We start from the raw sequence: 72,089 nt of genomic DNA, 5'->3' as shown, positions 1-72,089 counted from the left end.
GCAAAGGCGTTTTTTGCCTCAATAATGAGTTTTTTTGCCGTAGAATTGGTGTCAATCCATTATAGCCCCGAATGGCCTTTCGTTTACAGACAGCAGGAGCTGATATTTTTAATACTTTAGCGCAGGTGTTTTCACATTTCGGGAGCTTAGCGGCGCGGATGATCTGAAGAAGAGCATAATTTCTCGGGTTGCATCGACATAAACTTTTCTTTGTTACTTGGATTTTCTTTGCTATCAGATGAATCTTGCCGCGTATCGTGGAGTTGTTAGTGCAATCATCTGCGTAAAATTAGTAAACATGGCGATATTTGACTTCGTTTAATGCTAGCTTGCTGGACGCCCGGCGTTGCTCGGTCGTACAAATCGCTTAAACATGATATTTTAATTTTTGCAGATTGCGTGTGTATTATTATAGAATCAATCCGCTTGTGTTTGTTTACAATATCACGTCAGCTGATATTTGGGCTTGACGATAGAATGCTCTGGAAAATTCGCATCCGATTAAAGTTTAGTTTTAAAATATGCAAACAAAGAAGTGACTTGCGGCAATTTAAATGGTGTATCTTCTTTTATCGTAAATTGAATTCATTGATAACAAAACATTAAAATAAAATGGTGAAGTACACCCCAATAAGAACACGGGATCATTCGATTTGTAGTCGAATGCTCTACCACTGAAATATGTTTCCAGGTGTCAATAAGCCTGTTTTTTGACAAGAAACAATTATTTGTTGAGAATTAATTACCTCCCTGGCGATGAAAACTAAAATATTCTTTTGTCCAAATTATTTTTTATCTATGAGAAGGAAATACTAATTTTAGGATCAGAGTTTTTTCGATTTTCGATATTTATCAGACGAATTTCTTTACGAATAATATCAAAGAACATTAGCAGATATATAAATTACCTTGGTGTGAAATTTGAAAAAGATAGGCTCAGCCGTTTCGGAACATATAAGAAAGGATCTCACACACAGAGGCAAAGTGACTTTTATATAATAGTAGAGAACAGACAGAAATAGAGAGATAAAGATTACGTTTTTATTTGTTTTTTTTACATGGAGTTCACCACTTATCAAGGCCCAATGGCCACTCAGGGATAAGGGTTATTGTGTGTACAGTAATCAATGATACAGTGTAGCAATAGTATTGTAGAATTGGTAAGGTGTCATTACTTCGGGGGCGGTTCATCAGGAATTTGTTTGTGTTGGACTTGAAGACATCTAGGTTGAAGTCGGGAGGGAAACAGGCAAGCGGAACGGAGTTACACAGGCGTGCAGTTCTAAGAAAGAAGCTTTGTTCATGGTATCTACGTTTTGATTTAGAAACAGATAGGGAGTGTGGAAGCGGTTTCAGCTAGCGGGGAGTTTTTTGAGAAAGATTGACGAGGGGGACCAGAGAATGGAGCTCAGACGAACACGTGCCATGGAAATAACGATAGAACAATGACAGGCTCGCTGCGTCTCTTCTGTGGGAAAGAGGTTGCAGGGTAGAGAAAAGAGCACCCCCACCAAGCCACAGAGTCTATTTTATACTCCGTCAAGGCAGGATAGGCTGTTTTTTGCAGCCCCCACCCAGATGTGGCAGCAGTACTCCATCTTTGGACGTACTTGGCTCTTATATAGATAGAGAATTGCATCATTAGTGAGATATCTTCTCGAGCGGTAGAACGATCCCACCATTTTCCCAGCAACCTTAGCCACAGACTTGATGTATGTGTTCCATTTAAGATCAGGTGTAAAGGTCAAAACCAGGAGCTTATCAAATCCTGGGGCCTCCCTTAGACGAGAGCCATCCATTTCAATTGATGCCAGATGGGGATCAGAGCGTTTATGATGTAGAGATAGGAGCTTGGTCTTAGATGCATTAAAGCACATCTTCTCCCACTGTACCACGCGCTCAAGATCAGAGGAGAGAGAATCAGAGAGAACTTTGTCATTTACGGCCTTTGATGTGTTGCCATAGATGGTCGTGTCATCAGCATAGATGTCAACGAAAGATTTAAGTATGTGTTTAGGGAGATCATTGATGTAGATCAGGAAGAGAGTTTGGTCCAGTATGGACCCCTGAGGGACTCCAGCATTAATACTGTGGGCATCTGATTTCTGCCCATCAACAACTAGAGCCTATCTGAGAGAAATGACTTAATGATAGAGAAAATATTTCCATTTATACCGTAGCTGGAAATCTTGTGTAGTAGGCCTTTATGACAAACCTTATCGAAGGCCTTTGATATGTCAAGAGCAATTGCCCTAGAAAGGAAGCCTTTGTCGAGATATTTGCTGATCCTATGAGATATAACCGTTAGCACATCTGCTGTAGATCTAGCAGAGCGGAAACCATATTGTCTGTCGCTAAGAAGGTTATTTCTGCTGAGGTGGTTGACTACTTCTCTATTTATTGTGGATTCCAGCAACTTACTCATGACACACAGGAGACTTATTGGTCTGTACTGAGAGGGGGATTACTTATCACCTGAATTCTTAAATACAGGGCATACTGATGATGTTTTCCAGGGTGTTGGAAAGCACTTCTCCTTAAGGCAAAGCTTAAACAGTTTGGAAAGTATGAGAGCAAGTTCTGGTTGTAATTTTTTTAACACTATAATTGGAATACCGTCGGAACCAGTTGCTTTACTGGAGTCAAGGTTCTTGATTAGCTTGGCGACCTCACGCACAGATATTTGTATGTTGCATAGCGTGTTGTCTGTTATAGGAGGGAATATGGGGAGTTGATGGCCTTCGTTACACACGGTAGAATTTGACGCAAAGTATTTGGCAAATAGTTTGGCCTTGTCGGATGCTGTCGAGATGACCTCTGGTCGATTGATAATGGTTTGGATAGAGCGGACGTTTCTGTTCAAGATCCTTTTTGCTATTTGCCAGAATTGGTGGGAACCAAGCCGCTGCTCAGCTACTTTGGACTTAACGGATTGCGCTTATAGTTCTCTTGCATTTTTTCAAGTGTTTAGAGTGCGGATGTCGCCAGGAAACTGTGATGTGGTTTTGTTGTAAGAACATGTTGATTATATACAACTTTATGTATATATCATCGATTATATAGGTGTCTTATCGATTTACCAACATTCAATCAAAATGATGAAAGTCAGGCTTTAAAATGAATCAATTTTTCTGACTTCAACCTAGTTCGATCGAATAAGCTTGTGAATGTATAGTTATTTTTTCTTTAGAAGACGATTTAAATTAGTTTTATATTTTCTGTTGTATGCTGCTTTTCTTAAATAGTTTGTCATATTTTGATTCTGTGCATTTCTATTAATTTAGATTATGCATTTATTTTTGTACGAAAGAAATACAAATATTATTTTGTAAAAAATAACTGTAAATTGTTTGGCTTTTCTAATAATAAAGATAATTATTCTAATACGAGTTCAGTTTTGAAATACGTGATCTAAGTTTTGTTAGGAGTCAAGATTTGTTGGGGATGAGATAATCAGAGCAGATCACACACGGTGATAGAGTTGGAACGTGGGAACCTTTATAGGTGAAGGGTAGAAGAGTAAACCATGCAGTCGAAAAGGCTGGAATTCCGGACGTCACTGATCGGCCGATTGAAAAATAAAGAATTCCTCTGTAGTTTTTAAGTGTTGTCTTATGAAGTCATTCCTTATAACAAAAAGATAAACGTGTTTTATGATCATCTATAACGAAGTTTGTGTAAACCCTTCCAAGTATTATGTGTCCCTCCCCACCACCATCATAAGTGAATTATCTCCCGTCCTCTCTATAGGTGTATAAGAACTGTTGCATCATATCATGCAGTCTTGATAGAGTTCAAAATAGACTTCGTAGCCTCGTAGGAGATGTCCTTTTCTCTTCCTTGCAACCTCTATCTCACAGAAGAGATGTTGCGAGTTTGTCTCTGATGTATCGTTATTTTCATGGAAAGTGTTCGATTGAGCTTCAATCTATGGTTCCCCCTCGCCAAACTTTCACAAGAAACACTCGTCTAGCTGTAAACACTATGAATAATTTCCCCCACTCTTTATCTGTGCCTAAACATAAACGTAGATTCCATGAACAAAGCGTCTTTCTTAGAACTGCACGCCTGTGGAATTGTCTTCCGTTTTCCTGCTTTCCGGCTGACTACAATATGGTTGTCTTCAAGTCTAACGTAAATAAGTTCTTGATGAGCCGTTCCATATAAGTTATCAAATTTACCAAATTTTCATTACTAATGATTACTATATTGTCCAATTTCTACTGTACACTCTTTAACCCTTATCCTTGAGTGGCCTCTTGGCCTTAATAATATGGTGATGCCTATGTAAAAAAAAGTCTGTATTAATAATATTAAGTCCCTAAGAATTGTCACGGTCGTCGTCATGATGTAATATATATAAATGTCTCCCCATCAGAATTGTCATCTGTTCTGAGTCTCTGTTTTATGAGTCCCCGTTAATCTGTCCCCAATACTTGTCCCCTCCCTGCTACACAAACTTTTTATTGCGGTACATCTTATAAGATGACTGATTAATTTTTATGATTTCATGTTCAAATGAATAGCTGCAACCAGTTTGGAATGCACCCTACTAAAGTCTGATTGTCACAGCTGGTTATTTTCAAAAATAGAACCTGTGCGTGAGGACATTTTAGAAGAATGATTTGCAATAAATTCTGGATTAAACCTGAAAAAATGCAATGGAGACGCATAGAATGCTTCAGAATGTTTGGGACCATCTTCCACGAAACTAGCATCAGATTTTAGGTGACATAAGAGATTCAAGGATGGCAGGGAGTCTATGATGGATGATGAAAGGTGTGGGAAGAATAAGGAAGTAAGAACACCAGAGTTAGTGTGCCAAATAAAGAATGTCATGTATAAAGACGGTTGTGTGTCTATAGAGACAATAAGTGCACAGTTTGATGTTAGTGTGGGAACTGTACACATAATTATTTGTGAAGATGCATAAGATTTACACGAAGATTGTCCCAATAAACCAGTTCATAACTCCATCCTTGTCACAGACTATATGACCAAGATGGGCATCATGACAGTCTCATACCTTCTCTATAATTGAGACTTAGCTCATTGTTACTTTGGCTTATTCCCTAAGCTTAAGGAAAACCTTACAGGTTGTTGTTATGAGTCAATTAAGGAGGTGAAAGAGGCTGTGGCGGGAGTCATTAACACGCTGACACATGAGGAATTCCATGGAGCCTTCCAGAAGTTGTTGGAATGGTAGAACGTGTGCATTGCAGCCAGAGGAGATGACTTCGAATGGATTATAGTTTCATGTGTGTACTATCAATACAAGGACTATAGTTTCATGTGTGTACTATCAATACAAGGGCTATAGTTTCATGTGTGTACTATCAATACAAGGGCTATAGTTTCATGTGTGTACTATCAACACAAGGGCTATAGTTTCATGTGTGTACTATCAATACAAGGGCTATAGTTTCATGTGTGTACTATCAATACAAGGACTATAGTTTCATGTGTGTACTATCAACACAAGGACTATAGTTTAATGTGTGTACTATCAATACAAGGGCTATAGTTTCATGTGTGTACTATCAATACAAGGGCTATAGTTTCATGTGTGTACTATTAATACAAGGGCTATAGTTTCATGTGTGTACTATCAATACAAGGGCTATAGTTTCATGTGTGTACTATCAATACAAGGGCTATAGTTTCATGTGTGTACTATCAATACAAGGGCTATAGTTTCATGTGTGTACTATCAATACAAGGGCTATAGTTTCATGTGTGTACTATCAATACAAGGACTATAGTTTCATGTGTGTACTATCAATACAAGGGCTATAGTTTCATGTGTGTACTATCAATACAAGGGCTATAGTTTCATGTGTGTACTATCAATACAAGGACTATAGTTTCATGTGTGTACTATCAACACAAGGACTATAGTTTAATGTGTGTACTATCAATACAAGGGCTATAGTTTCATGTGTGTACTCTCAACACACGGGCTATAGTTTCATGTGTGTACTATCAATACAAGGGCTATAGTTTCATGTGTGTACTATTAATACAAGGGCTATAGTTTCATGTGTGTACTATCAACACAAGGACTATAGTTTCATGTGTGTAGTATCAATACACGGGCTATAGTTTCATGTGTGTACTATCAATACAAGGACTATAGTTTCATGTGTGTACTATCAATAAAAGGGCTATAGTTTCATGTGTGTACTACCAATACAAGGACCATAGTTTCATGTGTGTAGTATCAATACACGGGCTATAGTTTCATGTGTGTACTATCAATACAAGGGCTATAGTTTCATGTGTGTACTATCAATAAAAGGGCTATAGTTTCATGTGTGTACTATCAATACAAGGACTATAGTTTCATGTGTGTACTATCAATACAAGCGCCCAGACGAAAAAGATCTGGAAACTTATTGAAGGCACCTCGTACAGATGGAATGTTTGAAAGAATGATCAACAGATTAAAAAAGTATTATTCTATTATTCTATTTAATGAACTATGCTTGTATGAACGAATTCTTTCTAACTGCATGATATATTTAGAGACATACAAAGGGAGAGAGAGTGCGGAAGTGGATTTTTAGGAGATCCATTAATGTCAGTTGTTTGCCAATAAATCCGAATCATTGGAAGATAATATTGAGAAATCGATTACGAATCATGTACAGAAATCACAAGGAAATCAAAATTCAAAACAAAAACAGCGTGATTACAAGAATTTTGACGTGATCTTTTCGGTGGTCGTCGTGGCCCGCGTTTCCCTTTCTAATATACTTCAAATGCACCCGTAGGAGTAGTAATGGAAATGTATTTATCCGGTAAACGTTTGAACAACAGTGGATCAAGTTAATTAAATTTCAGTTAATTAGGATATGTTTTTGTTAAAAAACGAACAAGAACTTAGAGGATGTGCACACATAAACCAGTTTGATGCAATTTGATGATGAGCATCTTTTTCATCTTCTTCTCTTCTCTATCCTCTTCAATATCTAGTTCTATTGTTTCTTACCCGATTTAACTTTCTATCGAATCATTCTTCAGCTGCCTTCTCTCTTTTTTTCTTTCTGTGTCTATTTCTTCATTCCATTGAATTTAGATTGCCTAAGTTTGGATTAATGTTCCCATAAACCACATCTTATATGTTTACTGACAAATTAAGCATCAGGAATTGGCAAATAATCCCCAAGGGTATATGTTAACCATTTTTTAAATCTCGAAATTGAATTTAGAAACGCATATGCACACGTGGGTTCACACACCCACACAGTGCGTACACACACACACAAACACATACACACACACTCACTCACACACACATACACACACATACATATATATATACATATATATATTTGTATTTCTGAACATTTTTTCCAATTATATTTCTCTAAGCTTCTATTCATCCTATCTTTTTTCTATGTACTGCTGAAAAAATATTGTTTATCTAATTTCTACGCTAATGTCCTTGTGCCAGCGTTTTTTTTTTTTTAGATATGTAAACTTTTTTCATATTCATTTTTTTTTTAGATATGTAAACATTTTTCCTAGGCATTTTGCTCTGAAATACTATGACTTAAACATATTTTCCTTTAGCTTTATTGATTTTTAAATGTAATCTAATTTAATCAAACTTTGAATTTTAATCTTATATATATATATATATATATATATATATATATATATATATATATATAGATAGATAGAGATGTATATATATATATAATTATCAAACTCAAATAACCTTGTAACGAGTGATGTAACCCACTTCCCGGTTTACGACATCCGGTTGTGCATGCGCGCATAAACATTAACCCATAACAACGTAAACAAATAAACGCAAATCGCTTCTTTTGCAGATTTTGACCCGAGCACTGAAATATTAACGTTATTATTTCGACATTATTATTAAATATGGGAAGAGTGGAGGTGTTTTGCAACTATTCTGTATTACAAGTATACTGTCGCAATTTTCTTACAAATAAATCAACTTTTGTTCGTTGACAACATATTGTTTTACTGTGTACGTTTTCAGTGTCCTAATTGTTTTTGTATTTTTTCACGTTTAAATTATCTAAATAATTGTTAATATTTTCTGCAATTTTTTACATCGTTCATTTCCGTATTACGTTTAAGTTATTTTAACGCAATTTTCTTACAAATAAATCTACTTTAACCTTTGACAACCATAAGAACATTTTACAACGTATTGTTTTACTGCGTACGTTTTCAGCGTCCCAATTGTTTTTTTTTGCGTTTAAATTAAACGATGTATCAAAATATGAATAGTGCAGATTTACATATACATATGGCAAACCACTTATTCAACGGCTGTAAGTTTTTTTTTTCAAAAATAAACAATTATAAACAGAACGACTCATAGAAATCTATCTATATTCTCACATTTTAAACATTTTTTAATATACTTTCATAGAAATGTTTGTGCTATGTTAGAAAACTATTTGCTTTACGTAACAAGTGTCACGCTCATACATTAATTCCATAGCAAATATAACATACTGACCCAATGGGTCAGAAATAGTCTAGTCTAGTATATATATATATATATATATATATATATAGTATTAAGTTATAAAAATATATATGGCAATTAAGCTACACATAATATTTCGGTGTTTAATCCACGCTAGGATTCGTCAGACTTATGCGAAGAGTTGTGGTTATCTCGCGAGATATGTTTCTAACTACAGTTCCCGAGGATTGTACAACAAATGCTGTCAGCCCACTTGGGAACGCTGACCATGCAGTGATAATGGTAGAAATCGCCCTAAATTCTAGACCCAAAACTTAAGAGCCAGTGCTCAAAACAACGAGATATTATAAAAAGGCTGACTGAGAAGCCATCAGAGATCTTATCAGAGATGCCCCATGGGGAAATAGTTTTTCTCTTCCTGCTGAACAGTGCGCAAATGTAGACTAGTAAATGGTTCAAAACAGCAATGAAAACACATGCTCCCATGCGGAAATTTTATAGCAAACCCCACTCTCTCCAATGGTTTACTTCGTCTTGCGCAACTGCTATTGCTCAAAGGGAGCATGCATACCGCAGATTTAACCGTATTAAGTATTGAAAAAGTGCATATATATATAGGTATATATATATATATATATATATATATATATATATATATATATATAATGTTAAATGTCCACGTATGCTTCTAGGATAGTGATTTAAAGGTTATAAGGTTTTTAAAGTATGAAAAACGATATTGCTTTTGTATTTAATGTTTTCTAGGATAGTGATTTAAAGTTTATGAGGGGCTTTGAAGCATGAAAAACGACATTGCTTTTTGTATTTAATGTTTTCTAGGATAGTGATTTAAAGGTTATGAGGGTTTTTGAAGCATGAAAAACGATATTGCTTTTTGTATTTAATGTTTTCTAGGATAGTGATTTAAAGGTTATGAGGGTTTTTGAAGCATGAAAAACGATATTGCTTTTTGTATTTAATGTTTTCTAGGATAGTGATTTAAAGGTTATGAGGGTTTTTGAAGCATGAAAACGATATTGCTTTTTGTATTTAATGTTTTCTAGGATAGTGATTTAAAGGTTATGAGGGTTTTTGAAGCATGAAAAACGATGTTCTTTTTGTATTTAATGTTTTCTAGGATAGTGATTTAAAGGTTATGAGGGTTTTTGAAGCATGAAAAACGATATTGCTTTTTGTATTTAATGTTTTCTAGGATAGTGATTTAAAGGTTATGAGGGTTTTTGAAGCATGAAAAACGATATTGCTTTTTGTATTTAATGTTTTCTAGGATAGTGATTTAAAGGTTATGAGGGTTTTTGAAGCATGAAAAACGATGTTACTTTTTGTATTTAATGTTTTCTAGGATAGTGATTTAAAGGTTATGAGGGTTTTTGAAGCATGAAAAACGATATTGCTTTTTGTATTTAATGTTTTCTAGGATAGTGATTTAAAGGTTATGAGGGTTTTTGAAGCATGAAAAACGATATTGCTTTTTGTATTTAATGTTTTCTAGGATAGTGATTTAAAGGTTATGAGGGTTTTTGAAGCATGAAAAACGATGTTACTTTTCGCATTTAATGTTTTCTAGGATAGTGATTTAAAGGTTATGAGGGTTTTTGAAGCATGAAAAACGATATTGCTTTTTGTATTTAATGTTTTCTAGGATAGTGATTTAAAGGTTATGAGGGTTTTTGAAGCATGAAAAACGATGTTACTTTTTGTATTTAATGTTTTCTAGGATAGTGATTTAAAGGTTATTAGGTTTTTTGAAGCATGAAAAACGATATTGCTTTTTGTATTTAATGTTTTCTAGGATAGTGATTTAAAGGTTATGAGGGTTTTTGAAGCATGAAAAACGATGTTACTTTTTGTATTTAATGTTTTCTAGGATAGTGATTTAAAGGTTATTAGGGTTTTTGAAGCATGAAAAACGATATTGCTTTTTGTATTTAATGTTTTCTAGGATAGTGATTTAAAGGTTATGAGGGTTTTTGAAGCATGAAAAACGATGTTACTTTTTGCATTTAATGTTTTCTAGGATAGTTATTTAAAGGTTATTAGGGTTTTTGAAGCATGAAAAACGATATTGCTTTTTGTATTTAATGTTTTCTAGGATAGTGATTTAAAGGTTATGAGGGTTTTTGAAGCATGAAAAACGATATTGCTTTTTGTATTTAATGTTTTCTAGGATAGTGATTTAAAGGTTATGAGGGTTTTTGAAGCATGAAAAACGATGTTACTTTTTGTATTTAATGTTTTCTAGGATAGTGATTTAAAGGTTATTAGGGTTTTTGAAGCATGAAAAACGATATTGCTTTTTGTATTTAATGTTTTCTAGGATAGTGATTTAAAGGTTATGAGGGTTTTTGAAGCATGAAAAACGATATTGCTTTTTGTATTTAATGTTTTCTAGGATAGTGATTTAAAGGTTATGAGGGTTTTTGAAGCATGAAAAACGATATTACTTTTTGCATTTAATGTTTTCTAGGATAGTGATTTAAAGGTTATTAGGGTTTTTGAAGCATGAAAAACGATATTGCTTTTTGTATTTAATGTTTTCTAGGATAGTGATTTAAAGGTTATGAGAGTTTTTGAAGCATGAAAAACGATATTGCTTTTTGTATTTAATGTTTTCTAGGATAGTGATTTAAAGTTTATGAGGGTTTTTGAAGCATGAAAAACGATGTTACTTTTTGTATTTAATGTTTTCTAGGATAGTGATTTAAAGGTTATTAGGGTTTTTGAAGCATGAAAAACGATATTGCTTTTTGTATTTAATGTTTTCTAGGATAGTGATTTAAATGTTATGAGGGTTTTTGAAGCATGAAAAACGATATTGCTTTTTGTATTTAATGTTTTCTAGGATAGTGATTTAAAGGTTATGAGGGTTTTTGAAGCATGAAAAACGATGTTACTTTTTGTATTTAATGTTTTCTAGGATAGTGATTTAAAGGTTATTAGGGTTTTTGAAGCATGAAAAACGATGTTACTTTTTGTATTTAATGTTTTCTAGGATAGTGATTTAAAGGTTATGAGGGTTTTTGAAGCATGAAAAACGATATTACTTTTTGTATTTAATGTTTTCTAGGATAGTGATTTAAAGGTTATGAGGGTTTTTGAAGCATGAAAAACGATGTTACTTTTTGTATTTAATGTTTTCTAGGATAGTGATTTAAAGGTTATTAGGGTTTTTGAAGCATTAAAAACGATATTGCTTTTTGTATTTAATGTTTTCTAGGATAGTGATTTAAAGGTTATGAGGGTTTTTGAAGCATGAAAAACGATATTGCTTTTTGTATTTAATGTTTTCTAGGATAGTGATTTAAAGGTTATGAGGGTTTTTGAAGCATGAAAAACGATGTTACTTTTTGTATTTAATGTTTTCTAGGATAGTGATTTAAAGGTTATTAGGGTTTTTGAAGCATGAAAAACGATATTGCTTTTTGTATTTAATGTTTTCTAGGATAGTGATTTAAAGGTTATTAGGGTTTTTGAAGCATGAAAAACGATATTGCTTTTTGTATTTAATGTTTTCTAGGATAGTGATTTAAAGGTTATGAGGGTTTTTGAAGCATGAAAAACGATATTGCTTTTTGTATTTAATGTTTTCTAGGATAGTGATTTAAAGGTTATGAGGGTTTTTGAAGCATGAAAAACGATGTTACTTTTTGCATTTAATGTTTTCTAGGATAGTGATTTAAAGGTTATTAGGGTTTTTGAAGCATAAAAAACGATATTGCTTTTTGTATTTAATGTTTTCTAGGATAGTGATTTAAAGGTTATGAGGGTTTTTGAAGCATGAAAAACGATATTGCTTTTTGTATTTAATGTTTTCTAGGATAGTGATTTAAAGGTTATGAGGGTTTTTGAAGCATGAAAAACGATATTGCTTTTTGTATTTAATGTTTTCTAGGATAGTGATTTAAAGGTTATGAGGGTTTTTGAAGCATGAAAAACGATATTGCTTTTTGCATTTAATGTTTTCTAGGATAGTGATTTAAAGGTTATGCGGGTTTTTTAAGCATGAAAAACGATATTGCTTTTTGTATTTAATGTTTTCTAGGATAGTGATTTAAAGGTTATGAGGGTTTTTGAAGCATGAAAAACGATATTGCTTTTTGTATTTAATGTTTTCTAGGATAGTGATTTAAAGGTTATGAGGGTTTTTGAAGCATGAAAAACGATATTGCTTTTTGTATTTAATGTTTTCTAGGATAGTGATTTAAAGGTTATGAGGGTTTTTGAAGCATGAAAAACGATGTTACTTTTTGCATTTAATGTTTTCTATGATAGTGATTTAAAGGTTATTAGGGTTTTTGAAGCATGAAAAACGATATTGCTTTTTGTATTTAATGTTTTCTAGGATAGTGATTTAAAGGTTATGAGGGTTTTTGAAGCATGAAAAACGATATTGCTTTTTGTATTTAATGTTTTCTAGGATAGTGATTTAAAGGTTATGAGGGTTTTTGAAGCATGAAAAACGATATTGCTTTTTGTATTTAATGTTTTCTAGGATAGTGATTTAAAGGTTATGAGGGTTTTTGAAGCATGAAAAACGATATTGCTTTTTGTATTTAATGTTTTCTATGATAGTGATTTAAAGGTTTAAGGGTTTTTGAAGCATGAACAACGATATTGCTTTTTGTATTTAATGTTTTCTAGGATAGTTATTTAAAGGTTATGAGGGTTTTTGAAGCATGAAAAACGATGTTACTTTTTGCATTTAATGTTTTCTAGGATAGTTATTTAAACGTTATGAGGGTTTTTAGAGCAGTAAAATTGATATTGCTTTTTGTATGTAATGTTTTCTAGGATAGTGATTTAAAGGTTATGAGGGTTTTTGAAGCATGAAAAACGATATTGCTTTTTTGTATTTAATGTTTACTAGGATAGTGATTTAAAGGTTATGAGGATTTTTAAAGCAAGAAAAACGATATTGCTTTTTGTATTTAATGTTTTCTAGGATAGTTATTTAAACGTTATGAGGGTTTTTAGAGCATGAAAATTGATATTGCTTTTTGTATTTAATGTTTTCTAGGATAGTGATTTAAAGGTTATGAGGGTTTTTGAAGCATGAAAAACGATGTTATTTTTGCATTTAATGTTTTCTAGGATAGTGATTTAAAGGTTATGAGGGTTTTTGAAGCATGAAAAACGATATTGCTTTTTGTATTTAATGTTTTCTAGGATAGTGATTTAAAGGTTATGAGGGTTTTTGAAGCATGAACAACAATATTGCTTTTTGTATTTAATGTTTTCTAGGATAGTGATTTAAAGGTTATGAGGGTTTTTGAAGCATGAAAAACGATATTGCTTTTTGTATTTAATGTTTTCTAGGATAGTGATTTAAAGGTTATGAGGGTTTTTGAAGCATGAAAAACGATATTGCTTTTTGTATTTAATGTTTTCTAGGATAGTGATTTAAAGTTTTTGAGGGTTTTTGAAGCATGAAAAACGATGTTACTTTTTGCATTTAATGTTTTCTAGGATAGTGATTTAAAGGTAATTAGGGTTTTTTAAGCATGAAAAACGATATTGCTTTTTGTATTTAATGTTTTCTAGGATAGTGATTTAAAGGTTATGAGGGTTTTTGAAGCATGAAAAACGATATTGCTTTTTGTATTTAATGTTTTCTAGGATAGTGATGTAAAGGTTATGAGGGTTTTTAAAGCATGAAAAACGATATTGCTTTTTGTATTTAATGTTTTCTAGGATAGTGATTTAAAGGTTATGAGGGTTTTTGAAGCATGAAAAACGATATTGCTTTTTGTATTTAATGTTTTCTATGATAGTGATTTAAAGGTTATGAGGGTTTTTGAAGCATGAACAACGATATTGCTTTTTGTATTTAATGTTTTCTAGGATAGTTATTTAAAGGTTATGAGGGTTTTTGAAGCATGAAAAACGATGTTACTTTTTGCATTTAATGTTTTCTAGGATAGTTATTTAAACGTTATGAGGGTTTTTAGAGCAGTAAAATTGATATTGCTTTTTGTATGTAATGTTTTCTAGGATAGTGATTTAAAGGTTATGAGGGTTTTTGAAGCATGAAAAACGATATTGCTTTTTGTATTTAATGTTTTCTAGGATAGTGATTTAAAGGTTATGAGGATTTTTAAAGCAAGAAAAACGATATTGCTTTTTGTATTTAATGTTTTCTAGGATAGTGATTTAAAGGTTATGAGGGTTTTTAGAGCATGAAAATTGATATTGCTTTTTGTATTTAATGTTTTCTAGGATAGTGATTTAAAGGTTATGGGGGTTTTTGAAGCATGAAAAACGATGTTATTTTTGCATTTAATGTTTTCTAGGATAGTGATTTAAAGGTTATTAGGGTTTTTGAAGCATGAAAAACGATATTGCTTTTTGTATTTAATGTTTTCTAGGATAGTGATTTAAAGGTTATGAGGGTTTTTGAAGCATGAACAACAATATTGCTTTTTGTATTTAATGTTTTCTAGGATAGTGATTTAAAGGTTATGAGGGTTTTTGAAGCATGAAAAACGATATTGCTTTTTGTATTTAATGTTTTCTAGGATAGTGATTTAAAGGTTATGAGGGTTTTTGAAGCATGAAAAACGATATTGCTTTTTGTATTTAATGTTTTCTAGGATAGTTATTTAAAGGTTATGAGGGTTTTTGAAGCATGAAAAACGATGTTACTTTTTGCATTTAATGTTTTCTAGGATAGTTATTTAAAGGTTATTAGGGTTTTTGAAGCATGAAAAACGATATTGCTTTTTGTATTTAATGTTTTCTAGGATAGTGATTTAAAGGTTATGAGGGTTTTTGAAGCATGAAAAACGATATTGCTTTTTGTATTTAATGTTTTCTAGGATAGTGATGTAAAGGTTATGAGGGTTTTTGAAGCATGAAAAACGATATTGCTTTTTGTATTTAATGTTTTCTAGGATAGTGATTTAAAGGTTATGAGGGTTTTTGAAGCATGAAAAACGATATTGCTTTTTGTATTTAATGTTTTCTATGATAGTGATTTAAAGGTTATGAGGGTTTTTGAAGCATGAACAACGATATTGCTTTTTGTATTTAATGTTTTCTAGGATGGTTATTTAAAGGTTATGAGGGTTTTTGAAGCATGAAAAACGATGTTACTTTTTGCATTTAATGTTTTCTAGGATAGTTATTTAAACGTTATGAGGGTTTTTAGAGCAGTAAAATTGATATTGCTTTTTGTATGTAATGTTTTCTAGGATAGTGATTTAAAGGTTATGAGGGTTTTTGAAGCATGAAAAACGATATTGCTTTTTGTATTTAATGTTTTCTAGGATAGTGATTTAAAGGTTATGAGGATTTTTAAAGCAAGAAAAACGATATTGCTTTTTGTATTTAATGTTTTCTAGGATAGTTATTTAAACGTTATGAGGGTTTTTAGAGCATGAAAATTGATATTGCTTTTTGTATTTAATGTTTTCTAGGATAGTGATTTAAAGGTTATGAGGGTTTTTGAAGCATGAAAAACGATGTTATTTTTGCATTTAATGTTTTCTAGGATAGTGATTTAAAGGTTATTAGGGTTTTTGAAGCATGAAAAACGATATTGCTTTTTGTATTTAATGTTTTCTAGGATAGTGATTTAAAGGTTATGAGGGTTTTTGAAGCATGAAAAACGATATTGCTTTTTATATTTAATGTTTTCTATGATAGTTATTTAAAGGTTATGAGGGTTTTTGAAGCATGAAAAACGATGTTACTTTTTGCATTTAATGTTTTCTAGGATAGTGATTTAAAGGTTATGAGGATTTTTAAAGCAAGAAAAACGATATTGCTTTTTGTATTTAATGTTTTCTAGGATAGTTATTTAAACGTTATGAGGGTTTTTAGAGCATGAAAATTGATATTGCTTTTTGTATTTAATGTTTTCTAGGATAGTGATTTAAAGGTTATGAGGGTTTTTGAAGCATGAAAAACGATGTTATTTTTGCATTTAATGTTTTCTAGGATAGTGATTTAAAGGTTATGATGATTTTTAAAGCAAGAAAAACGATATTGCTTTTTGTATTTAATGTTTTCTAGGATAGTTATTAAAACGTTATGAGGGTTTTTGAAGCATGAAAAATGATATTGCTTTTTGTATTTAATGTTTTCTAGGATAGTGATTTAAAGGTTATGAGGGTTTTTGAAGCATGAAAAACGATATTACTTTTTGTATTTAATGTTTTCTATGATAGTTATTTAAAGGTTATGAGGGTTTTTGAAGCATGAAAAACGATGTTACTTTTTGTATTTAATGTTTTCTAGGATAGTGATTTAAAGGTTATGAGGGTTTTTGAAGCATGAAAAACGATATTGCTTTTTGTATTTAATGTTTTCTAGGATAGTGATTTAAAGTTTATGAGGGTTTTTGAAGCATGAAAAACGATGTTACTTTTTGTATTTAATGTTTTCTAGGATAGTGATGTAAAGGTTATGAGGGTTTTTGAAGCATGAAAAACGATATTGCTTTTTGTATTTAATGTTTTCTAGGATAGTGATTTAAAGGTTATGAGGGTTTTTGAAGCATGAAAAACGATATTGCTTTTTGTATTTAATGTTTTCTAGGATAGTGATTTAAAGGTTATGAGGGTTTTTGAAGCATGAAAAACGATATTGCTTTTTGTATTTAATGTTTTCTAGGATAGTGATTTAAAGGTTATGAGGGTTTTTGAAGCATGAAAAACGATATTGCTTTTTGCATTTAATGTTTTCTAGGATAGTTATTTAAACGTTATGAGGGTTTTTAGAGCAGAAAAATTGATATTGCTTTTTGTATGTAATGTTTTCTAGGATAGTGATTTAAAGGTTATTAGGGTTTTTGAAGCATGAAAAACGATATTGCTTTTTGTATTTAATGTTTTCTAGGATAGTGATTTAAAGGTTATGAGGATTTTTAAAGCAAGAAAAACGATATTGCTTTTTGTATTTAATGTTTTCTAGGATAGTTATTTAAACGTTATGAGGGTTTTTAGAGCATGAAAAACGATATTGCTTTTTGTATTTAATGTTTTCTAGGATAGTGATTTAAAGGTTATGAGGGTTTTTGAAGCATGAAAAACGATGTTATTTTTGCATTTAATGTTTTCTAGGATAGTGATTTAAAGGTTATTAGGGTTTTTGAAGCATGAAAAACGATATTGCTTTTTGTATTTAATGTTTTCTAGGATAGTGATTTAAAGGTTATTAGGGTTTTTGAAGCATGAAAAACGATATTGCTTTTTGTATTTAATGTTTTCTATGATAGTTATTTAAAGGTTATGAGGGTTTTTGAAGCATGAAAACGATGTTACTTTTTGCATTTAATGTTTTCTAGGATAGTGATTTAAAGGTTATGAGGATTTTTAAAGCAAGAAAAACGATATTGCTTTTTGTATTTAATGTTTTCTAGGATAGTTATTTAAACGTTATGAGGGTTTTTAGAGCATGAAAAACGATATTGCTTTTTGTATTTAATGTTTTCTAGGATAGTGATTTAAAGGTTATGAGGGTTTTTGAAGCATGAAAAACGATGTTATTTTTGCATTTAATGTTTTCTAGGATAGTGATTTAAAGGTTATTAGGGTTTTTGAAGCATGAAAAACGATATTGCTTTTTGTATTTAATGTTTTCTAGGATAGTGATTTAAAGGTTATGAGGGTTTTTGAAGCATGAAAAACGATATTGCTTTTTGTATTTAATGTTTTCTATGATAGTTATTTAAAGGTTATGAGGGTTTTTGAAGCATGAAAAACGATGTTACTTTTTGCATTTAATATTTTCTAGGATAGTGATTTAAAGGTTATGAGGATTTTTAAAGCAAGAAAAACGATATTGCTTGTTGTATTTAATGTTTTCTAGGATAGTTATTTAAACGTTATGAGGGTTTTTAGAGCATGAAAATTGATATTGCTTTTTGTATTTAATGTTTTCTAGGATAGTGATTTAAAGGTTATGAGGGTTTTTGAAGCATGAAAAACGATGTTATTTTTGCATTTAATGTTTTCTAGGATAGTGATTTAAAGGTTATGAGGATTTTTAAAGCAAGAAAAACGATATTGCTTTTTGTATTTAATGTTTTCTAGGATAGTTATTAAAACGTTATGAGGGTTTTTGAAGCATGAAAAATGATATTGCTTTTTGTATTTAATGTTTTCTAGGATAGTGATTTAAAGGTTATGAGGGTTTTTGAAGCATGAAAAACGATGTTACTTTTTGCATTTAATGTTTTCTATGATAGTGATTTAAAGGTTATGAGGGTTTTTGAAGCATGAAAAACGATATTGCTTTTTGTATTAAATGTTTTCTAGGATAGTGATTTAAAGGTTATGAGGGTTTTTGAAGCATGAAAAACGATGTTACTTTTTGTATTTAATGTTTTCTAGGATAGTGATATAAAGGTTATGAGGGTTGTTGAAGCAAAAAAACATGTTACTTTTTGCATTTAATGTTTTCTAAGATAGTGATTTAAAGGTTATGGGGGGTTAGATGCATAAAAAACGATGTTACTTTTTGTATTTAATGTTTTCTAGGATAGTGATTCAAATGTTATAGGGGTTTTTGTAAGCATAAAAAACGATGTTACTTTTTGTATTTAATGTTTTCTAGGATAGTGATTTAAAGGTTATGAGGGTTTTTGAAGCATAAAAAACGATGTTACTTTTTGCATGTAATGTTTTCTAGGATAGTGATTTAAAGGTTATGAAGGTTTTTGAAACATAAAAAACAATGTTACTATTTGCATTTAATGTTTTTTTATTGTTATTTTTTATATTTCAAGCAGACTTCCGCTCTTGGTCACAAAATGTATCGAAATGAAATGATACTTTTTGTGACCAAGAGCCGAGGTCCGCTTGAAATTGTATTACAAGTCCCTTTCTCTCTTTAAATGTGACCGATATATGTCTCTCCAATATGAACACTCAACTATATAATATTCGCCATCTTAAAAAGACCCCGTCTATACAATAGCTCTCTCTGTCTCTCTCTTTCTTTCTGTCTCTGTCTCTCTCTCTCTATATATATATATGTTTGTATATATATATATATATATATATATATATCTTTTGATATATATCGTCGTGAAATTGCATTCACTAGCAAAAAATCTAGCTAATTTGCACATTCTTTAAATAAGTAAATTTCATTAATTCCCTATTCGTTTTTTCGGTTTTCTTGTGAAATGATCATATTTAGTTCACTGTTACGCATAATCATATTTATCAGATATCCTTCATGATTTATAGTTGCGTAATATTTGTATAAAAAGGTTATAGTAAACACACACCTCTTTCTATATTCATAGTCATATATTCTATATGTATTAATGTATGCGTATATATATATTTGTTTAAATCATTGCCTACCAAACTCTTCTGTCAGTTCTGGATCTACAGACATGAATCTTAATATATAAGGTATTCAAACCCATGCGAAACTTTATATTTGAGTTTTAGACGAACAAAATCGGTACAAAAGTGTGAAAATTAAAGAAATGAAATTTGCCACGTGAAGGTCGAACGATGGCATTACGCATATGCATTCGTAAGGAAGTGGCTATTGGTTTTAAATTTTAGCCTTGCAGCAAGCATTTATTCATAACTCAGGCATTAACATCAAAGAAAAAATAAATCGTAAGCTAAACATGTGGGTTTCGATTCTCGGTTGTGGCGCGCGAGTCATATTTGTAAACTTTTTAAATTATTACTATATATTGAGTACAATATAATCTGATAATACGGAATTCGCACAAATCAACATCTCATATTTAAGTGTATTTTACGACCGGGCAATGCTGGGCAGCCTTCCAGTATATCCATAGTTCTACAGGGAAGAGAATAAATGTTTTTCGTATCTCTGTGTGCTGGCTTAATTCCTGTTTCCCTAAGAGAGTTGTGAAGGTGAAAAACACCCCTTAAAACTGCAAATACGTATATTGTGCCCCCACGACGTAAGCACCATCGACAAACCCGACAGGCTGCTAAATCCCACCCCCACACTGTAGAGATCCCTAGATGTAAAAGATCTTTTTACTCCAATAGTTTCTTCCCCAGAACCGCTAGACTCTGGAATTCCATCCCAGGTCCCTGCTTCCCCAACAGTACTGACGCGCAGAAGTTCAAGTGTAACGTGAACCGACACCTTGCTGCCCAAATCCCTACATAGTACCCCAGTAGTTGTTGCCCCTGATAGTAGCCCCCTACACCAAAGTGGCAATTTGCCTTGTTTGGGGTGAAAATGTAAAAAAAAAAAAAAAAAAATTTTTTATTGTAATGAAATGTGAGACTAACCGTAGCCCTCGGCGCAAGAGGGTCCGTGTGTGCCTGGCGTGCGGGGTGGTGGCTGATCCTGTTGTCGGGGCAGCGGAAGAAAGAGTTCCAAGATGGCGCCTGCCTGCTTTTATTGGAGACGGAATCTCGCAGGATTGCGCGAGATCTCGCGGGGATGCAAATTAGCTAGGCCATCTTGAGGAATAAAAATCGGTCCATTGGAGGTGCGAGGCAGTCGGGTTCTGACGTTCGTGGCGATCAGTACAGTGACCGTTGGGTTCCGTTAGTGACCGTTGGGTTCCGTTTCTATTCGTGCAGTCAGCTGAGCTTTGTTAATTACCTTCGCGCCGTGGCTGTCATTGTTTGTTGGTTCGCTGTGTGTTGCCGTGGTTCTTCAGTGAAACGCTTCGTCGCCCACGACGAGACTCCCCGTCTCCTACACGTCGGAAACTACACAAGATACTCTTACATGAAACTAAAACCATATGTATAAATCTTTAATTTAGAGATTTTCCTAGAATGAAAAACTTATTCCGATAAATTTTGGCGGTTCCTTAAAAATCAAAGGGATATTATTAAAGTTTGCGTATATTATGAGAATAGTTAAAAAGAAGATACTTGTTTTTATTTATACAATCTCGAGCAACGTAAGTTTCACTATTTCTCTTGAATAGAAAAAATTTGCACACTATTTTTTAAATGAGTAGAAAAGACATAAAAACATTAAATAATAATTAATATTTCATTCATTTATTTATCATAATCTTTCTTAGATGTTGTTTCACGACGCTTCGGCCAACTATTCCTCTAGCCTTCGTCAGATGGTAACCTCGACAGGATAGGAACTCCGAAACTTCTAACTGCATTCTCAGCAATTACTGCCATCCGTAGTTGTTGTCGTCTCACCACGTTTTGCTCAAGTAAGCCTCTGACTGGCTGTTGGGGAGGATTAAAACCGCTATTTTCAGACAACCAGGACCAAACTCAAAGAAAACAAACCTGCCTCCTCCCTTGAGGCTTCCATTTACGAATATCCGCGGGCTTAGAACTAATTTAAATGTTGTTTAGCATTAAGTGAAAACAACCTTCACTCCTCCATTCCCTCTAACCACTTTAACATGCCTGGTTATCTCCCACTCTGCCGTAAGGACTCGGACAGACATATGCACGGGCTTGGAGTCTATATTCGTAACACCCTCCCCCTGACTAGAGAAATAAAACTAGAATCAGACGACCAGGCCTTTATGTGTTTCAGACTAAATATGCAACACAATATGAGCTACTTGTATTTTCTCTACCGCTCTCCCTCAACGTAAGACTGTACCCTTATAAACAAAGTCTCAGACAGCAAAGATATAGCACTCTCCCTCGATACTAGCGCACAAGTACATGTATTTGGTGACTTCAATGTCCACAACAGTAATTGGCTAGGATTCTCTAATCACACAGACATAACTGGTAGCACAACACATAGCTGCTCTATATCCCATTCCCTATCTCAGATGGTTACATTTCTGACACGTTTCTCTGACCAGCAAGATCAACATGCCTCACTTCTAGATCTCTTTCTGACAACAGTTCCCGATGAATGTACAACAAATGCCCACAGCCCACTCTGGAATGCTGACCACGGTGTGATAATTGTAGAAATCAGCCTAAATTCTCGCCCTACTGAAGACCCACTACTCAAAACAACGAGGTATTACAAAAAGGCTGATTGGGAAGCCAACAGGGAACTCATCAGAGATGCCCCATGGCAAAATATATTTACTCTTCCAGCGGAACAGTGTGCAAATGAGACCATTGAATTGTTCAAAACTGAAGCACATGTTCCCGCACGGAAATTCTATAGCAAGCCCCACTCTCCCCAATGGTTTACTTCTGCTTGTGCAGCTGTCATTTGTCAAAGGCAGCATGCGTTCCGCAGATTCAACCGACATAAGTCCATCTCAAATAAACAGAAGTATATAGAAGCTAGAAATAATTGTAAGATAGTGATAGACACAGCTAAGACGGATTACTCTGAAGCTACCAGAAAACGCATCGAAGCACAGAAATTAGGAAACCGGGATTTTTGGAAAATCTACAACAGCGTAGTAAATAATGGGCAGTCAACTATTCCCTCACTATCAAACAACCATGAGGTTACTTGCACGGCAACTGACAAGGCTAATATGCTTGCCAGTCGGTTTGGCTCAAACTCCACACTGGACCCGGTACACCACTCCCTCCCTGATTTTCCTTTGCGAACAGACACCTCACTAGACGATTTGAAAATCACCCCTTCTCAGGTACATGCTGTTATAAAAAACCTAGACACCTCAAAAGCATGTTGACCAGATCTCATCTCGGCTGTGCTATTAAAAAAATGCTCTGCCGATGTTGCTCCAGTTATCTCCAAACTTTACAATAAATGCCTTAACGAATCTTGCTTTCCCGACTGCTGGAAAACCGCTTCTGTGGTATCAGTCTTCAAGAATTCTGGTGAAAGAACTGACCCACTAAATTATCGGATCCATTTGACTCCTCCCGCTTTTCGTCAAAATATTTGAGTCCTTAGTTAATCAAGCTCTAGTCCAGCACCTAACAGCTGCTAAACTCCTGACTGACAAACAATATGGATTCAGGCAAGCCCGTTCAACAGCAGATATCTTAACTGTAGTTTCTGAACGTATATACCGTTCATTGGACAAAACAGGAGAGGGTAGAGCGGTAGCCCTGATATATCTAAGGCTTTTGTACAGGGCATGGCACGATGGTCTTCTAAGGAAAATTAGATCCTATGGAATTACTGGAAGAATGCATAATGTAATTAAATCCTTCTTAAATAAGAGAAAAATCCAAGTTGTCCTCGACGGTCGTTCATCTAAACAATATGACATAAATGCGGGAGTACCTCAGGGGTCTATCCTTGGACCTCTATTATTCCTGATATTCATAAATGACCTCCCTGAGAAAATTGTATCGGAGATGGGTATATTTGCCGATGACACCACTCTCTATAACAGATATGAGGGGAAAATAAATGGACACATATCCAAGGAAATAGCAGAAACACTACAGGATGACCTCGAATCCGTAGTGGAATGGGGACAAAAATGGATGATCACATTCAATGCTGCTAAAACTAAGCTTGTTTCCTTCAATAACTACAAGAAACCTTCTCTACAACCAATAGCAATGACCAAGAACACATTGCCTGAAAGTACTTCTTTTAAACTCCTCGGCCTGACGTTTACAGGGAATATGAACTGGAATAGATACATTGAGAGCATTGCCAAGGCTGCTGCACGGAAGGTTGTCTCCCTCTACCGTGCTAGAAAACTACTTACGCCTGAAAGTATCCTGTATCTCTATAAGGCCACCATTCGCCCATGTATGGAGTACTGTTGTCACATCTGGGCTGGTGCATCTGCTCCTTGTCTCTCGCTCCTGGACAGGTTTCAAAAGAGAGTCGCCAACCTGATAGGTCCTGAACTGTCCTCTAGGCTTCAGCCTCTGTCCCATCGACGAGATATTGCATCCCTCTCACTATTCTACAAATACTTTAATGGTGAATGCTCTGACGAACTACAAACACTTGTACCTCCTCGACGTAACTACCCCCGACAAACCCGACAAGCTACTAATTCTCATCCCTTTACAGTAGAGATCCCGAGGTGCAAGAAAGCCTTTTACTCCAATAGTTTCTTCCCCAGAACTGTAGGTATTTGGAACTCCCTTCTGGGATTCTGCTTTCCCAACTGTACTGATATGCAGAAGTTCAAGTGTAATGTGAACAAACATCTTTCTACTCATCTCCCTTCATAATGCCACTGCAAATTAAGTCCCTGATAGTAGCCCCCTGCTTCAAAGTGGCACTGTGCCTTGTTTGGGGTGAAAATTGAATAAAAAAAATAAATTCTCACCTGGAACCGTAGCGATGCAATGTCTCTATCAACTGCGCCACTGGCCCCGAAGGGCGATCAAGGTTGGATTTTTTGATCTTATAAATCCGAATGGTATATATATATATATATATTATTTAATTGGAATTCATTATTTAGGTGAGTGTGTTTCATGACGTTTTGGCCAACTATTCCTCTGGCCTTCGTCCGTTTCTTGGCCAAAACGTGGTAGGATGACAATAACTACGGATGGCAGTAATTGCTGAGAATGCAGTTAGGAGATTCATAGTTCCTATCCCATCACGGTTACCACCGAAGTCCAGAGGAATAGTTGACCGAGACGTCGTGAAACAACATCTAAGAAAGATGAGGATAATAGTCCGCAATAAATAAATAAATAAATATTACCCATCTCACTAATAAATTCCAATTAAATAATATATTTCATTTGTATTTAATTAAACAATTTTTGGAAAACAAATTCATACGACTTAACAGTCTTGCTTTTGATATTATACAATTCGAAACTATTTCTGCACCAGAAACTTGCACTCGTATTTTGAAGAATTACTTTGTTAATTCGTATTGATGATTTGCTATATTTGAAATAGGAATCCGTGATGCGGCGGATACATTTCCAAGTGATAATCAATTATAACAGACTAATGATTTTTTTTAAAATATGAAACTAAAAATACAATAACGAATTTCTTAAAAGACATTACTTAATCATAGCTGAATAAACTACTCCTGCAGATTAAATGTAGCGAAATTCAAATAGAGATTCAAGAGTTCATTATAATGATCGTTAATTCGATTAAACTCATCCAAATAAGTTTCAAACACGATAATAACATACAAAATAAGAGAATAAATTCGGACGATGAACACAATATTAAAACATTTCATTTAAAATGATCATCAATTCGTAAAATATGCTTTGCTGCTTTTGAGAATTTGTATTTCACAGTTTTTTTACGTCATTTGTAATGTTTTCAAGTATCTTTTGTTTTAAACAGCTATCTATCTATCTATCTATCTATCTATCTATCTATCTATCAGGTTCGGCTACTTGGCGGGGCCAATGTGACTCTCTCCAGATTTTCCTGTCTTCCATCAGCTGCGTCAGATCTTAAGGATCACAGTTGAGGTCATGTACAATTTGCTGGATGTACGTGGATCGATCCAGGTCAGCTTATGCTCGTCCACCCATGCTGTAGAGTCCACAAATTGTAGACGTCGCTCCCTGATGGTAGTAGATATGGCAGGTAGGTTGCCATAAAGTTGTTTCTTCAGCAGATGATGTCGCAGAGATATATTTAACACTGCTAGTAGAATACGAGTTTGCGTTCCGTCTGGCTTTATTTCAAACATTTTGGTGGGTTAGGGTTAGGGTTAGGGTTAGGGTTAGGGTTGTAGCATTTAAAACAAGGACATCCTCCACCATTGCTTTTCAGTTAGTCAATTAATTCCAAACATACCTTCTCGGATTTATCATTTATTATGATACTAAATACTTGATCTAGGATTTGCAAAAGTAATTTCCAGAGGAGAACAGTTTTGCACCAGTTTTACGTTGCATGAATATTAAAACAAAGAAATTAAACCTTATATTAATAATATTTATTCCAAGTTTGATAATAAAATTTAGAGGTTATTAAGAATAAATATAAATTCAAACAAATTGTTATTAATCAATGTCTAAAATTACATACAAAATTAATGCAAATCTAAAATATTTGAATTCTGAAATTGTATGTTGTGTTCATACAATGCCCTCTTAAATGCATAAAAATTATCCAAAACTGAAAATTGAAGAATATAAATTATACAAGTTAAATATACTTATTAATATCTATTAATCATTAAACATTAATTGATAGATAGTGAGGATTCATTACTTAATGCTAAATATATATTCGTTGAGTTTTAATATTATTTAACTGATTTGTAATTTTGATTAATTGATGTTTAACATTCAATTTTTTTTGTTAAAAATAATTAATATTTAATATTGATTGAGATTCAATATTCATTAACCGATGTTTAACATAATTCAATTGATGTCTCACATTAATTAATTTATGTTTACTATTAATAATTAAATTTTTAATATAAATAAGATGATGTTTATTATATTTATTAATTGTTGTTTTATATAAACTAAGTTATGTTTAATAAAAATTAATTGATGTTTAATATAACTTAATTATTGTTTAATTTGAATGAATATATGTTTAATATCAGTTGGATGATGTTTAATAATAATCAAGTATTAATGTTCATTAATTAATGTTTAATATTTATTAATATATATTTAATAATTCTTTTTTTAATATTCATTAATTGCTGTTTTATATCCGTTGATGTGTAATATTTATTCAGTGATCTTTAATATTCATAAACTCATATTTAATATTTATCAATTGATGTTTTTATTTATTACTTTATGTTTTATGGTTATTAATTGATTCTTATTATTCATATTTTATGTTTAATATTTATTAGTTGATGTGTAATATCTAGTTATTGACTTAAATATAAATTATTAGGTGTTATATTTGTAAATTGACGTTAAATACTTAAATAATTGATGTTTTGTCTTAGCAAGTTGATTTGTAATATTTATTAATTTATGTTTATTAGTTATTAAGTGTTATTTAATATTAGAAAATTGATGTTGAACATTTGTTAATTAAAATTTACCAATAATTAATTAATATTTAAAATATAGGTTATATCTAAATAATTGATGCATAATATTTATTAATTGATATTTAATATTTATTAATTGATATTTAATATTTATTAACTGATATCTAATATTTATTAATTGATATTTAATATTTATTAATTGATATTTAATATTTATTAATTGATGTTTTACATTCCTTAATTGGTATTAATTATTTTGAATTGTTGTTTTCTAATAATCGATTTTTAATATTGATTAATTAATGCTTAATAATAATTAATGTGTGTCTAATTTTAATTATATTATATTTTATATTTATTAACTTATATTTATATCCATAAAGATGCGTTAAAGCTTTATTGATTTAAGTTAAATATAAATTAATTGATGTTTAGTATTAATTAATTGACGTTTAGTATTAAATAATTTATTTTTATTATGTATCAATTGATGTTTAATATTAATTAATTGGCGTTTAGTGTACAATAATTTATTTTTATTATGTATCAATTGATGTTTAATATTGATTAATTGACGTTTAGTGATCAGTAATTTATTTTTATTATGTATTAATTGATGTTTAATATTAATTAATTGACGTTTAGTAATCAATAATTTATATTTATTATGTATTAAGTGATGTTTAATATTAATTGATTGACGTTTAGTGTACAATAATTTATTTTTATTATGTATTAATTGATGTTTAACATTAATTAATTGACGTTTAGTAATCAATAATTTATTTTTATTATGTATTAATTGATGTTTAATAATAATTAATTGACGTTTAGTAATCAATAATTTATATTATGATGTATTAAATGATGTTTAATATTAACTAATTGACGTTTAGTAATCAATAATTTATATTATGTATTAATTGGTCTTTAGTATTAATTAATTGACGTTTAGTATTCAATAATTTATTTTTATTTTAAATTAATTGAGGTTTAATATTTATTGCTTATTACACACAGATTTGTGTGGAACTTATTTTCAGTCTTATTTTCTTTTGCATAAAATAAATATAATCCACATTACCTATGCTTACTCTTATCAGCTGTGATTTAAATTCATAATTATTTATTTAAAAATGAATCTTGTAAATATTTGAAAACATATCAAATTTTAATTATTATTTTATTTAATTAACTATTAATTAGAAAAACGAGTTAAAATAACCAGACTTTCCAATTTTATAGCATATTTATTATTCGGTGGAGCTGGAACGGTCGAACATCCTAGCTAAGGGTAGTTAAAGGCAAAAAGTATCCATGCATTAACATGGGAGGGGAGACTATCTTCAAGTACGACCCTAAGCTGGGAATGGGGCAACGGACTTATACTAAGTAGATATCAATAAGTCCTTCTCAACTTTTCTTTCTATTATTTTAATGGAGAGTAGATAATGCATGTGGGTGTGTTATCGGCAACTCCAGTAACTCTCGCTTCTCCTTTTTTGTCCTTCAGTCCTCATTTCAACGAGTGATTTTTCTGACAAAGGGTGTAGAAAAGGGCGTAGAAAAAGCAATTTGTAAACAGTAGCCTGAAATGTCGGAAAATTTCTGTTTCTATGTCTATCCTTGTGGCCATGTCACTAGCAAGGGTGCTGGAGGTAAACGTTTCATATGGGCTGACGTTACCCGCCTGATAGTCAGGGACCCGAACCTTGGATTAACCACTAAGGAGGCTGTCCTATCAGCAGGTGCAAAGTATCGGGGCTGATGTATTGCCATTTAGTGAATGAATTCTGGACCATACAATAATTTCTGGCAGGGCCTCTCCATGCCATACAGTGGGTAATTGTTACGGCTTTACCTTATCATGTACTACAAAAAAATTTCTTGTCTTTTTCGCTCCTGTTCCAACCAAGTCTACATACCTGCTCCACAAATCCCAAAACCACAACATGACAAATCTAAAAAACCAAACACGAATAAACCTAGAACCCCATCCTCCAACATAGACACCTACTACCAGGTCTCCTTCTCCAACATCAGGGGGTCTACGTTCCAACCTTCCAGAGGTTGAAACACAATTACAGGAGACGAAACCGGACATATTCTTTCAAAGTGAAACTGGCATAGGGCCAACCACTTCCCTAGAAGAATTCATAATTAAAGGATACTCTAACTTAACATCTAAATCTGACCCTCAAGATCGCCATGGGCATGGAATATGTACCTACATCAAAGATGGCTTTCAATGTGGTAGGGATATTTCGAGAGAAGACCCAAATTTACCTTATATGTGCTTTCGGGTTGCACCAGCTTACACCACTGCATTTATATTTGCCCTCTATCGCCCCCACAACAGTGGGGTTACTATCTTTAAGAGCATATCTGAGAAAATTGACCACACCCTGTCTGCTCATCTTTCGGCTAACATTCACATTTGCGGTGACTTCAATGTCCATAAGGTGGAATGGCTGACCTACTCAAATAAAACCGATGACGAGGGAAGGTTCTGTCATGATTTTGCCACCGTCTATGATCTCCCTCAGATTGTTCACGAATAATACCGGCCAGTATGCAAGCCTTCTAGACCTTTTCCTCACAACTTCCCCTGAGCTATGTTCGTGTTCCGTTCTATCTCCTCTGGGATCCTCCAACCACTCTGTTGTAGCAGTTAAGATAAAAATGAAATGTATTAAGTCTTCAGACGTACCTCTCCACCGTACTGTATATCGATACTCTATGGCTGACTGGGATAGCTTCCGTACATTCATATCTGACCTACATCTGCATGCCATGTTTAAAAAGGATGTGTCCTCTATAGTATCAAAACTGACCGAATGGTTTATTGTAGGCATAGACCGATTCATACCATCCAAAAAAGTCCAACAAAAACCTAACAGCCAGTCATGGTTCTCCCCTGAATGTGCTGCTGCCATCGCGCACAGAAATCACTTTTTCCATAGCTACCAACGTAATAGATGTGCTAAGACTAAAGCTGCTTTCAGGACTGCCAGCAACCACTGTAAAAGAGAAATAAATAATCTAGAGAGTTATATGCTCAGTCCGTTTAATCTAAAGTAGCTGAGCTGCGGCTTGGTTCCCACCAGTTCTGGCAAATAGCAAGCAGGATCTTGAACAGAAGCGTTCGTTCTATCCCAACTATCATCAATGGACATGAGGTCATCTCGTCGGCATCAGACAAGGCCAGATTATTTGCCAAGAACTTTGCAGCTAATTCTACCCTATGCGACAAAGGCCATCAACTCCCCGTATTTCCTCCTATAACAGACAACACGCTATGCAACATGCAAATATCTGTGCGTGAGGTCGCCAAGCTAATCAAGAAACTTGATTCCAGTAAAACAACTGGCCCTGACGGCATTCCAGTTATAGTGCTGAAAAAGCTCCAACTAGAACGTTCCCCCATACTTACAAAACTGTTTAAGAGTTGCCTTAAGGAGAAGTGCTTTCCAACATCCTGGAAAACCTCATCAGTATGCCCTAGGTGAAAAGTCATCCCCCTCTCAATACAGACGAATAAGTCTCATGTGTGTCATGAGTAAGTTGTTGAAATCTATATTAAATAGAGAAGTAGCCAACCACCTCAACAGTAACAACTTTCTTATTGACATGCAATATGGTTTCCGCTCTGCAAGTTCTACAACCGATGTGCTAACTGTTATATCTCATAGGATTTGTGAATCTCTTGACAAAGTCTTCCTTTCTAGGGCAATTGCTCTAGACATATCTAAGGCCTTCAATAAGGTATAGCATAAGGGCCTACTTCACAAGATTTCTAGCTACGGTATAACTGGAAATGTTTTCTCAATCATTAATTCATTTCTCTCTGATAGGCTCATAAGAGTAGTGGCTGATGAGCAGAAATCAGAGGACAACAGTATTAATGCTGGGGTCCCTTAGGGGTCTATCCTGGGGCAAACTCTCTTCCTGATCTACATCAATGATCTCCCTAAACACATACTTAAATCATTCGTTGACATCTATATTGATGACACGACCATATCTGGCAACACATCAAAGGCCGTAAATGACAAAGTTCTCTCTAATTCTCTTTCCTCTGATCTCGAGCGCGTGGTACAGTGGGCGAAGACGTGGCTGGTCTCTTTTGATGCATTTAATCCAAGTTTCTATCTTTACATCATCGCTTTGATCCTCACCTGGCATCAATTGAAAGGGGTGGCTCTCGTCTCGGGGAGGCTCCATGTTTTGACAAGCGTCTGGGTTTGACTTTACTCTTGATCTGAAATGGAACACGTACATCAAGTCTTTTGCCAAGGACGCTGGGAAAATGGTGGGATCGTTCTACCGCTCCAGAAGATATCTCACTACTGATGCTTTTCTCTATCTGTATAAAAAGCCAAGTACGTCCAAGGATGGCGTACTGCTGCCACATCTGGACAGGAGCTGCTTAATACAGTCTATCCTGCCTTGACAGAGTACAAAATAGACTTCATGGTTTAGTGGGGGAATGCCCTTTTCCCTTCCCTGCAGCCTCTCTCCCACAGAAGAGACGTTGCGAGCCTGTCTTTGTTTTATCGTTATTTCCATGGCAAGTGCTCGTCTGAGCTCCAATCTCTCGCCCCCGTCTCCAATCTTTCACGAAAAACACTCATCAATAATTTTCCCCACTCTTTATCTGTGCCTAAATCCAAACGTAGATTCCATGAGCAGAGCTTCTTTCTCAGAAGTGAGCGACTGTGGAACTCTCTTCCGTTTGGCTGTTTCCCACCTGACTACAACTTGGACGTCTTCCTGTCCAACATAAACAAACTCCTGACAAACCGCCCCCTTTAGTAAGACACTCTATCAAAACCCCCAATACTAATGATCACTACAATACTATCTCAATAATTACTGTACACACAATAACCCTTATCCCTGAGTGGCCTTCGGGCCTTGATGAGTGGTGACCCCCATGTAAAAAAAATGTTTATATCTTTACATCAATATGTAAAAATAAAACCATTGTAATCCGGTTATTTCTTTATTTTGTATGATATTTTACAGATTATAACATGGGTTTATTTTATACATGGCTGCAATAGAAAATTAACATGTATTTTAATGGCCGGACTAAAGTTGCTATTCTCTCCTTCATATGGTACTCGATTTGCATAATTCTGCAAGTTTTTCCAAGTTCTTCAGTTTGTGTTGAATGTGCTTCCAAACTGTCGTAGTTATTTTTAAATCATTACTTTATTCAATATTCTACTTGCATTTCGGTTTGGTAAGGGAATCCATTCGATCGATTCTTTCTTGAATTTTCGTTTATTTTTTTTGTGTCTCGTGAAAGTTTCGTATTTAATGTCATTATTTTTGTCCTCCAAGAGTTTTCATCCGAATAGAAAATATCAATTTACAAAAGGAAACTTTGTAATTTCATCTTTTTTCCTTCTGATTTATTAGTATGTTTATTTATCAATCGATTTATGAATATAACTTGTTCGTCTTCTTTAACGCCCCTTTCTCTGCTAACTCTTCATTATATATATATATATATATATATATATATATATATATATATATATATATATATATGTGTGTGTGTGTGTGTGTGCGTGTGTGTGTGTGTGTGTGTGTGTGTGTGTGTGCAGCATTTTTTTCTATGGTATATTTCATTAAACAAAAATAGACGTTTAATTCTATTTTCGATCCTTTCCAACTTCCGAATAACAGTCTTCAGTTCTGGCAGGAACTGGCTGATATAATCACCATGCTTATCGTAAGTCTGAGTACTTTCCAATCCTTCACGATTCATTGTCATGGATAACTTAATCTAACTGGTTTTGAACAATTTATAAAGTTTTTTCTTCTTTATTGGTTAATTTAGGTAACATTAATTTATTATATAGTAGAGCTGACATATATTCAATGTAGACGCAATCAGACCCAGTCACTGTTTTGATACTGGTCCAGAACTGGGAACAGCGCCAGCAGGAGCTCGGCGAATACTACGCGGATAGCGATGATCAAGCTGGTTATCGCGTCGTGGGAGATCATATTTGTGATATTCTCGACGTATGATCAAATAATGTAGTTCAGCGGCTTCAGGTCAGTGAGTGAAGGGTACAAAGTCGTAGCACTCCGAATCCAAGCCTATATCTCTTTGGACTTGTGGGTCAGCGCCGGGTTCTGTTTTGGTGTTGATTTTCAAGCCGACTTCGAAGATGTCAGGTGGCATGAAGTGGTTGTCACTTGAAACGACACCAAAGATCATAACGATTTTACGAGAAACAGAAATAACAATGGATCTGCTGTATGAAATCCAAGTAATTTCACGAAAAACACCCGTCTAGCTGAATCCACTGTGAAAAATTTCCCCACTCTATATCTGTGCCTAAATCAAAACGGGGATTCCATGAACAAAGCTTCTTTCTTAGAACTGCACGCCTGTGGAACTCTGTTCCGTCAGCCTGCTTCCTACCGGACTACAACTTGGATGTGTTCAAGTCCAATGTTAACAAATTCCTAATGAACCGCCCCCTTAAGTAAACACTTCATCAAATCTCCACACTAACGTAATGTACTTGCAATAACCCTTATCTCTGAGTGGCTTCCGGGCCTTGATAAGTGGTGATCACTGTGTAAAAGAAAAGATGAAAAGGTAAGATCAAACTGTTCCAGATTCGACTTCCCCTCAGAAGAAGAGCACTCCACGAGAATTTTATGAAAGAAATGGGGAAAAAATCTATGATTGAAAGATACGAATTAATGGATTAAACGAAACGAGCCATTTTCTACCCAAATACACAGATGATGTCAAGTTTATATTTTAACTGATCCTAGGAAAAACTAAACAAGAATCAAAAGCATCAGAAAAAGTAACTAAAAATAAAATTGTATTATCTACTATAACTAATATAACTACTAGGCAAAAACAAAACGTTAACTTTGACCTACAGTTTTTGTTTATATTTATTGCAAATCAGCAATTTTATTTAGAAGGTGATGAGCAATAGTTATTGTGATTAAATCCATCATCAACAACAGCAAAAAAAACACTGCAGCAGCAACGGCGGCACGGGACACGCCAAACATTAAATGATACTCTTAATCTGAGATCTCGGCGCACGAGTTGAGCGAGATCACATTGGAATGCCGATACATCCAGTAAACTTGTCGCATATTCAGAGGCATTTGCTGACTGTTGCTTTTTCCACTGACACGCCCGTTTTAATCATTTACCATGTTCGCTCGATTAGCGTTTCTCATTTGGTTAGAACTGAAAACTCAAGGATGTTGCAGTATTATAGATTTTTTTACATAGGCATCACCACTTATCAAGGCCAATAGGCCACTTGAGGATAAGGTTTAAAGAGTGTACAGTAGAAATTGGACAATGTAGTAATTGTTAATAATGGAAATTCGGTAAATTTGTTAACTTATATGGAACGGTTCATCAAAAAAAATTTACGTTAGACTTGAAGACAACCATATTGTAGTCAGCTGGAAAGCAGAAAAACGGAAGATAATTCCACAGGCGTGCAGTTCTAAGAAAGAAGCTTTGTTCATGGAATCTACGTTTAGGTAAGAGTGGGGCAAATTAGTGACAGTGTTTTCTGCTAGACGAGTGTTTTTTGTGAGAGTTTGGCGAGGGGGGCCATAGATTGGAGCTCAGCCGAGCACTTGCTATGAAAATAACGATAAAGCAGAGACACACTCGCAACATCTCTTCTATGAGAAAGAGGTTACAGTGAAGAGAAAAGGACATCTCTTACGAAGTTTCTTTTGAACTCTACCAAGGCAGGACAAGTCCTTTCTAGCAACTTCTGCCCATATATGGCAACAGTACTCCATCCTTGGACGTACTTGACTCTTATATAGATAAAGAATTGCATCAGCAGTGAGATATCTTCGTTAATTGTCAGGTTTCTGCACGTTAGTTTTCAGATATAAATGGATTTGTTTTTATTTTAATATTTCTTAACTTGACAAATCATTCGAAAGCAAAAGAAAGTTTCGTTTATAAAAGTACTGCCACGGTAAAAATGATTACCCCTTTAAACCTCAGAACAAAATAAAACGTGTTCCCAACGAAATAATTAACCCCTGGCACAATTCATGCACCACCAACGCGCGTTGAGTTTTTAATTTTCTAATCCCGTTTTTAGGAAGTAAAGTAATTGGGTCCATGAACGTATTTAGATGCTTTATATTAGAATATTTGTTATTGAAAGTTTAAATGTCTCGATTTGCGACGGTTGCCACTCGAACGCGAATTAAATCATTTATTGAAGAAATTTAATCTTTTAATTAAACTTCATCATTTGCCGCCAACGAATAAAATTAATCTCGTTTTTAGTCTTGATGGAATTCAAGCCAAAATGCGCTAATGCAGCTGGCAGATTTAGAGAATTCCATTCGTGAAATGTTTTCGCATTTTCGTTTTCAATTTCCTCTTTTGTTCCTTCTTGCTAATCCATCGCTACATCATTCTCGTCTGTTCTAGTTGATAGGTCACCAGGCATTTTGCTAGGGTCAAATATTCATCTCATTTCTTGGACATTAAACCAATTTGTGTTTGAATGACGTCGTTTCTTTTTCTTTCGATATTTTTAATGTTTTTTTTTAAATATTTTTTGTATTACATTTTAAATGTTACGAACAAACGTATAATCATATGTGGAATTAAATGGCAACAATACTAATTCATTTTTATATTAATTATTTTTCAAGGCCATGTTTATGTTATATCTTGTTTAGAAAGAGATATTCATACTAATTTTATAAGCACCTTGAGTTATGTACTTCCAGAAGAAATGCGGTTATTAGCGTGAATCTCTGAAACATTAATATGAGTTCTTAAACAAATATAAATAACAGGTGTATTTATTTCATGTGTCTAAAAACGTACTCGTGTACTCACACTTCAAAATGTTAAAGAGCATCTCTCCTCTCTCTCTTTCTTTCTCTCTCTCTTCATCTTGTGTATTCCGGCGAAAACAGCAAGAGAGCTCCACCCAGATGAAGAATCTCCCAGAGCAGCGGAACCAGGTATGAACTTCTATAATTAAAACACATAAATACACAACAAACGTCCTAACCACTAGACAAACGGTTTAAGGGATCTTGGGTCCCGTTCTCTCGTCTCTTATCACTCGTAATATCTCTCTCTCTCTCATCGTCGTAAACTTCTTCTCTTCATTAGTAAAATGGACATGTCATCACCAGGGTACCAGTATCCCTCAAGTAAAGTGTCCAAGTCAAATCTTCTTCTTCTCCCTCCCTTATGTAACATATCTGTTATTTGGTGCCGTTGACCTTCTTGTCCCCGCATGGGGCATATATCGAAACCTGGATTGCCACGGAAATAACGAGAAAAAGAGATAACGAGGAAAAATAAAGACAAGAAGAGAAATTGAGGAAAAAGGAGGGAGAAAAAAACGGAGAAGAGACACTGGAATAAAAAGAAAGAATAGTGAAAATGAAGAGAAAAAGAGAATAAAGAAAGAACAGTGAAAATGAAGAGAAAAAAGAGAATAAAGGAAGAACAGTGAAAAAAGGGTAGAGAGAGAGAAAGAAAGAGAGATAGGAGAGATGCTCTTTAACAAAATGACGCTAAAACCTTTATTTATGAATATATAGTAAAATGAAATAGCTTCGAAAACAGAAGATAAAGATTAATCACTTTTGTAAATGTTCAAATTGATGACTAATATTGTCCAGACAACGCCGATAACGGTTTGTGTCAGTACATATTAAGACAATCTGTATATATATATATATATATATATATATATATATATATATATATATATATGTGTGTGTGTGTGTGTGTGTGTAACCCGGATGTAAGAGAACAACGATAAAAGAGAGATTTTCTCTGGTCCCAAATTAGAGTCTGTATTAATGTAGAGTGTAACCCTGATGTAAGAAAGTTGTAGGTACCAGAGAAGAAGTATCTTTTATCCGGGTTACATTGTATATATATATTATAACGATACTCTATGGCTGACTGGGATAAGTTCCGAACATGTATATAAGATATACCTCTGCGTCATATTTTTAAAAAGAACGTGTTCTCTATAGTATCAGACATGACCGAATAGTTAACTCTCGGTATAGAACGCTTCATGCGCACAAAGAAATTTCAACAGGCAGCTGTAGTTAAATCAAGAATGTGCCACTGCCATTGTGTACAAAAAACTATTAATTGCTTTCAGCGAAGTCGATGTTATGAAACTAAAGCTTCATTTAGGACTGCCAGCAACCATTGTAAAAAATTAATAAAGAGCGTAAGAGATGCGTATGCTCAGTCCATTAAGTCTAAAGTAGCTGAGTAACAGCTTGGTTAGGTGAATAAAAAACAGGATCCTGAACAGCGACGGGTCTTCTATCCCAACCACTATCAATGGATCTGAGATAATTTTGTCAGCGTCTGAAAAAGCAAAACCCATTGCCAAGAACTTTGCAGCAAATCCTACCTTTCGCGACCATGTCCGTCTAACCCCCATGTTACGTACACAACGCTATGCTATATATGAATATCTGTTATTAATGATGCCAAGCTTATCAAACCCCTTGATTCCGGTAAACTTCATTCTAATCATAGTGCTCAAAACGTTTCGACCTGAACTAGCACCCACACTTACAAAATTGCTACGGAATAGCTGGAAATGTGCTCTAAATTATTCAATCTTTTCATCATGATAGGCTTTTAAGAGTAGTCGTCGATGGAAAAAAATCAGAACTTTATAGTATTAACGTTGAAGTCCGTCAGGGGTCTATCCTGGGTTCAATTTTTTTCTGATCTTCATCACATTCTCAGATTATTCTTAGATTATTCGTAGACATTTATGCAGACGGCACTACCATTTATGGCAATACTTCAAAAGCATGCAGTGACCTATATCTTTCAGATTCTTACTCTTCTGATCTTGAGCACGTTGTGCAATATGGAAAACGGGACTGGTTAATTTTAATGAATCGAATATCAAGCTTCCCTCTTTCCATTTACCAACGCGCTGACCCCTATCTGGCTCCAATTGAAAGGAATCGCGTTCGATTTCTTGACAAATGTCTCCAACTGGCCTTCACTCCTAATCTGAAATGGAATACATGCATCATATATGTTGCCGATGCATTCCTCTATCTGCATGAAGAAAATTACGTCCTAAAATAGAGTACTGTTGTCACATCTGGACAAGACTTGCTCGGCGCACCAAATCTTGGCATGATAGAGTTGAAAACCGGCTTGCAAAGCTAGTAGGTGATGCCCTTTTCTCTTAACTGCAAATTATTTTACAAAGAAAAGAGTTTGCGATAATCTGTCTACTCTACTACTCATGACAAGTGCTCCAATCATTAGCTAAACTTTAACTTAAAAACTCAGCTAGCTGCAACCTCTACAAATAATTTCCCCCACACTCTCCATGTCCCCAAATTAAACGCAGATTCCATGAAAAAAGATTTTCTTTTTAGAACTTCCCACTTTTAGAACGCTGGCCTGCTTTCCGGCTGACTACAATTGGGCAGCATTTAAGTCCAATGTAAACAAGTGATTGTTGAGCCTTTGAATAATAACATTCTACACGATCACCTTACGTTTATTACCTTTTTTTTAGTAACTTTCGTGCCTTGATAAGTGGTGACTCTTTGGTTTATATAAATATATATATATATATACATATATTTATATATATATATATATATATATATATATATATATATATATATATATGATTGTTGAGCTGGATTAAATCCGACGATATGAAATAAAATGGAAGTGGAAGGACCTAAATACTCAACGTTTCGCCCGATTTATGCAGGCTTCTTCAAAAGGGATAGTGACCATCCCTCTTGAAAAAGCCCGCATAAATCGGGCGAAACGTTGAGTATTCAGGTCCTTCCACCTCCATTTTATTTCACATATATATATATATATATATATATATATATATATATATATAGTAGGTATAAATTCATGTATAAATTTTAAATCTTCATTCAACAGTGCTCAATACGTAGGTAGAGCTGGGTAATAAGTTCTAAAATATATATGGCAGTTAAGCTACACAGAATATTCCGCGTTTCATTCACGCTAGGATTCATCAGGCTTATGCGTATATATATATATATATATATATATATATATATATATATATACTAGCTGAAGTACCCGTCGTTGACTGGGTTCAAAAACAGCCTACAGAAAATGGACTATGATTGATGAAAGTATGATAGGTTATAAAAAGGAAGGGTTGTAAAGAGATACTCAAAAATTTTACCTTAAGCAAAATATGATGAAAGTAAAGATAATTTTCGCGAAAATATATTTTTTATATCAACTTTGTTTCCATTCGTAGCCCAGAGTGACCAACAAAATGATGTTTCCTTACAAAGAGAAAATGTTATATATCTAATAATATAAATATACAAAAAATAAATGTTAGCATAGTCAATAAAAGTTACTTTTATGGTAGAAAAGTTCATTGGTTTGTATTTTTAAGTAGTTTGTAAAAAAAAAAAAATTTATTCACGAACCGGTTAAAAAATCAAAATGGCAGCGACTTTGAAATGTACACCCCGTTTTCAATTTGAAGGAGGGGCACCTGAGCATTCTGTGTTAATTGAAGAAGTTCCGTCAACGTAAGGAATATTTATAAACATATTTTAATGTTTTCCGTTATTTTGTGCTTGAGGAATATTCGATTATGGCATGTGTAGTTTATATAAAAATTAATTTAAGTAATTGTCGCCTCAAATTTTGTTTTGATTTCAGTTCGATGAAATTATTTCAAGTAAAGAGCATTAAAAACTATTTCAAAACAAAGAAAACATGAACTGAACTTTTATTGACTATGGTAACATTTATTTCTTGTATATTTCTTTTTTCGGGTAGTCGTTTCTTGGCTTTTCTGCTAAACACTCTTACTAAATAATATCGACGAAATATCGAAAAACAAAGAAACAAAAACAGTTTTGAAAAATAATGAAGCTTTACTTACTTTAGTAAAATAATTCGAAACAGCAAAATGGGATATTAAAAAAGTAAACACGTAATTACACTAGTTTTTTAAAGCAAAGAATCGATATAAATATAAATAAGAAGAAAATGGCGCCCTTTTCAAGCATAACAGTTTCGTTTCAGTTTTACAGTATTGAACGGTGTAGTATTGCGCCGTCGGATTCAGGGTTGTACTATTATAATGTAAAGAACGCGCAGAAAGGTTTGTAATCAACTGAATTCCTTCTAGTACACTGACAAAAAAAGCTTAAACAGATATATAAATAAAAATAAAAAGGTTATGTAAATGTTTTTAAAAAGACCCGAATCACGTGAGAAGGATTTTTTCATTCTTTTGACACGATAACAAGTAACGTTCTTATTTTTTATTATTTATCTATTTATGTATTTTCAAAAGAGTGGCACGATCAAGTGGAAAAGAAAAATCACAGAGTTATGCAAAATTTGCGAGAATTGTCTACAGTTCTGACTTTATTTTGGCGTTCACTTTAATAAGAACGTGAATTTATGAGGTAAATTTATTCGACACAATATGATTCAACTCCAAGAATAAATAAAAGCTAACGTGAATTAAGATTAAAGTTAAGGTGCTATTGTGGACTCTCACCCCTTTAAAAAAAACTTGTTAAACTTTGTGACATATTTACATTCTATTGGAGATCAGGCGAGAACGAATACCCAATAATTTTATTATACTATATTTCTTCAAACTGAAACATAATTACCAAAGTATACTTACGCAAATAGATATGAAAAGTCTTTGAAAAGTTTGTGCCATATTTCCATGGAGTACAGGCGCAAACGCAGACCCCACAATTTTATTATACCATCCCTATTTAAGTTGAAACATAATTATCAAAGTATTCTTATGTAAATCTATATCAAAAACCCTTTTAAACTTTTTTTTCACTTTTTATTTGCATACTGTGGGGGCCAGGCGCGAAGGTACAGCCCACACTTTTTATGACCCACTGTTCTGCCAGATCACACATACCTATTCCTGATCCTCGATACATCTTCTATCATTATATGTAATCATTTTTTTAAAATAGTCAACCATATAGGAACCTATTCGTGGCCAGACCCCCCCCCACACACACAGACGTTCAGCTGTATAATATATATATATATTATTTTAAAAATATAATTATACAATGACACGTGTTTCGTCGTCTACGACTCATGAGAGAGGCTGAATCATATAATTTATATATATATATATATATATATATATACATACATACACACATATATATATACACGTGTGTGTAGGTATGTGTGTGCTTGTGTTTTTTCTTTATATAATTCAAGTATTTAAGATCGTAGTTGAAATAAATTTATTTAATTCCATGAACATTCATACCAGCCTGCGGCAACATCGTTAATTTCCGAAATGGTTTTGCGTTAAGAAACTGAATAAGTTATTTTATTATTGCACAATTTAAACATTGCTTATCACAATGTCTCCATTTTGTATTCATAATGTAAGAAAATGACATAAAAAATGGCGGAATTAATATATAGCCATTATATTAATGACTTACACATTTCAGCTCATACAAAAAAGTAAATAAAATATTTTTAAAAAACATAAAAATATCTATGAAATAAAAGTTAGTTTCGTATTAACAAGCATTAAAGAGTGTGTGTGGGAAATATTCAAAATTAACATCATAATTATATAATTGTTTCTACACTCATTGTAGATTTAACCATTGTTAACATAATGTTACATAATAAATATTAGTTATTTTTGCATAATAAATTAAGATTGTTATAGAAGATATTTTTGGGTTCATTTAAACAACAGAAAAATTATATTAATACAACAAAAAATCGTAAATAGTTTTACTACTAAATCAAACATGAATCAAACATGAATCAAACATGAATCAAACATGGATCAAACATGGATCTTATATCATAACACATGATGCAAATATTCTTTTTCTGATTTATATGAATACACCATTTATTTTAGTTTCTTTTTAGGGTTAAAAACTTCATTAAGAATCTGTGCGGGGAAATATTGAAAATAAAAAATTGCTTAAGAGTCTGTGCGGAAAATATTCAAAATTAACATAATAATTGTTTCTGCGCTACGAAGCAGGAGCTGTCAAAAATGGATATTGAAAGAAATAAAAGTTAAATTGAATAACATCTTGGAATTTTGAATATAGCTGTTTTGTCATCTATTTGAATATGCCCTGTTGTCAAATATAGAATACATCGATCTTCATAATTAAAACGGTTCTGAATCAATAAAGGGTATAATATAATTGAAAAAGCAGATGTATATGCATATATATATATTTTCCCCCTAACATGTTTACACACACACACACATACGCACACACACATACATACACATATATATATATATATATATATATATATATATATATATATATAGATAGATAGATAGATAGATAGATAGATAGATAGATAGCGAAACACTACTGTATGGGAATGACTATAATGCTCCCTATTTTAGGTTGGCCATTTGGGAAGTGATATACAAATTATCATCAATGTATGAAACGATGCTATTTGTGTAAATAAATTGAGCTTAGGTACATTGGACAATGTCGAAACATTGTTAATTTACTGCCCGCATAGAACAGCCATATAGCGTAATGGTTAGAAGCCCCGACTGTCGTTTGGGGATCGGGTTTCGATCCTGGCTTGAGATAGTTGCTTGTTAAGCCGCTCTAATGAGTTGTGATGAGGAAACAAATTTGGGTGAATTTTCCAATGTTTAATAATGATAGTTAAATAATAATGGTACTTAAATAATAATGGTAATTAAATAAAAAAAAATTTTTTTGATTTATGCATATTAGTTTTTTTACATATAAATAACTTTAATTAAATTACAGGCGTCCAAAGGTTAAGGAACGCGGAAAATTAATACAAATTTTAGCAATTTTAATAACAACTTAACAATATGTCGACTCTGAATATTAAAAAAAAAGTTATCTATACAAGAAAAAAAGTTTATTTGTGATCATTATGATGAAAAAAGTCCATAGGGGAGATTGCTAAAATATTGAAAAGGTCTAAAAGCATTGCTTTTCGGATTATTGAAAATAGAAAAAATAGGTTTACCATTGACTTAAACGAAAAAATCAGGCCTACCTCGCATAACAACTAAGAGGGAGGATAGAAAAATCACTCGTATCGTTCTGATCGCTTTAAAACTGCGGCTTTGATATCCCGGGATATACATCCGAAACTGGCCAAAAATATTTCCAGACAAACGATCTCACGAAGATTAAATGAAGTTGGATTATTTTCAAGAAGTCCATGCTCAGAGCCTTTAATTTCTATTAAAAATAAAAAGGCTAGATTGTTATTCGCCGAAAAACATTTAGTTTGAGAAGAAGAAAAATGGGAAAAGATTCATTTTAGTGATTTATCTAAATTCAATCTTTTCGGATCAGACAAAGGACACACGTGTCAGAAAAAAAAATGGAGAAATACTTCCCCATAAGTGCATTAAAAGTACAGTAAAATTTTGATGGGTGCAGTATAATGGTATGGGACATGATATCTTCAAAAGGAACTGCCCCCCTTATAAGGATTCATGAAAAAACTAATGTCCTAATGTACAGAGAATCGATTAGAGAACATGTGTTTCCTAATCTTTCTGATTCTGATATCTTTATGCAAGAGAACGCACCGTGCCATAAAACAAAAATAGTTTTAGAAAAGCTAAATATATACATTATTTGCGTTATGGGTTGGCCAGCTCAGGCATATTAAACACAAGTTTCACATCACAAAATCATCTACAATGGATGATCTTAAAGCAAAAAAAAAAAAAGGATGCGTCAACATACCGACTGAACTGAATAGTAACGTTTTGAATTCAACCAGTGAGCATTTTCATATGTTTATGGATCACTTATTTGAACACTTTCGATAATTAGCATTTTCATATGTTTATGGATCACTTATTTGAACACTTTCGATAATTAGCTGGTTTCTATATTTGTTCATAGTATTTTGATGTATGAAACTTTTCTTTATTATGGTAAATGTTGACTTTATGGTCATTTAAAAAGTGTATACATTTTATCGGGGCACCCTGGATGTAACATGTTTATTTAAAGACTCAAATATTTTAGCTGAAGACATTTATACCTTTCTAATGAAAGATCTTGTTTAAAAAATTCGCACTTGGTGATCATTTTTTACTGTTATCGTCGGAATCTGTTTCAAATTTAAAAAAGGGAAGAAAGTTTAAAACAAAAGTTAAACAACATTTAAAACAAAAAAAGAAACAGTTGAAAACATTATTAAACGTTCAAACGACAAACCAGTGCTGTTCCAGAAGAACAATTACCTTTGAATTTTTGGGACGTTTGTATAAGCGTTACAGGATAAATTGTATTTTTATCAAAATATATAAGTAATAAATTTTTTGTAGGTTACTGGATTTTAATCAGGATAGTTGAAGTATTACGAACATATAGAAGAAACATGAAAAAATTAACATCAATTTACAAAGTAATTCCAACATCTTACCCTAATTAATTAGATCGATTCAACAATCAAAACAGAAAATCACAAATGGAACAATTTCAATCAAAACATTAAACTAGAAACACAATGCAAAATTACAAGGCACCCCGGCATATGCGATTAGCTAGAAGCGGAAGTTATACTAATTCGATACGATAAAAAACACACTGATCCATTTCGTTTAAAGTCTCATTTATAAAAGATATAAATAACTTTTATAATCATATGAATAGCATTATAAAAAGCGGACAATTACAACATTTGTAATACTTAAAAATTCGACTATCATTCAAAACTCCAAATAATTTCAATGGCGACATAAAATTGAAAAATTATAAGAATCTAATTAATATATTATAGTCACAAGTTAAGAGACGTATTACTATTTAGTGCGAACAAATGAACCCTTACCATTCTCTCCAAATATTTACTAACAAAACAGGTTATTTATATGGAGTAGTTAAGATGCATGCACCCCTCCACTTATTATATCTCAAATCCTTACTCCCATGTATTTATTAAAAAATTGACTAAATCGACTTATTAGTTTGTATCTACCTTGACAATATAGAGTAAAGTTAACACTAGAACTACTACAAATCCTACAAATTAAACAATCAGGCAATAAAATAATTCATTTTTCTCTAATGAAAGATAATTTACTAATGTTCTTGAAAAAGAAATAATTGTTATCAATAAGATATACAATAACACTTATGTCAATTTATTTCAAATTAATTCAAATAATACAAACTATATTAATTTGCATCACAAAAGTACATATATATGACTACAGTTAAAATATTTTCACACATACTAGTGGATTTTCGGTGAGTTCGGTTCTAGAACTGACTTTTAGCAATTTTAATATGGCAAAAACTATAAAAACCATAACAATATCAAACCCTCAATTTCCATAAGTTATGTCAATATTAGCATCATTATTTAATTCTTAAATTCATCGTAGAATTAAACGAATATAATAAAATCGTTGTCCTTGATGTTTTATTGATATCGTTAATATGTTGAACACTTCTATTTATTAAAAACATAATCAGCTTAAAATGTCATTAATTACAGTAGTAGAATGTGTTCGTCGCTATAAAATACATAAATTGCAAAACTAATTGTTCCCAGTACAAAAACACTATATGAGTTGTGCAACACTATATGACACAAGTCCTTATTCATAACGAATATCCTAATTAGATCATTAATGAACAAATCAGATTAAGGATTCGACTAATGGTAAAAAATATATTAATAATGATAATGCCCAGCATAATAATTCAAACTGATACTATTGCAATCAGATTAACCACATTTTAGATTAGATAAAAAGCCCTAAAATAGTGTACACCGATATATATATATATATATATATATATATATATATATATATATATATATATATATGCTAAGGATCAAAATATTGAAGAAAACAAGAAATAACAATGTTTGCTCTCACAAACAGACGAATACACACATATACAGGGAGGGTGGAACGACATAATTGTTGCCTTAGAAAGATGACATGATTCCGTTTCCGTTTGATGAAAACAAGTTTTCCTTTTTGTGTTCCTGACGATCTATGAGTAGGCCAGTTGTATACAAAACCCAAGAGAAATAGGAGCCTTCTATCATGTCTAAAAGTGACACAATGTTCAACAAGCGAAATCCGAGATGCAGCGCTGCACAACTCATAAATATATAATATTGTATATTGAAATAGGTTTTAGTAAGATATATTAAAGTTTTTGTCTAAAGAGCAATAACACTGTTAAGCTTAAAATGCAAATTTAATTTTTAATCTTTTTCGTTCAAGATTAACAATTGTAAAGGGATTATGTAGCGAATTCATAAATTTCAACTAAATAAAATTATAGTTTTAGAATTAAGAAATACAAACAATTATAATTTATGTAATAATAAATTTAATTATAACAGTAATAGAACTTAATTATGGATACTTTAAAAATCAGATTAATAATTAATTTAATACAACCGGAAATTGAAAATAGTGTTTCTTTTTTTCTTTTTTTGATTTTTAATTTCGTATATGTAAACATATGCAATAGATTATAATCATTGATGTTATTTGGGTAAATGGGAATACTTTAATCATAAATAATAAATTTACTAATTTATAAATAAAACATTTCTGATAGAATATACCTTAATGAATGGAATTTGTTAATACGCATATGTGGGTTTTAGTGACTTTATTTCTAAAATTCAAAATGTCGGAATGAAAGAAAAATATGAGGTATTTGCAACTTCTCTTCCGGTTTTCGGATTTTTAATGTCCAAACGCTTTTTATTTCCTTTTGGTGGTTGATTGTTGCTATTTCTTCTAGACGGTTGACGGCAAAATAGATTCATGGAATGATATGATAATTAACTGATTGATTTTGTGCTATTAAACAGATAATGTTAAAAATTGCAAGTGTCAAAAATTCTAAGTTGAACTGAATTAAAGGAATAAATTGTAAGATGGTCAACATCACGATGTTTGCAATATGGACTTTTGTCATTCATTCATTATATGCTCTGTAATTACATTGAGCTTCTTAAATAAGTATCGGTATATATAAAGAGGAAATAAGTGAATAAAGAATATTTCCACATGTATATGCATTTAATAACATAAAATATTTAAAGGAAAGTTAAGACGAAAAATGTTGAAGTAACCAAAGACGTCACTCAATACAAAAAAAGCATCCCCCAAAAAACGATGTTGTAGATAGGTTTCAGAGAATGCACTTCCGGTTATCTTTAACGATTTTTACTTACACTCACACACACACATTTATATATATATATATATATATATATATATATATATATATATATATATGTGTGTGTGTGTGTGTGTGTGTGCGTGCGTGTATGCGCGATATATATATATATATATATATATATATATATATACACACATATGTGTGTTTGCGTGTGTGTACATCTCATAACATGAAATATTAAGCGTCTAGCCGACATATGTATTTACCATTGATTCGGTCACTGTGACTGTAAGTTACGTTGATTGTGAAAAAACATTCCAGTTAAATTTATAGTTAATTTAAATTTATAGTTTCCTAGGAATATGTTGTATAGGAATCCATATTGGGGATCATATATCACAGGACTAACGACAGTGATGAGGCAGAAAAGAAATTTATACATATCACAGTTCTGTGGATTCTAATTTAACAGCGGGGAAACAGGGTGCTAGATGCACAGTTCTTATATTTCTTGTAACACATTTTAGAGAGGAGAAGAGATACATATTCTTGGGAGAGTTACACAAAGTTTATATTAAGATGATTAACACCTTACCTTCAATTGTTGAATGACGACACGAAGACAACAGTTACAAAAATCGATGATGTTCTTTACTTCATTTGACCAGTCGAAATGATGATGATGTCAGGAATTCAAATTCGTTTCTACATGGTTAAATGTTCTCCCTTCGCTTCTAAAGGGACCCTCCTCTGATCATGTCAACTGTTTCTGACTGCCTTGGCTGACTCTCGAACCTGTCTGCCCGACTGCCTAGATCTTACTAAAACTAGCTCCTACATTGAGAAATTCCCTTTTTGCTATGACGTCAGATGTGTGGTTTTAAAACGTGACCAACCCACGTGGCTCAGCACACGTTCTCCAAATACACTTTCGACAACAAAGAATTCTCAACTAACCTATGTTTTAAATTCAGTTTTCATAACAGAACGAACAATTAAATTCCTTTTACAATACAAACAATATCTAACTATTTCCAAAACATTAGCTAAATTCTAATATTCCAACTTCTGAATCTATTCTGAATCTTGCTTACAAGGTTCGAGTGTCCGCTTATCCTAATCTTATTTTCCACTTATCTAATGTTCTTATTTACAGGAAAAGAAGACAGCCCTTTTCTTGTAACAAATCTACGAAATAACCATGAGCCAATCCCTTAATTGATTACTAACATTTCTATTAATGTTTATTAATTTCTATAATCTGTTACTGAAATTTATGCAAAACGCTGTACTTTTTGGGTTGTGTCTGACGTTTTAATTTTCTTAATTTGCAGGCACTTTGTTAAGAGAGTTAAACATATGTCTTTTACGACTAACCGTAAGTCCAGGCGGCAAAATAGTAAAAACACACGTGATCGGCTTAAAATATAATTTGGTCTTACAAAAAATAATTTGATTATTTGTAATAATAAAAAAATAATTATAAAAACAGTTTGATTTTCTTATGTGTCAATGCTTATAATAATTTTGGAAGACAATTTAAAAACAACCTAAAATATAACTGTCGGTTTTATAAACAACATTTGTTAATCACCAAGTGCAAAATCGAAAACTATCATTATGTGCATGAAATTAGATAATGCATCTTAACATTTATTTGTTCAAAAAAAAAAGGAATACAACATAAAAATAATTATTTTCTTATTCTATGGAGTTTCACAAATTAGGCGTTTTTCTTCAAAGAACAAAACTAACGAAGTAAAAGTATACTTTTAATCTGTCGCTTGCGAAAACGACCGTGATCATGTAATTGTTCTGTCGGTTCAAAGATGCTCTTTCCCGCATGTTGGACACAGGAGGGATAATTCCGTATCAGAGATGTTGATTGCTCTGTCATTTCTACTGTCACCGTTTCCTTCTGAGTTCATCATGGCGTGCGGATTTTGCAATTGTAACCCCTTTGTGAGTTGCGGCACGGCAGGAACATTTGAGAGAGACCGAATTGTCCTTGAACTGTTTCCGCTGTCCTCTTACGCGTCTTTTTCATTTGAAGCTATTTTCGAAGCCTTGAACCAGGCATGACCTGCTCAACGCACCTGACACTATTGTAACATTCTATGTACTGACGGAAGGTTTGACCTTAGTGACAGGTATCTTATCTTGCCACTTGATTTCTAACAATCTGCGGAGGCAAGTCATATGGAAATGATTCAGTTTCCTGACATGTCTGGCATATACAATCCAAGTATCACAAGAATACATGAGGATGAAAAGAACCACAGCTCCATATTCCTGGAGTCTGGTCTGCAGCCGAATTCCTCTACTACAAAACACTCCCTTCACACACGCACACGCACACACATACGTGCGTGCACACGCATACATACGCACGCATAAACACATACACACACGTATATATATATATATATATATATATATATATATATATATATATATATATATGTATGCATAAAAAATAAAAATACCAGCGGTGGTTGACGTTATGTTTTGAGAAAAACCGAATGAAATTATTAAAATAATCAACGTATTGTCCGTATTTCAGAGGACATCTTCAGGATATTGAAGTGAAAATGCAAAAAAAGAAAAAGTCATAGACCATACGAAAAAGAGAACAGTTTTTGAATCCTACCCATGTCGGGAAGGGCAAACATATGTGTGTGTATGGGCCATACACACACATATGTTTTTACTTCAATATCCTGAAGATGTCCTCTGAAATAGGGACGAAACGTTGATTATTTTAATAATTTCATTCGGTTTTTCTATTTTTCTCATATATATATATATATATATATATATATATATATATAATAATAATTCTCCAAGTGCTAAATAGCAAGTTTTCTCAGTTGATTATTTATTACTTTTCAAATGGTATCCGACTAACAAAAGTAAAATTATGTTATTGCTGTATATTTAGTCACGTACTCATCAGATGTTTACCTTAAAACAAAAACTTATAAAAACACCCTTGTAACCGACACAATCACGGATTGAACCCTAGTACATATGAGTTCTCGGTTAGAGGGATGTCCTATTACACTAAACTAGAGGGATCACATTTTGCGGTGATGAAATGTTCCTCATCTTAACTACTTTGTTGTGTATTATTAACATTCATAATTTGCTGCGTAGGAATACAAATATAATTTTGCAAAAGCGTAACCTTATCGGTAGCAAATACAGCTTTGTGCGTGGGTTGTTTGTTTTTTGTCATTTAACGGCGGATTACACGCGTGATGTTTTTCTAGAATGCAGTAAGAATGGCTCAAGGTTACATTTGTTTTGCATTCTCTATGAAGTAGTTGCAATCAATCTCATGAACACCTTTCCAACCATCACAAGGACATAATTGTGTATGAGGTTGTTTCCAAGAAAAAGTTATCGACGCTCAAGGAAGTCTTGTGTCGGTAATTAAATCTCGTAAACAACGAAATCTGAAAGGAAATCCCGTTCCTGGGTTTGTATGAAAGATGACGAATTGTTTTTGTTATGACAAGATGGACAGATTCCCACTTCAATCATTTTACATGAACAGAAATAATAATCATTATTGTAATTGCACACAATGCAGACATTATTAGTTTCCATCAGTTCTTTCTCAGTTTTCTTTTTTGTTGTGTTTTTCATTCATTCAATGTTTTTCGTGGAAATTTTTGTTTTTTGTTTTTTTCTTATTCATTCAACGTTTTTCGTGGAAATCTTTCTTTTTTTTTCTTATTCATTCAACGTTTTTCGTGGAAATCTTTCTTTTTTGTTGTTTTTTTCTTATTCATTCAATGTTTTTCGTGGAAATTTTTGTTTTTTGTTTTTTTCTTATTCATTCAACGTTTTTCGTGGAAATCTTTCTTTTTTGTTTTTTTTTCTTATTCATTCAACGTTTTTCGTGGAAATCTTTCTTTTTTGTTTTTTTTTTCTTATTCATTCAACGTTTTTCGTGGAAATCTTTCTTTTTTGTTTTTTTTTTCTTATTCATTCAACATTTTTCGTGGAAATCTTTCTTTTTTGTTTTTTTTTTCTTATTCATTCTATGTTTTTCGTGGAAATATTTCTTTTTTGTTTTTTTTTCTTATTCATTCAACGTTTTTCGTGGAAATCTTTCTTTTTTGTTTTTTTTTCTTATTCATTCAACGTTTTTCGTGGAAATATTTCTTTTCTTATTCATTCAACGTTTTTCGTGGAAATCTTTTTTTTCTTCCTTCTTCATAATTTTGTCATTTATTCTTTGTTTTTTTTTTAATCTTATTTGGATAATGTTGAAGTTTCTATTTTGTTCTTTCCTCTTTCGGTTTACTTTTCGTTTAGTTTAACGGCGCATCAACTCTTTAGGTGTTACTGAATAACCCAATTCAATACGATCTATTGTAAATATTACGGGTGGCTATATAGTTGAATTATATTGACCATAAAAGCTTCGGTAGAGTTAACTCGCTACAGGCGATTGTAAAAAGCAAAGGAGTTTGCAGAGGGACATTACTTTTATCAGTTGACTTGCAGGGATCACCTCGACTGCTTTCTAACACTATCTGACGCGTAAAATATAGACACCTCATGAGAATCGAGTCTAAAGTAAACCTCTTCCACAAATTCTGTCACTATGAGGTCAAAATAATCTCGATCTGAGAACAGCATTCTTTTGTAGAGTATTATTTTGCAACTAATGATTGAAAGGAACACCATAATATACATGTAAACAATTAAACTGTTGAGAATGGTGTTGACGATTTAATGAATATTTTTTTCGCATAGCTGAAACAAGAACTTAAAAAGTTAGTCTCAAGGAAAGTAAACTTTAAACAACTGCTCTGGTTTCATCATTCTGTCGCAACAAATTATTTCGAATGTTTTATAATAATGATAATAATAGTAATAATAATAATAATAATAATTATTACTAGACCACCCGTGACCCGTTGGGTCTGTACGTTATATTAGCTATGGAATTCATGTATGAGCGTGACACTTGTGGCATAAAGAAAATAGTTTTTTTTACATAACAGAAGCATTTCTATGAAAGTATATTAAAATGAAAAAAGAATATAGATAGATTTCTATGAGTCGTTCTGTTTATTATAATTGTTATTTCTTTTTAAATTACAGTTACTGAATTATAAGTGGTTGGTCATACTTATAGGTAAATATGCACTGAACAGGTATCATAATCCTTATTATAGTTAAATTCAAATTTTGATATATCATCTTTTAAATGAAATTGTTAGTTGAAAGTACAGAATAATTAAAAAAAAACACTCTCCACATGTTAATAATGGCTTTTTAAATAGAAAATGAAAATAAAATGTAACTTTTTTCATTTAATTTAAGCAAACATTCAGTACCCATTGTGTAAAGGAAAACACTATTTAATGTAATAGAAATGTGTGCATTTACCGATTCAGCTTTCCGTTTGGAAATGTAAGCAGACGACTTTAAAAAACATGGGAAGAAGAAAAAGAATTTTTTTTGTAATAACGCCCTCTAGTAAAAAGGTCTGCATTAGTTAAGGGGGATAACTCTATCCAGTTTTACATTGCTCTCTTTTTCTCTCTCTCACACATACACGTAACTATTTCTCGCGTACGTAACGAAAACAGAGGGAGTAGGAGTGTTGAAATCTATTAGAGGGAAAGTGAGAGGTGTTTTCAACAAAATTGTATAGGGTAATATTTCATATTATTAATAGATTCATAGATAAATAGATTTTATAATATATATTATAATTATCTATGAATCTATGTATTATTTGTATATATAAATAACTATTTGATCAAATTAAATGAAATTGTTTGTATTAAAAGCGATATAAAAATTCCGGAATTGGAATAACGGATTGAAGACGTTGCTATTTACGCATGCGCAACCGGATGTTGAAAACCGGAAATCTGATTGCAAACATACAAGATCCATAGACTTTTAGTATTATATAGATTATTATTATTATTATTATTATTATTATTATTATTATTATTATTATTATTATTATTATTATTATTATTATTATTATTATTATTTACTAGGAGTAGCCGCACAAGTCATCATCTAAGATTTCTCTTTAAGAACAACTTGTGGTGTTATCTAAAGTTCGAGTGATAAATGAAATTATTATTATTATTATTATTATTATTATTATTATTATTATTATTATTATTACTACTACTACTACTATTATTATTATTGTTGTTGTTATTATTATTATTATTATTATTATTATTATTATTATTATTATTATTATTATTTAAGCGGTATTCAGTCCTCTGCTACTGTTGGTACCATAAGTATCATTATGAAAATCCTCGATCTTTGAAGCTCCTTGTCTGGAGCGAGTCTGGATTGACGGAGAGTTTCTTGAGAATTAATCTCATCTCTTTTTAGGGAGTCGTTTTTAAACGAAATGAGAATCATCATTATCATCATCACAATCATCACAATCATCATTAGCATCATCATCATAATTATTATTATTATTATTATTATTAGTAGTAGTAGTAGTAGTAGTAACCCTCACCCGTTATGATAAGTTTTCATTATTCAATACTAATGCTTGCTTTACTCTTGGTGACAACAAGTTTTCTTAGATTCTCAACAGTCTCTATACATTCGACAACTGTTACAATCGATTTGCGTTGTCGTAACAGTCGTTTCTTTTTTTCGATTTTTCGCTAGTAAATTTCGTTGGTCTTATTTAGAATTAGAGTAGGAATTAATCCAGTAAATCTCCAGCGCTCCCTCTACCCTTCTGGTGGAGATCTGGATGATGCTCTCCATTTTCAGATTCACCGCCTTGCATCTTTTTAAGTGTTATGAGTCGAATCTGTTACATGGCGTGTGTATGTTCCATGTATGGTGGAAATTGATGAGATTTCTCCCAATTATCATTTATTCTTTAAAAGTAGTCACCCAAGGCTTCATCCAAGATTTCTTTTTGAGAACAATTTGTGTGACAACAAATCTCCTCAGATTTTCAGTACTCTCCACATAAACATTTGCAGATTAATTTACATCATCACAACAGCCTCTTACTGTTGATTTCTCATGGGCAGCGACTATTGGTTTTCACTGAAATTTGGGTGGCAGTAAGCCTCCTCAAGATCCCAGTTTTCTTTGTACTCATCCAGTGCTTTCTCTCCTCGCCCTTTCCATTCTCCTTGACCCTTCTCACTTATTTGGTGTGGTGCAACGTTATAGTGATATGCTCACACAACAAAGAAGCGGATCACAAGGGAGCGGGGGGGTGAGGTTTACTTGCAATTATAACGCTTCCGTTTTCATGCTCACTTGTGATGTTTCTTTGTGTTTTACATCCTGAGCAGTTTCTCTATATCTGTTTGTGTCTATAGCTCATTACATCAAAGATTCCTTGTCACACAGAGTGTATCTAATATCACAAATTGTTCTGAAAGAGAAATCTTGGATGATGGCTTGTGTGACTATTCCTAGAGAATAAATAATAAATCGCATTCTAGGGGTTTCCTTAATATTTTTGCAGTTTTCATCATTCTTATCCGTTGTATATTCTCAGCCATCTCTCTAATTCCAATCTCTCCCATTCTTTTCTCATTTTTTTGGTATTGTTTCTAGTGCTTCTACTATTAGTGGTGTTATCTTTACTTTATTTATCTTCTTAATGCCCCTTTGAGTATTTGCTCCGTTTTTCCGTCATCTTTGATCTTCACTCTGTGATCTGCTGGAACCGCAAAATTTCAAATCTAACAGGACTTTTCCTTGTTGTTAGCTATTATGATATTTGGTCTTCTAGTTTGAATGGGTTTATTCGTTTGTATAGCCATATCCAATAGGATCTTTTGACTTTCATTGTCACGTACTGCTGCCTGTTTGTGCTTGTATTTTTTTTTTGTCTGTGTGTTCAAGATGCAATTGTTTGCATAATTTCCCATCTACTGTTTTCCTTTCTTGGTTTTGCTGTTTTTATATTCTTTTTGAACTGGTTTGCTGAATTCACATATTATGTAGTTTATTGTTTCGTCTCTTTGTCCACAGAGTTTGCATTTGCCGTTTCCTTTTCGATCTTTTCTTTGATGTGGTTCGTTCTAATCGTGCTAACTTGTGCAGCTGCTATTACTGATTCAGTTTTCCTGCTTAAGTTTCATCTTTGTAGTCATTCCCAAGTGTTTTTGTTAGTCCTATTTTTGTAATCTTTATGAATCAACCCTGTTTCTCTTCCCATATTTTTTCCTATTTGTTCAAATATTTAAAAGTTATTTGAACTAGGTGTGTAATTAAACGTGTTGAATGTTGCACAGTTATCAGTTTTCTGTATTTGAAAGATCTCACACCAACGGAGACCTTTGATGAAGTCAAAACAACGTATGATAATGATGTCATATCATATGATCTTGTAAAACGCTGTCATCGTTAATTCTATAAAAAACTATAGAAAACTATAATTCATAATCGTTTCCTTATGCATATGTCTGCCAGATAGATATCCAGGTTGTTGACACTTTTCCAGGAGAGCTAACGCGTCGAGTGCTCTGTAATAGATTTGGAGATGTGTAAAGATGAGTCAAGTTTTTGGAAACACTTATTACACCGGATGAAAGCTGGGTCTATCATTATGATCAAGATGACAAAACCCAGAAAATGCAGTTGGGTTAAGTACCGGCAAAAATATAAGGGTGCATGCCTACAGTTTTCAGCGACACAGAGTGGTGATGCAGATTTCGTGGCAACAGGTAACACAATTTGATTCACTTTCACCTATTCCCAGCCATAAAATTGTTTTGACATGACTCCGTTTTCCAGATGGTGTAGCCTTGATTTTCGAAGTCACGCTGTGATTGGATGGACAACCTGGGTGTTCAACAAAATCGGTTGCCAGAGCTGCATTAAACGACAGGAGAAATGAACAACTCTGTGGCCCATATGTATAGAAAGACAACAACTTCTGCAAGTTTCGTTGCTCTACTCTGTTGAGAAGTGCGTCAAAGCCATCATTTATTTAACTTCCCTCGGATTATCAATAACGTCAATTGGTTAATAGATCTTGTTTTTACAATTAGCTTGCAGATCATTGATTATACGATTGAAATTTATGTTTAACAAACTTACAGATCAATCGACCGACTGAGCTTCGTTAATAAATGCATGTACACAACGACAAATATTATTCAAATTAAGCATGCTGACGAAAAATGTTTCAAGCGTTAGATATTAATTGAGATCGATATGCTAGAACTCATCTAAAAAGTTGGATGGATAAATATGCTGTAAAATGGATAAAATATTATTATCATGCTCCATTTTATTTTTCAATCCATCCCGTCGCCATTTTGTATTTTAATTTTTTATCGAGGTTGTCCTTCATTATTTTGGAAAAACCCAACAAAGCGGAAGAAAACAATAAAAAATTGTTTTAGAATCTTTGACACTCCTTCAAATTTGTTTAATGTCTTTTGTCAGCGATACATCAATCCCGGTTCATCATTTAGCATCCTATTTATTCATTTATGTTTTCCTTATAGACACATAACTTGCAAACAAATTCTTTGAAGACAATAACCTCATTTAATTAGATATTGATTTACAGTCGTGGCAGCATCGGGTAAACGTTTTGTTGTTTTATAATGGATCTGTTTTTGAAAGAGGGAGATCCAAATACTCTTTTGAAGAACTGCGGCAAATATTGAGAGCAACTAAGAATATTTGTAACCTTTTTGTCTAAGAACAAAGTGTAGTATAATTTCTGGTGCCACATTTTATTTGGCATTGTATTAAAGACGACAGTTATTTATATTTTCCCCGATGCCGCCATTATGTATTTGCCGATGTGGTTGACAATTTCTCAATTCAACACAGATTCAAGCAACTTACTCATGACACACAGAAGGCAAATTTGTCTGTACTGAAATGCAGAAAACTGATGGCTAGTATTTTTGAACACTGAACAGAGAAATGTAATATTCTAGGAGGTTGGAAAGTATATCTCCTCTAAACGTCAATTTAACAGCTTTGCAAGAAGGGGTGCTAGTTTCGGTTGCTTTTTGTTTGTATTATGACTGGAATATTGTATGAATCAGTTGTCTAACTAGCAACTTTATAAGTGTAGCAACACTATAAACAGATCTGTGAATGTCGCTCAGATTATTGTCGGGCTAGAAAGAAATTCAAGCAGTAAGTGTCCCTGATCGCATAGGGCTGGGTTTAATACACATTTCTTTACAAAATCTCTTTAGCCAGTTGATTATTATATATAAGCGGGTTTTTTAGCTAACTAATAAATTCACTCAAGAAATAATCTCCCTTCTATCATATAAAAAGCTTGTCAGGTGGATGTTGGGAAAACATACATACGAATAAACTCGCGCACGTATGGAGTACTGCTGCCACATCTGGGCAGGAGCTGCTAAAACAGAATATCCTGCCTTGACAGAGTACAAAATAGACTTCGTGGTTTGGTGGGGGTGCCCTTTTCTCTTCTCTGTAGCCTCTCTCCCACAGAAGAGACGTTGCGAGCCTGTCTTTGTTTTATCGTTATTTCCATGACAAGTGCTCGTTTGAGCTCCAATCTCTAGTCCCCCCTCGCAAGAAACACCCGCCTGGCTGAAACTACTGTCAATAATTTTCCCCACTCTTTATCTGTGCCTAAATCCAAACGTAGATTCCATGAGCAGAGCTTCTTTCTCAGAAGTGCACGATTATTAAACTCTCTTCCGCTTGCCTGTTTCCCACCTGACTACAACTTAGATGTCTTCAAATCCAACATAAACAAATTCCTGACAAACTGCCCCCTTAAGTAAGACACTCTATCAAATCTCCAATACTAATAATTACTACAATACTATCTCATTGATTACTGTACACGCAATAACCCTTATCCCTGAGTGGCCCCCGGGCCTTGATAAGTGGTGACCCCATGTTAAAAAAAAATCATGATGTAAGACAGTGTGAGTATGATTATTTCATTGTTGTGTGGAATTGCTTTCTTTTTTTTAAAATTCTATATATTTTTTCGTTCATTGCACACAAAAAACTGACTCCTTGAGAAATTTTCTCAGGAGAAACGCCTACTTACAGTTGATTAGAGATGCAAACCTGCGTAAAACTAGGGAATAATGTTTTGTTTCACGCCTAATGCCAAGGAAGATCCTCTGTTATAAATTACGGCCTTTTCTTATTTATCGCGAGGTTTGCCTCTTAGAATTATGGCCGTTTATGACACTGTGAAAATTGATACTGGAATGTAAATATTAACTTTCTTCCAAAAATTGTACTTTGTGTCAAGATGAACATACACAATAAGTATAATCAGTCAAAAATTTATATACTGTTCAAACGGACAAGCCAAACTAAACTTACTATTGGATATAGATATGTGGCTGCGCACATTTGAAAGCAGTGGCGTGCAAGCACGTATATTTCAGATGGTTTTTGTTCTGGCCCATAACAATGAATAGAATTGTAATTAAAACGAAAACAAAAAAAACTATTTACATGTCAAAGTCAGAAATTATGAATTTCGTAAATTGTAATACCTTAATATTTAAATTTCCAGAAAATGTGAAAAATAAACAATATAAAAAAGAAGAGAGCAGACACAGCGGCGAGTGTGATTGACATCTCTCCGTCGTCGAGCCACACACCAACCAACTCCACACAACTAACACCTCTCTTTCTCTTTGTCAATGAATAAAAGTTTAATTGTAAATAAAACTTATATGTTGATAAATTCCTATCTGTGTTCATTTCCAGATATTGACAAAAAATTGTCAGCGTGTATTTATGATTTCAGCAAAGATTTACAAGTGCAAGCTAGATATACAGTGCCGACAAAAAGAAAGTCCGCACTTGTAATTTTTTCAAAAACTCGAAAAGTCCGCAGTAACAAATTCGCTTAAAACAATTTTAAACTATCTCCCCTAAATCAGCTTACAATATCCAGCAACAAGCAACAAACATCTCTAATCGTAATTGTTGTTGTTCCAGGTTATACAATGTAACATTTAGTCCATATGCCACGACTTTCTCTTAGTGATCGTCAGGATCTCATTAATCTCCACCTTTCTGGTTTATCCAATCGAGAAATCGGCCGCAGATTGAAATGTGATGAGAAACCGGTACGAAAGACTGTGCAAAAGCACCAAAACACCGGCAGTGTTCGTGATGCCCCTAAATCTGGTCGTACTAAAGTTACTTCTAACAGGGAAGACAATGCTATCAAGATCTGAAGCCTAAGAAACAGATTTAAAACGGCTCCCCGAATCCAACAACAGTGCAATCTTGTTAAAATCTACTCTCTTTCTACTGTCAAGAACAAATTAAAGGAATTTAATTTGCGAGGATATGTTGCAAGACACAAACCAATTATTTCTGTAAAGAACAGAAAGCGCCGTCTGGACTTCGTCAGATGCAATGAAGATCATGACTGTTCATATTAGTCAAAAGTGCTTTTTAGCGACGAAAGCAAGTTCAATAGGCTAGGCAATGATGGTAGGCAGTACATCCGTCGGAGGAAAGACGAAGAATTTAATCCTAGGTGCTCAGATTCAACGCTGCAAGGTGGTGGAGGTCAAGTTTTGGCGCGGGGTATTGCTAGTATCAATGGTCCAGGGCCTATAGTTGACTTACAAGGTCGAATTAATTCAACCAAGTACATTAATATGTTGACTGAGCATTTTCTACCCTACTTTGGTCGGAATTTGGATGATAATCCCATCTTCATGCAGGATAATGCTCCGAATCACACAGCTGGTAATGTCCAGAGGTTCCTGGAAGAACAATATATTCCGTGTTTGGATTGGCCTGCACAATCGTCAGACCTCAATCCTATCGAAAACATATGACATTATATCAGGCAACAGCTACGCAATGATAAAATTTCAAATTTAGATAAACTTTGGAGAAAATTTCAGAAAAGTATGATACCCTTTCCCTGGAGTATTGCTGCAGTCTAATTCAAGGAATTCCCAACATATTGCAGGCTGTCAAATTGCAGAAGGGATATGCTACTAAATATTAACTAGTTCATTGTGTTCCTGTTGTATTTGTGTTGCATTAATGTCCTAAATTTACATTTAAATTAGAATGTTCCATTGTGCGGACTTTCTTTTCGCCTCCTCAATTTTAAGTTATATTTTTTAATTGACGTGAACACTAGAATATTTCAATTAAAAGTCAAACATGAACAGATAAAATTATAGAATAAAAGCCCAATCAGATAAGATATATGTTCTTTAAATAGTTACATTAAAGTTAGCTTAAATTTGCAGTTTTTGAAAAAATCACAAGTGCGGAATTTCTTTTTACCGCCTGTATATATATATATATATATATATATATATATATATATATATATATATATATATATATATATATATATATATATAATTTTTTCATATGCAGACAAATATTTCTGAAATGCTCTGTCTGTCATTAGCTTGTTCGGCCGCTTGAATTGTCACACTTCCGTTTAAGATCCATAGATGTGTCCAGACATAACTATAAAATGATCTGAGCGTTTGAAATACCAACTGCTATATATCTATTCTCGCCGCTATAAAACTGTTATTCTGTTTCTTGCGCTTACGCTAAAATGGAATTTTCAGATACGCGCCTGAAGCCGCTATCTATTTGTCCGTCTTGTGCAAAGTAGGAAGCGAGTGTACAAAATTTTGGTATAGTAAATTTCTATGCAAGCTTATAAATTATGTAGAATTCGAGGAAGGATTCGTGCACTGGTGTAACGTGGTTGCTATATGTTAACATAAACCCACACGTTGTATGTAGAAACAGCCGCAGGGAAAAAAACAAAAAGAAGAAATTCGACTCAGTTTGAATGAAAGATATTTGTTATGTTTTCCAACAATGCATTGCATATTGTTTTTTTTTTCAATTTCACTCGCATCGATATATGCTTAACAAACCCTGCCCTCTCGACATGGGCTTGAAAGTTTCTCATGCGGCCACTTAGCCACACGTCTATCTCACGGCGTTACCCAATTTTCTGGGTGTCCCACGTGGCATTTTCTCTCTCTGCTTTTCTTTCTTTTCTCTTCTTTCGCTGTGACGTCACTTTGCGCATGGGATTGGTCATATGCCTAAGTGTTCTGCAGTAGCTCCTGTTGCTGCTACAAGTGCTAGGTCTTACATATACACACAAAATGAGAGCCGCCAGTTTTTACGTGGCAATAAAAATGGAAGTAAAGTGTTCCCAAAGTCTTGGGCACATTTTGACATTGAATATCTCGAGAACAAATAAAGATATAGAAACGCATTAGGTATATTCTAAAAGCATGTGATCTCAAGTTCTTCCTGAAATGTGTAAAGATGGTTAATGTGAGCAGCATTGGTTACACGACACACATCAAACCGATAGTCCAATTATTGCCAAACACGTTCCAGCATAATAGTCCAATCATTGCCAAACACGTTCCAGTTACGTCTCTTGGAATAGGAGGACATCAACCGGTCATTTCATAAATCCCCACAAAAAAATCGCAGGGTGTGAGATCGTTTTTGGGAAATACACGTTGAATAAGTGTCCATGATTCAGTTTTTGCAAATTCAAGCAAACAAAACGTCTTTTCTGGTTGAGTGAACACTATTACTGGATCTGAAAAGAAATGAAAAAATAACCTTACAAAAAACTTAATGCATTTAGTTTTAAAATAGCACCACTTTCATCTTTTTTTTTTTTTTTTTTTTTTTTTACACAGTGATCACCACTTATCAAGGCCCGGAAGCCACTCAGGGATAAGGGTTATTGCAAGTACATCACGTTAGTGAGGAGATTTTATGAAGTGTTTAATTAGGGGGGCGGTTCATTAGGAATTTGTTAACATTAGACTTGAAGACATCCAAGTTGTAGTCCGGAGGGAAGCAGGCAGACGGAACAGAGTTCCACAGGCGTGCAGTTCTAAGAAAGAAGCTTACTACTCTTCATAGTTAAGCAGATATGAAAACTTGAAATGTGCCCATAACTTTTGATCAAACCACTTGAGAGAGCAGCCGAATTTTGGATAGCTGTCCCTTATCTATCAGTGAAAAGGGTGTTTATTAAACAGGGTGACCCAAAAAACGGGCCCCACATCTAATTAGGCCCCATTTCTTACTGTTTCGTCCGAATGAAATGAAACTTTGGTCATAATTAGTTTATTATATTCAAAACATCACATCAAAACACTACGATCTTTGGCCTTTTTTCTCCGTTCTACAGCATATGTTCTAGATATACTTTCTATGTTTTTTGTTGGTTTTTTTTTGGGGGGGGGTCACCCTGTACACGCAAAAACATGGCATGAGGAATAAAATCCAAAAGTGATATTTGAATTCAAAATATATTTATTAACGTTTGTGAATTCTGTTATTGAGAAAAATAATACGGAGAAATGAATTAGAAACTGTGATAGACGCGCCTAACTGTTATAATCAAGACAACCAGAGTTGTATAGTTAACAAAAAGTGTATTAGCAAAAGTATGCTACAGAAGTACCGTCAGGAATCGCTATACTTACTGCCTTCTTTCCAGAGTAAGATGTGACACAGGGTCAAAGGATAGGGAGAATCAAGTCAGCGCTTCTAAAAGAGAAGCACTCTGACGTTTTAAAATTGCCTGGGCAACTTTGTCGGGATTCCTCGGCCATTGCGCTTTAGGCTGTACGCAATAAACTTATTACACTTTAAAGACGTGATGGTATGGCTGAGAGGTCAATACTTTTTCCGTTTGTTTTCCACTTAACAACTGGCGGCTCATTTTTTATGTGACGTCACTACCGGGACACGTAGCCTTATTCGAATTCTGTTTGGAAAATTCTACCTGACATAATTTCTAACTTTGCGTAGAAGCTTACATAAATTTTACACGTTTGATTCATATCGTGCTTCAGGCGGATAAATGAACATAGACTTTATTTATAGAGATGGGGCCGTATCTAAAAAACGCTATTTAAATTGTAAACATAACAAACGGAATAACGAACAGACTCTTTTATAGGGACAAGAGTCGATATGTAACAGTTGGTATTTCAGAAGTAAATGTCAGCTTAAATGGTTTTAGGCACAACTTTTAAAGTATCCTTAATAACTTCACAAAAAAGACACACACATACACTCAGGTACACTCTGACCGCACTGAAAAGCTGAGAAAAAACGAAACAGCCCGTTTGGATGAAAATAAATGCCGGCTTTCTTGGGTTGAGAATAGTGGGGAGTGAAATAATAATCTGCCACTTGCGTATAATGCAATGCATTTGTATAAACAAATTGAGCTTAGGCGTGTGAACAATGTGTACTCATTGTAATTTCACGTGCCAACTCTCGCAGCAGCCAAATAGTGTAACAATTAGAAGCGCTGACTGTCGTCTAGTTTCAATCCTGACTTCAGGTAATTGCTAGTCTAGCCGCACTGAAGAGTTATGATATAGCGAAACAGTCTGTCCTTGTATGACGATATATATATATATGTATATATATATATATAGTTTAATAATATATATATATATATATATATATATATAGTTTAATAATATATATATATATATAGTTTAATAATATATATATATATATGAGCAAACAGTTAATAAAATATATTAAAAAACACTTTGAAATGAGTTAAAAACATATTTAATCTGAAAAGGAAACACTAGATAAATGGATAGTCCTTAATACTTTCCTTCTCATCAGAGGGTAGGAATTAGCAAAATGCGGGATCGGATTTTGCATGCAGAAGTATTTGTCAAAGATCTTACTTGAAAACAAAAAATGTGACGCAGAGGGAATATGGTGAAGAAAAAGGTGATTACACACGAATTGGATAGTCTGGTGGAAGATAAAAAATCCAGTGACGGTAAAATCCAAATGTAAAACTTCAAGAAAGTTAAAAGAATTTCCATTTGTACAAGTAAAATCCAAAGAAATCCCGTAATTGGAAGAAGATGGTCCATAATAATCCAAAGGCAGAAATCCATGGAAAAATGTGTACAAGGAAAAAAATAAAAGATTCCAATAATATTAATAAAAAGAAAAATAAGATGTGCTTTTCACTCTACTTCCGAGACATAAATATAAATAAGAAAGATCTGGGAAGAGAAAGAAGAGAGAGAAAAAATAATGATGATAAAGTTAAATATAAAATATAAAATAAAAGGAAACAAAAGTCAAAATGACCCAGACAGGAAATGTTAAAGGCGCGAAAAAATATATAGGGCAAAATAATATAGGTCAACTGAAATGTACAGGTCATCACTTAAAAAAATGTCAGCAAGAGTTGTTAGACGACACTAAAATAAAAATAAAAATAAATAAATAATAAATAAATAGAAAATAAATAATAAATAAAGAATAAATAAAAATAAATAAATAAAAAATAAAATATAAAATAAAATAAGAATAGAAATAAAAAATAAAAATTATTAAAAGGGAGAGGATGGCCGGTATCTTCAAATTCAGGAAAAAGCAAGAAAAAAAAGTAAGTAAATGCATATAGTAAAATATAAGTAAATATACATACAAGATATGAAAGTGTGGGTAGATTGATATATTAGATAGATAGGAAAATTTAAAGAATAAAGCAGAAAAGGCAGATAAAAACCGGCCATGCAAAGAAGAGATAAAGAATTAAAATAAAAGATTATTAAATTATAAAGTATTAAGGAGTATGTAGAAAAACGATAAAGTTAAAGAAAAATCTTTATATCTAATTTCAAAATTGCCAAGTTAAGTCTAATACTCTAGGCTTTAAGTCTGCACAACCGAAGCTATAACTATACTTACTTCCCCTCAAAGTAACAATATAATAAATTCTAAAAATGAACTGATCTCTTTCTGTAAACATAAGTCCAAATTTTATTATGGCAATTTTGAAATTACATAGTTGATGCGTCCCAAAGTGCATAATTATGGAATAGATAATTAAGTCAACAATGCTAATTATTGCAAATTCGCAAAAAAAAACAAGGACATCTAATTTTAAAGATTTTTTGTATATAGTCATGTTTTTATTCAGACGAAATAGTTTCATTTGCTAAGTCTTATTTTTCATTTTTTACCTCTTGAACGATCTATATTATGTATCTCTGTCGAATTGTCGCTTGTATGTGTTTTTGAGTACATTTATGGCATGTACTTTCGACTGAATTTACACACTCGTCATCAGTGGTAATATTGTTATGGTTTCTTCATATCTACTGGCTATTAACTGTGCGTTTTGAAAGTACGCATGTGTGATGACAAGTAGTATGTGGTGTATCAAAGATTACAATATTTAAATTGACTGGATGTATAAGTTGAAAAACAGTAAAATTGTAAATTTACAATATTTATTTTATTTTTTTAGTTAGTTACTAATAAATGTAATTAAGATATTCGTAATTAATATTGTTTATTGTTGTTGTTTTTTCTTTATATATAATGCCCTTAAGATTTCTAATCGTTTCACGTATGAGTTTTAATATACAATTTGTGTATTATGTACTAAGAATTGTTTAAATCTGGAATATTTATTTATTTTTATTTTCGTGAATTTCTATATTTCTTCTATTCTGTCTTACGAGCGTTTAGTGGCGCATGATGGAAAAGACTGCTCATCAGAGACAATCAGATATCAATAAAAACCGATACACCGATAGAAAAAAGAAAACGAAAATAAGGAAAAAGGTATTGAAGAAAATTATATGAACGGTAATTAAAAAAAATTAAACCTACACTATAAAGATGAAAATCAGTAAAAAGCCACCCCAAAAGATATCTGAAATCAGTTTGGAGGGTTGTCTATCTGCCATATAAGGATAGTTCAGCAAAGCTAAGATCGTGGATCTCTGATTCCGAATGTATAGTCAGACAAAATTGCACAAAAATGTTTCCTATTATGTGAATAATTCTCATACACATATGTAATTTATAACAGACGTAACCGAAATTAGATTTAAGATTGACGACAAATTTATTTCTTAAATGTGGTATCTCTAGTTATCTCATTATAACAATGCATTGGAATATTTATTACAGAAATATTAACGCTCACAAATCGTTATTCATATTTATAGGTTTTTAAGTGTTCTATTTATACTCACGCCTGTATAATCTTACCAGACTGAGTAAATGCCGTCTTATAAATAAAATTGCTTTAAAAAAAATTTTTTTTTTAAAAACGCATTACAAAACTAATTTGAAGTAAGGGTCATTTATTCAGTATGATCTTTGTTTTAAATCTGGGAAAATAAGTGAAACATAGTAATTAATTATTTTTGTGAGGCAATGCAATTTTCACATGCCAGCGCCGCGGTTTCTCCTCAACGGATTTTCTTATCTATAACCCCCCTCTCTCTCTCTCTCTTTGAACCATGTGATGTCACACCCGTTTTCATTACATATTACCGGTCAAGCAATTTCCAACCCTTCTCAGGTACATGGCATTATAAAAAACCTTGAAACCTCAAAACATGTGGACCAGATCTCATCCCGGCTGTGCTATTTAAAAAATGCTCTGCTGAAGTTGCTCCATTTCTCTCAAAACTTTACAATAAATGCCTTAACGAATCTTGCTTTCCCGACTGCTAGAAAACCGCTTCTGTGGTACCAGTCTTCAAGAATTCTGGTGAAAGAACTGACCCACTAAATTATCGCCCCATTAGCCTCCTCCCGCTTTTCGCCAAAATATTTGAGTCCTTAGTTAATCAAGCCCTAGTCCAGCACCTAACAGCTGCTAAACTCCTGACTGACAAGCAATATGGATTCAGGCAAGCCTGTTCAACAGCAGGTATTTTAGCTGTAGTCTCTGTACGTATATACCGTTCACTAGACAAAACAGGGGAGGGTAGAGCGGTAGCCTTGATATATCTAACGCTTTTGACAGGGTATGGCACGATGGTCTTCTAAGGAAAATTAGATCCTATGGAATCACTGAAAAAATACATAATGTAATTAAATCCCTCTTAAATAAGAGAAAAATCCAAGTTGTCCTCGACGGTCGTACATCTAAACAATATGACATAAATGCGGGAGTACCTCAGGGGTCTATGCTTGGACATCTAATATTCCTGATATTCATAAATGACCTCCCTGAGACAATTCTTTCGGAGATGGGTATATTTGCCGATGACACCACTCTCTATCTCGGATATGAGGGGAAAACAAATGAACACATATCCAAGGAAATGGCAGAAACACTAGAGGATGACCTCCAATCCGTAGTGGAATGGGGACAAAAATGGATGATCACATTCAATGCTGCTAAGACTAAGCTTGTTTCCTTAAATAACTACAAGAAACCTTCTCTACCACCAATAGCAATGGCCAAGAACACGTTGCCTGAAAGTACTTCTTTTAAACTCCTCAGCCTAATGTTTACAGGGAATATGAACTGGAATAGATACATTGAGATAATTGCCAAAGCTGCTGCAAAGAAGGTTGTCTCCCTCGACCGTGTTAGAAAACTACTTACGCCCGAAAGTATCCTGTACCTCTATAAGGCCACCATTCGCCCATGTATGGAGTACTGTTGTCACATCTGGGCTGGTGCATCTGCTGCTTGTCTCTCGCTCCTGGACAGGGTTCAAACGAGAGTCGCCAACCTCATAGGTCCTGAACTGTCATCTAGGCTTCAGCCCCTGTCTCATCGAAGAGATATTGCATTCCTCTCCCTGTTCTACAAATACTTTAATGGTGAATTCTCTGACGAACTGCAAACACTTGTACCTCCTCGACGTAACTACCCCCAACAAACCCGACAAGCTACTAAGTCTCACCCCTTTACCGTAGAGATCCCAAGGTGAAAGAAAGCCTTTTACTCCAATAGTTTCTTCCCCAGAACTGCAGTTCTTTGGAACTCCCTTCCGGGATTCTGCTTTCCCAACTGCACTGATATGCAGAAGTTCAAGTGCAATGAGAACAAACATCTTTCTACTCATCTCCCTTCATAATGTCCCTGCAAAATTTTATTTTTAAAAACGGGGCCATCACATTCACCTTCGCTTTTTCTATTTCCTATTATTCTCAATTAAAATTCTTCACTCGTTTTCTACAAACAGTTTATATGTGAATATATATATATATATATATATATGATTAGTTTTTTTGGAAAAAGAATTCCAGCAGAGTGCTCAATTAAAAGGAAAATCCAAATTTTAAGAGCGTACTTATATTTTGTGTACAGAAAGTTGTTAGTTGAGACAGGTCATGACCTGTCTCAACTAACAACTTTCTGTACACAATATATATATATATAAATATATATATATATATATATATATATATAGTAAACGTACCCGTTGTACAAAAAATGGACTCTGATTTATGAAAGTATGATAGGTTATGAAAAGGAAAGGTTGTAAAGAGATAGCTTCGAATTTGGGGGTATCAAAAGCAAAGCAAAATATGATGAAAGTAAAAATAAAATAGATAAACCCCATAATCTATTATACCATACCTGTTCACACTGAAACACTTATCACAATATTCTGTGGATCAATATAAAAAAACCTTGTAAAACTTTGTGACATATTTTCATTCTATGGAGGTCAAGCGCGAACGAACACACCATAATTTTATTATACCATATTTCTTCAAACTGAAACATAATTATCAAAGTATACTTATGCAGATAGATATGAAAAGTCTTTATTAAAGTGTGTGGCTATTTCCATTCTATGGAGGCCAGGCGCGAACTCAGCCCCCACAATTTTATTATACCATCCCTATTTAAGTTAAAACATACTTATCAAAGTATTATTATGTACATCTATATCAAAAACACTTGTAAACGTTTTTTTTTTAAATTTTAATTTTTTTTATTTCCATACTTTGTGAATCAGGCGTGTACACAGACCCCACAATTTTAATGAATTATCATTATGCCAGAGCAAACATATCCATTCCTGTGTCTCGATACATCTTCAATCATTATATGTGATCAGTTTTCTATAATAGTTAACCATATAGGAGCCTATTCCTGAACAGATACACACACAGACGTTCAGCTTTATATTATAGATACACACACACACACACACACACATATATATATATATATATATATATATATATATATATATATATATATATATATATATATATATAAGCGAGATAAGACTCACCAACGAATACGGCCACCCCGTATACCTTTCGGAAAATCAGTATGGGGCAACCACGCATTCTTGTTATATGGGATTACTGCCTTCTGCCCTGGGGGAAATATTCAGCCTACCTGGCAATAAATCCCCGGCGGACATTATACTCCTTCCGATAATGGACTGCCCAGGTTGTATGAAATTCCCTCTTTCAATAATTATTTTCATATAACAATCATTCACAACCAAAAAACTATTTTCAATATTTGTGCTGAAAAGCAAAATAAGTGCCTTTTCACAGCTGAACATTTTGCTAACCGCATTTCATTGCCTCTGATGATATGTGCCATTATTGTAAAATCCATGGATTAAGGAAATTAACAATCGCCCTTCTATATATTCCTTTTGTCAAAAAATATATTCTTAACTCGAATATATGTGTCTATATTTGGATTTTCAGAATTTAACTTCAACCAGTAAACTTGAAAATGTAACTTGATCTACTCCGTATTGAGCACTCTTGTATTAACCTCATTATATTTCACTGGTTACCCTACTTTTGAAAATTAACAACCTCAAATTATATATATATATATATATATATATATATGTGTGTGTGTGTGTGCATGTGTGTCTGAGTATGTGTATATGTCTATTTTTTTAATATTGTTTATCTATATTAACATTATTGGCTTCATACGTGCATACATGTTTCAGCTGTGATAATTCTTCTGCGAATTTATTACCCAGTGATAAATTCTAAACTTAGCTCTTGATCTGTTGAAATCAACAATTTCACTAAATTTATCTTAATATCTCTATAGTTAGATCATAAAACTAATGAAATACAAGTATGAATCACAATGGAAATGCCATTTCCATATTATATTTTTAAAACGATCAGAGGGAACGAATCGGTTTTTCAGTTGGAAAAGTAAAACTATTATACGCGTATTTTATTTGCTATTTTTTACATACCGCTGATAACTAAATAACACATATGAGTAAGTAAAAGAAGTAACGAAAACAAGAGCATTATTTTATTTTTAACACGAATCGATTAAAGGAACGCATCGGTTTTTCGGTTGAAAAAAATGATGAAGGTATTGAAAATCATAAAGATGGAAGTGAGTGGAATGAAGGAAACATTTATTTCTAGTTCGAATCTCGGGCGTTTCTTATCAACTCAACCGCATGTTATAATTTAAGGGGAGTTGAAAATAGATCTTTCGGCAGACGCGTAACTCTCGCTTCCCTTGTTTTATCCTCTACTCCTCGCATTCCAGGAACCATGTTTCTGACAAAGAGGGAGGAATGGCTATTTTCTGGGCCAGAAGCGATACCATCTAATATTTATCGTTGGTAAGTTATTTTCATTGAAGTGCTATTTTAACCTCTTTCCATCAAGTGGCTTCATGCCCCGTTTGTAGCGATTTCCACAGAAAATGTGAATACTTTCTCTAAATTGCATCATCTTTCCCCATTCGTATTCCTATGCAAAAACGTTTAGAAAAAAGAACTGAATAAATCCGAATTTGAAAGGAGTTGCTTCTAGTGGCATGATGACGCTGGATTTCGAAAGAAAACACAAATGAAACATGTATGCACGTCTGTAGAGAATGATGTTTGTATAAATAATGAAACCTATGCAATAAAACATCTCTAATTTGAATTGTGCACTATTTTAATAACATTTGAATTACATCAAATTAACACCTTCGAAATCATAGCAAAATAAGCCGTATAAGTGCACACACACACACATCTCTCTCTCTCTCTCTCTCTATATATATATATATATATATATATATATATATATATATATATATATATATATATATATTGAACCTCCGTAATGGGGGAATTCATCTCAAACACACAAGAAAGGATTATAATTTCAGAAAGTATCTCCACTCCCGTTGCGCCTACTCTCCTGCCCGATCTGAAATCGCTCACCACCGAGAAATGAAACTTTACGAGATTATGCGAGAACGCACGTAATAAAATGCTGGCCGCCATCTTCGTTTTTCCTTTTCCCAGCCTGAACTCACTCGCTGAGCACCCACGGTCAGACTTGTCTTTTTCTTAGCTTCTAACCACACACACACACACACACACACACGCGCTCGCGCATATATATATACATATATGTGCGTGTGTGTGTGGTGTGAACCTCAGATCAGCTGGTTTGCTTGGGCGTTTAAACCGTCCATCCGATTACTGACTTCGTGTTACAAAAATTCGTCTGCTTACCTATATCTTGCCACCTAGTCTTAAATTTGATATTGAAAAGCACTGTTGCTATTCAAAGCCTATACAAGGACAAAAAGATGTTTTTGTTTTGACGTATTTAATGTGTTTCCTGCAAATAAATGTAATTTAACACCGTTGAGTTTAAAAAATGGATTTAAATATAAATATACAATATAAACTAGAATCATAGTTATAACCACGTTTACAACTTTTAGTAGTGCTCCTGTGGATTCTGACGGTTTATTATTTTCAAGCCTTACTTAAAAATATTTTCTCTTCAAAGAGGAAG

Source organism: Euprymna scolopes, chromosome 16 (genome assembly GCF_053919585.1).
Source record: "Euprymna scolopes isolate OS-2025 chromosome 16, ASM5391958v1, whole genome shotgun sequence".
NCBI lineage: Eukaryota > Metazoa > Mollusca > Cephalopoda > Sepiida > Sepiolidae > Euprymna > Euprymna scolopes.
This window is presented reverse-complemented; position numbering follows the sequence as displayed.